The sequence below is a fragment of the Rhinoderma darwinii genome, chromosome 3 (genome assembly GCF_050947455.1).
Source record: "Rhinoderma darwinii isolate aRhiDar2 chromosome 3, aRhiDar2.hap1, whole genome shotgun sequence".
NCBI classification, from domain to species: domain Eukaryota; kingdom Metazoa; phylum Chordata; class Amphibia; order Anura; family Rhinodermatidae; genus Rhinoderma; species Rhinoderma darwinii.
The window spans coordinates 97107954-97180042 of record NC_134689.1 but is presented as its reverse complement, the minus strand read 5'-3'; positions in this window follow the sequence as shown (position 1 = coordinate 97180042).

Genomic DNA, 72089 nt, shown 5'->3' with positions numbered 1-72089 from the left:
CCCTACTGTAGATAGTGCCCCACATATAGCCCCCCTTGTAGATTGTGCCCCACATGTAGCCCCCCTGTAGCTAGTGCCCCACATGTATTCCCCCATAGATAGTGCTCCACATATAGCGCCCACATATAGCCCCCTAGTAGATAGTGCCCCACATATGTGCTGATTAACAGGGTGCCTTGCCCTGTCATTCAACTATGCAAGCGGCGTGATGATGCTATTCAAAGTCTTGAATTGAGCTTCAGTCTTCATACAGTATATCCCTAAGTCTAAAGGGGGTTTTACACTGAGCGATTATCATTCACATAACGCTCGTTGCCGATAATCGCTCTGTGTAAACAGGGCAGCGATCAGCAGATGAACGAGCAAAAGTTCGATCATCTGCTAATCATATTGTTTTAAAAAAGTACAAATATTATTGTTGTCAGCAGCACATCTTACTGTGTAAACAGGGAGACGTGCTGCCAACATGATAATAATGTATGGGGACGAGCGCTCATCCCCATCCATAGTTCCGTGTGACAGGAGCAAACGAGCGCCGATCAACGATGTCTCGTTGATTGGCGCTCGCTACACTGGCCAATTATTGACCGATGTAACAGGACCTTAAGTATAAGGCCTCATGCAAACGACCGTAGCCATGTGCACGGCCGTGATTTTCGGGTCGGCCGGCAGCGGAGTGACACCCGCGGGCCGCCTGCAAATCGCGCGCCATGCACGTGGCCGCGTCCATTATTTCCTATGAGCCTGGACCGCAGAACGCGAGCGTATTAAGACATATCCGTTCTTTCTGCGGTCCAGGCCCCTGGGCCATGCACGTACCGTGAAAACCACAGTCGTGTGCATGGGCCCATAGGAATGAATGGGGCCGCAATTCTCCCATGGATTTTCGGGGGAATTGCGGCCGCAAAAGCACGTTCATGTGCATGGGGCCTTTTGTCTAGGACTTGCACCCAACTTGGAGTAAAAAGCTTTTATTTACATTAAGGCAGCTTAAGCCACATTCCACTTTATTTTTGGTCATTAGCTGTTAGGATGTATGCATATGTTATCACTGGCCAGAAATTGCTAATTGGATAATGTATGATCTTATCAGTTGCTTTTCATAACAATTATATTAAGGAACATAGGTACCACACACCATACATACCACACGCCACACATACACACACCACACACCCTACATAATACATTTCATTCTGTAAGCTGGTATATCCTGTTTAGGATTTTTTACTAGCAAAAGATGATGGGGCACATTTATCAGTACAATTACAACTTTTGTGACTTTTTCCAAGACTTTAGGTGGCTATACACATTAAATAGCTGTCGGCCAACAGTTATATTTCCCAGCTCCCCCAAAATTATGCATGCTCAACCTAGCATACATATTAATGTCAATCGGGAGAGGGGGTTATAAGCCACTGTGATACACATCTTAAGGCCCTATTACACAAGCCAATGATCGGGCAAACGAGGGCTAACAAAACGCTCATTCTCGATCATTGCCCTGTGTAAACAGGACAACGATCAGCTGATCAACGAGCAAACACTCGTTCATCAGCCTGAACGTATTGTTTCTGTAGCCTAAAATATTATTGTTGTTATTATTATATTGTTGTTATTATTATATTATTGTTATTGGCAGCACATCTCCCTGTGTAAACAGTGAAATGTGCTGCCGACATGATAGCAGTGTATGGGGATGAGTGATTGTAGTAACAAACTCGTTGATCGGCACTTGAGGAAGATTTTCCTACTGCAAAAAACTCTGTGTGAACCCAGCCTAAAACTTAAAAAGAATCGATATTATATTATGGCCAGCTCACCTATAGAACAATGCAATGCAAGAAGTCAGTTGGACTTCATACCCAGAGAGAGTAACAATAACAATAACAGTAACAATAACAATATTTCAGTGTCTTTATCTTCCTGTCATATGTTGTAGTCTTGCCATTTTCTGCCTTAGACCTCATGCACACGACCGTAGCCATGTGCAGGGCCGTGATTTCCGGGTCGGCTGGCCACGGAGTGACAGACGGGAGCCGTACGCAAATTGCGGGCTGTGCACATGGCCGAGGCCATTTTCAATGAGCCCGGACCACAGAACACGGGGGCCATGCACGGACCATGAAAACCACGGTCGTGTGCATGGCCCCATAGGAATGAATGGGGCCGCAATTCTCCCGTGGATTTTCGGGGGAATTGCGGCCGCAAAAGCACATTCATGTGCATGGGGCCTTAGTTTATATGTAGTGTTGTGCAATACTCAAAGAGGTACAGTATGCTTTCCTACTCCCTTCTATGCTCATCTAGTCTCTTCTGCAAATATCATTGTAGCTCTGGAATGCCTCATGGGGCCTCCAATGTGAAGGTATTATTACCCTTCCCAGAATGTTTCACTTTAAGGAAGAAGGCACAGGCCTTAAAAGCAGTGGCGTAACTATAGGGGTTGCAGAGGTCGCAATTGTGACCGGGCCCGAAACCAGGGGGCCCACGTCCCCCAGCACCACATCAATGAAAATTTACCATAGTGACTGGGGCCTATGTAATAAACTACATGGGCCCCTGTTACTATAGTAACTGACAGTACTTACCCTTCTCGTTCCGGAGTGCAGAGGAGGTCCTGATGTCACAGTGCTGTGCGCAGCGCATGACGTCACGACGCTATGTGCTGCGCACAACATCCCGACCCTGGATGGAGTCAGGACCTCCGTTTAATACCACTGTCTGCTGGAGCTGATAGATCGGGGTCAGACTTCCCGGACCCCCGCCAATCAGCTGTTTTGAAGGGGGTGCAGCGCTCGTACGAGCGCTACTTCCCCTTCATTCCAGTCACTTTCTCACACTGTGAATCGCCGACATTAACGTGTCAGCGATTCACAGTGTGAGCAAGTAAGGGAAGTGAAGGGGAAGCAGCACTCATACGAGCGCTGCATCCCCTTCAAAACAGCTGCTTGGCGGGGGTCCCGGGAGTCGGACCCCGAACCATTAGCTTTTGATAGACTATCCTGAGGATAGGCAAACAATGTTTAGAGACTGGACAATCCCTTTGAGGAGGGTTGTACAGTCCCTAAATACTGTATAAGATTACTGTCTGCTGGACCCTGTATCTATAAGCCTACCTTGTGGTAGGCTTAGATACAGGGTCCAACAAACAGTATCACACATGCACATGGGCCCTGTATCTAAGCCTACCATGTGTGTTTGGGCCTGTTCACATCAGCGTTGCCCTTCCGTTGAGGGGTTCCATCGGAGGTTTCCGTCAGGTAACCCCTCAATGGAAAGGCAAACGGAAACCTCAGCACCCGTTTCCCTCACCTTTGATCTCAATGGTGACGGAAACTTTGCTAATGGTTTCTGTTTGTCACCGCTGTGAACGTGTTCTGTTGTTTTAATAGAATCAATAGCGCAGTCGACTGCTCTGTTGATTCCGTCAAAACAACAGAACCCTGTCACAACGGTGACAAACGGAAACCGATAGCAACGTTTACGTCACCATTGAGATCAATGGTGAAGGAAACGGAAGCTGAGGTTTCAGTTTCTTTTAATAGGCAAATCCTTTTAAGATGCAAAGGTAGATCTCTCAAACGTGCTCTAACATCAGGCAATATGATCAAGACACCTCTTGGTCCTTTGTAGGACACAGGCTTGCCAGATGATGGAGGAAACCCTGGTAGCTGTTATCTCTGGGGTATCATCCATGATGTCAAAAAGGAGTTCCCTTCTATGTTTAATAAAATAGTGCAGATCAGAAGTTTCTCTGATCTCCACCGTTAGGATAAACTCTAGCACATACCAGAACCACACTATAAACCATGCATTATTTGGCATGATTTTGCCATGACTGTTTTTTTTTTCTTCAGTTTCCTTAGTTAGATTGGAAAAAACGGTCGGCTTTTATCCAGAAACATTGCCACTCTTGTTCATGGTTTGTGTCAGGTATTGCAGCTAAATCCCATTCAAGTGTATAAATGTAATGTGTGAAATTTGCATTCACATCTGGACCAAAATGTGCTGCAAAGTTTTTCCCATAGCATGTGAACAGCAGGAAATCAACACGTTGCACTGATAACAAAATACAACCTACCACTATGTCAATAATGAAATACAATGGCATGGAAACCTCAATCATGATTAAAAAAAAATATAAAAACAGACTAGATCCAGTTTGGCAAGGTAGTTGCACAACATTGTCTATTATTACCATAAATATTTAACCAGCACACAGAAAATATAATGAGAAAAACACGACTAGATGTAGATGATGCAGGATTCAACACAGATAATCAAGGCTGGGTTCACATCAGCGTTGGTTTCCGTTGAAGGGTTCCGTCTGACATTTCCGTCAGAGGTACCCCTCAACGTAAAGGCAAACGGAAACCATAGGTTTGCATTAGGGTATGTTCACACAGGCTATTTTCAGCCGTTTTTTGGGCCATAAATGTCCCGAAAAATGGCTGAAAAATCGGAAGCAGAACGCCTACAAACATCTGCCATTGATTTCAATGGGAAATATGGTGTTCTGTTCCGACGGGGCATTTTTTTACACCTAATTTTTTTAAAAACTGCACACAAAAAGATGCCCTGTAAAAATAAGTGCATGTCACCTCTTGAGCCGTTTTTGTAGCCGTTTTTCATTGACTAGAGAAAAACAGCTCCAAAAACGGCCGTAAAAAACCGCGAGTTGCTAACAAAAACGCCTAAAAACCACGAGCTGTTTTCCCTTGAAAACAGCTCAATATTTTCAGATGTTTTTTAGTAAGTGTGTGAACATACCCTTACCATTGATTTCAATGGTAATTCTTCCATTCCATTGCTTAAGGTTTCCGTTTGTCACCGTTGTGTAAGGTTTCCATTTGTTTTGACGGAATCAATAGCGCAGTCGAACCCTTTCACAACAGTGACAAACAGACACCATCAACAAAGTATCTGTCACCATTGAGATCAATGTTGATGCAAACGGAATCTGTGGTTTCCATTTGACTTTGTTCAGGGGTTCCCCCGACGGAAAGCTCCGACGGAACCACTTAACGGAAACACAACACTGAAGTAAACAGGCCCTAAAATAAAGATCCTCACGATAACACCACAAAGCTTTTTGTCTTCTTTGCTCATTTATTAACAACAAAGTATCCCACAATCAAAGAATAGGGCCTTATGCACCCAGCTAAGCCTGTATGGAGGTACACAGTCCCTGCTGCTTCTCACTATAAAGTCATAGACCTATTTACGGCATTATATTACAGAGATGTAAGAATATCCCCATAATACGGCATTTGATGGAACATCGCCCAATCTTTTTTTCTCTTGGATTCATATGTGCAACCTGTGCAGTTGCATATAGGCTCAGTAGAAAAGGGGCCCAAAGCTACCTTAAAAAAATCTTCCTACTGCCTATTAGGTTGTATGTAAGGGACTGAGCTAATGAATTACATTGTTCTCAATTACTGGTGGATTTGTTGGAGAGACATAGATAAAGAGCTATTGGAGAAAAAGAGTCCATATACTGTGCTTTCATGGGGTCCCCTGCTGTCTGTGTGCGCCACTGATCCGGATAATGCAGACGTAATACAGATGCTAAAATGGGCATATTATATGGCCGTCTAAAAGCGGCCATAGGCTGGCATTTGAAGGCCATAAAATGGGGGCATTCTCCTAATGCCCATATTGCGGCAGAAAAGCCCGGACTCCCTATAGTCCTATTGAGCTACACTTGAATTATCATAGGGTTCCGAGTTGATCTATGTTTTTGATCAGTAGAACCACTGGGTGGCTGGGTCTTGTGGATGTAATATGAGTGTTAAAATTTGGCTGTATTACGCCTGTCTGTCTCCGGCCTTATTTCTCTCCATGTTTTTATTGTGGAAGTGACTATCTTGTAAAGTACCTACAGTTAAATATCCCTTAAACTCATTTCCAATGTTAAAGTAAAACTGCCTTTCAGTCTTCACTGTATGTAGCAATAGCAGGAGAGCGATTGGAAACTGTAGTTGTAAGGAGCACACTCATCCTATGACTTTTTTTTTATAAAGGACACATATGGCATATGAACCTATTACATTCCTGTTGTAACTGAAACCTCTTATACCTGGATTTAATTTCCCAAGGGCAGGACTGTCTCCCCCAGGATCAGTCACATGAAAGCCAGCTTCATAGAGAAGAAGCAGCACCTGTGCACTACACAACTAGAACTACATGGTTATCTAACATTATATTTCTGAAAATTCATCACCGGAATCATGAGCAGAGGTGGAAGGTCCTCAATTTGGTCAGCAGAACTGCATGGGTCACTATCACTTAAAAGAGAAGTAGAGCGCAACACAAAGGCTGCACATCATGGTAGGTAAACACATTGGGGAGTGTGACAGCTATACACTGGAGGATTGTCATTGTCACTCAAGTTTCTTTTATACTTTGTCTCAAAATTTAATTTTTCTGTATGTAATTTGTGTAGATATGTTCTTCTACACCTGGAAAATAGGCTTTCTCGGCATAACATATGCTTCCTGACGTTTGATATGTTCTTAAAAATTAATGAAGTGTTCTTTGTTTGCCTGACTTTGATGATCAGTGTTAAAAATACATAGACATATACAACTACAGGATTAATAAGGAGTTCTATGGTTTACCAATTAGTTTTCATTATACTGAACTATAAGAGGGAGATTTATTAATGTATTTACGCCACGCTTTAAGGGGGTTGTGTCACCACAAACATCCTGTGGATATGCCATAAATGTCTGATAGATGCAGGTCCCACCTCTGGGAGCTGCACCTATCTCCCGAACTGGTGTCCCCTGACCCCCGTTGTCAGGGCCACCACTAGAAATTTCTTGGCCCCATACAGCCAAGATGTCTGCCTCCCCCTCCATTACTAGGGGTGGGCAACAGAAAGTGTGGCATTCACATTTGTACGTTATACGCATTAACTGACTTTGGTTCTGATGTCCATTACAGTGAACGAAACCATGGAGTAGGCAGTGACCGGTTAATGCCCTGGATTTTGATCTATTTATCCAAGTCGTATCCCACTGTATGGAATACAGTGGGATACGTCGCCCAGGGAATGGCCCAGGGGAAACTCCTGAAGTCACTATCCATAAATGGCAGTGACATCTGGAGCTTTCCCAGGGCTGGAGACTTCTACTAGCGCTCTGCCCAGGGACTATGGCACTGTTCCTGATGTCCATATACGTAAAGTGACGTCAGAAGCTTTGCAAAGCCTGAGTCCACGACCGGAGCGGCAATGCTCTGGCCAGGGATTCCGGCCCTGGAGAATCCCCTGACGTCACTTTACATATATGGACAGTGATGTCAGGAGCTTTCCCAGGGACAAAGTCCACGAGTAGAGCACTTGTGATGCTCTGTCTGGGGACTCCAGCATTGGGAAGATCCTGACATCACTGTCCATATAGTAATGTCAGGAGCGGTATACGGTTTTTTGTGGAATCCCTCAGGATGGAATAGCAAAGTCTACTACACTATTCCATCCTTCAAAAAAAGGTATACTGACGTGTACCAGCCAGACGTAGGCTAAAAGGACATAATGGAGACCTATGAATTATCATTTACATTGTTTATAGTGTATGTTAGGAGATTTCCTGATGTACACGATAAACTTAAGGCAACAACACGATGTGAAGGGAGCCTTAACCCCCTTAATGACCAGCCTATTTTAGGCCTTAATGGCCAAGCTATTTTTCACGTTTTTCCATCGTCGCATTCAAAGAGCTATAACTTTTTTATTTTTGTGTTGACATAGCTGTATAAGGTCATGTTTTTTCCGGGACAAGTTGTATTTTTAACAGCACCATTGTGGGGTACATAGAATTTATTGATTAACTTTCATTAAAAAAATTGGGGGGGGGGGGGGAAATAGAGATAAAATAGCAATTTCGCCACACTTTTTTTGCGTCCTAAATTTACGCAGTTTACCGTGTGGTTTTACTACTTTTACACAGTAAAAACCCTTTTTTTTTTAATTATTTGTTTTTGTGTCTCCATATTTGAAGAGCCATAACTTTTTTATTTTTCCGCCGATGCAGTTGTATGAGGGCTTTCTTTGCGGGACAACTTGTAGTTTTTTTTATACCATTTTGGAGTAGATGCGACCTTTTTTTAACTTTTATCACTATTTTAAGGGCGGGTTCACACATAGCGGAATTTCACTTAAATTCCGCTGCGGACACTCCGCAGCGTTAATCCGCAGCGGAGCCGTTTCTCCATTGACTTTCACTTTAATTTAGCAGTGTTCGTTTACACGATGCGTACAATTCCGCTGCGGAGCATAGGCTGCGGAGCGGAATTTGGTGTCCGCAGCATGCTCTGTCTGTTGCGGAGCAGTGGCGGACTGGTTGCGGACTCATGGCGGAATTTCTCCATTGACTTCAATGGAGAGTCAAAATTCCGCAATGAAGTCCGCAGATCTTATGTGTGCTGCGGAGCGTATTGTTTTTACTACCATGACATTTCTTCATTCTGGCTGGACCTATGTATTTCTAGGTCTACAGCCAGACTGAGGAAGTCAATGGGGCTCCCGTAATGACGGGAGCGTTGCTAGGAGACGTCTGTAAATAGTCACTGTCCAGGGTGCTGAAAGAGTTACGCGATCGGCAGTAACTGTTTCTGCACCCGGGACAGTGACTACCGATCTCAATATACATGTATCTGTAAAAAAACATATAAGTTCATACTTACCGAGAACTCCCTGCGTCTGTCTACAGTCCGGCCTCCCAGGATGACGTTTCAGTGTAAGTGACGGCTGCAGCCAATCACAGGCCAAGCACAGGCTGCAGCGGTCACATGGACTGGAGCGTCATCCAGGGAGGTCGGGCCGGATGCCGAAAGAGGGACGCGTCACCAAGACAACGGGCGGTAAGTATGAATTTCTTTGACTTTCACTAGGGAAAGTGCTGTCCCTTCTCTCTATCCTGCACTGAATAGGGAGAAGAGAAGCACTTTTCCTGCAGTCCGCAGCGGCCAGTCCGCATCAATTTTCTGCACATTTTGTGCAGATCCGCTGCAGAATCTGCAACGCAGATTCTGTGCGGCATTGATGCGGACAGTTGCGGAGGAATTCCGCCATGTGTGGTCATGCCCTTAGGCAGGATTCACAGAAAAAAGCAATTTTTGCATTGTTTTTTAATTACCGTATTTTTCGGACTATAAGACACACCTGACCATAAGACGCACTCAGGTGACTATATTAGAAATACATACATATAAAAATACACTCCAAAAACATATATATGCATAATGGATAAAGGTCACAAAAAACATATATAAACAAACAAAAAAACAAAACAAAAAATATATATACATCATACATGCCTAAAGAAAAGAAACAGGATATAAATAGGCTGTGACTGTGAATGAGCCGTGACAGATAATATAATATAAGTGAAATATATACACCAAGAAATATAATACATTATATATAAATATAATAAATTCGAAAATTTGTGTATAGCACAATTATGTGCAAATAAAAAATGAAAGTGAAATAATGTGTAGTGAGACACTGAGACAATAAAAAACAAAAAATAAAGATTAATATTTTTAAAAGACAATATTCAAACAAATAAAAGTATATAAAAATAGCCTGAAAGTGTTGAAACCCCCACATGTGAAAATACCAGAAAGGCATAATCAATACAATAAATATAAACAGTAAATACAAAAAATAATAATAAAAATAATAATGAAATAATATATGAACGAAAAAATAATAAAAAAATATATAATAAAAATAAATAAAAAAATAAAAATAAAAAATATATACATATTTAATAATATAATAGAAACACATATATATACAAAAGATGTCTAAACATTACAAAATATCTCTATCTCATTACATGCATAACCGAACCTACATAACGAAAATCCACTCAAAATAATTTTCAAGGTAGATTCAACGATCGTCCCAATTCATGGTGGATAGTATTGACGTTAGCCATATGTGTTCAGAAAATCTCAAAATCGCAGGGGTATATTTATTAGAACTGAAAACATATGAAAACACATAAATTAGAAATAAATCCACAGAAGGAAATCAGCAGAAAAAAACTCCCATCTATACAAAAAAAAACCCACAAAGAATATAAAAATTTGCGCAAGTTGTAATTGTTAAAGAAAAGGCTTGAAGCTTGTGGCCTCGTTGAGGTGCAGCAGATCGTGCCAGACATGGCGAGCGACAGTAGGTGCAGCAGGCTGCGCCAGACGTGGCTGGCGGCAGTAGGTGCAGCAGGACACGACTTCAACACTAGACAGGCTCAGGAACAACGTACGGGATACAGGATACAGGTAGCAGGGCATGGGAACACTGGGAACAGGATGACACTGAGGGATCATTTGCAAAGACTAACATAGGAATTACTAACAACGCTCAGGCAGGCAGTGAAGGGGCAGGGTCACTTAAATAATCCAGAGTGATTGGGGCTAATTTAAAATATAATTCATGTGCGTGCGCTGGCCCTTTAAGGCCAGGCACTAGCGCGCACGCACCCTACGGGACAGTGCCGAGCGGAGCGGAAGTGAGTGCTGGAGTCTCCTAGGAAGGAGATGAAGGCCAGCACTCCCAGATCCATTGCTGCGGCTGCCTCCGATGAGTCGTCGGATCTAGAAAGAAATTCAAAATGTCATCGAGATAAACCACAACACAGACATAGAGGAGATCTCAGAATATATCGTTGATGAATTCCCGGAAGACCGCGGGAGCATTACATAGACCGAAGGGCATCACCAGGTATTCGTAGTGCCCGTCTCGGGTGTTGAATACAGTCTTCCACTCATCACCTTGACGGATTCGGATCAAATTGTAATACAAGTCTAGTTTAGAAAAAAACCCTGGCTCCTTGTATACGGTCAAACAGTTTGGCTATTAGTGGCAATGGGTATTTGTTCTTGACCGTGATTTGGTTGAGACCACGGTAGTCAATGCAGGGTCGAAGAGATCCGTCTTTCTTTTTAACGAAGGTTAACCCGGCCCCGGCCGGATGGGAAGACTTTCGTATGAAACCCCTCTCCAGATTCTCATTGATTTAGGCCGACATGGATAGGGTCTCTGGCAAGGAGAGAGGATATTCCCGTCCACGGGGAAGAGAAGCATTTTGGAACCAGTTCAATCGGAGAGTCATAAGACCGGTGTGGAGGAAGCATCTCAGTCTGCTTTATGCTAAAGATGTCTGCAAATCGAGCAAAATTAGCAGGCAATCCCGCTGATGACTGAGGCAGAGAAGGCTGGATGGGATGGATCTGTAACAGGCAGCGGTGGGAGCATTTGGGGCCCCATTGGAGAACCTCTCCGGTACTACAATCCAGGACAGGAGCATGCAGCCGGAGCCAAGGCAGGCCAGTAGAACCGGATTAATGGCTTTAGCAAAGACTAGGAAGGTAATCAGTTCAGTTTTAAAGGTGTAAAGGATCTGCCAGACACAGCTTCTGTGTCGACGCCCGTGGTTAATCAGTCTGCATCTGCTCCTAGGTCTGATCGATCTGCTACCACTCAGGCTGGTAGGCTGAGGAGTGGGAGAACCTATCACAGCCTGGCCAGACGGTTCTAGCTCCCGCCCTCGTTCTATGTATACCTTAATTTGCTTCTTGTCTTTGCCTGTGATTTTCTCTTGCTTCCTGGCTCTGCTGTTCCAGCTATTACTATTGACCTCAGCTTCATTTTAACCCTGGCTTTACTGACTACGCTCCTGCTCTGCGTTTGGTACTTCGTACACTCCTGGTTTGACTCGGCTCGTTGCCTACTCTTGTTGCTCACGGTGTTGCCGTGGGCAACTGCCCCTTTTCCCTTAGCTTCTGTGTTCCCTTGTCTGTTTGTCTGTCGGGCACATATTGAGCGTAGGGACCGTCGCCCAGTTGTACGCTGTCGCCTAGGACGGGTCATGCAAGTAGGCAGGTACTGAGTGGCGGGTAGATTAGGGCTCACCTGTCTGTCTCCCTACCCTGTCATTACAGAAGGACTCCAACTTGGAGCCTCAGTGGCTTGGTTTCAGACACGATTGGATTGGGCAGAGGAAGACCATTCACCAAGGCAACACCCAAAGACGTCTCCAGAGTAACGGTGGGCAACTGGAGATGATCCACTAGGTCTTGCGGATCCTGAGTCCAGATAGGCAGAAACCCGGTGCGTCTTCCTGCCGGAAACTATGGTCACAGGAATGGTCAGTTTAGAAGAGAATTTTCTATTTAGTGCCGTTCCACCTAGGGTTGTCTCTCCAACCAATCCTAGGCACTGGGGTTTCTTTGGGTTCGGGGGACACAAACGCACAACATGGCCTCCGAGGCCGCAGTACAAAGTCCTGAAGTGCGTCTGCGTTGTTTCTCTTGGGTAGACCATTTGGCCTTGTCCACCTGCATAGGCTCGTCTGGTGGGACGACTGAATAGGACAGTAGAGATTTCTGGAAAGTAGAAGTTAGCCTAGGAAATCCTCTCTCCTGGTGAACCTCTTGGGAACGCTCCCGGAACCTCATGTCAACCCAGGTGGCTAGTAGAATGAGATCATCCAGGGTAGGTGGTAGATTGCAAGCGGCAAGCTCGTCCTTAGTCCCTGCCAGAATGTAGCCACCAAGGCCTGATTGTTCCAGGTTAGTTCTGCAGCCAGGTTATGGAACTGAATGGCATACTCACCCATGGACATGTCTCACTGGTCATCAGGGATGCAGCAGCAGAAGAAACTCTCTCAGGTTCCTCAAATATAGAACAGAAATCCGTAAAAAATACTGCAAGTCACGAGTCTCTGGTCCCTGATGCTCCCAAAGGGGATTCGCCCAGGGCTTTGCCAGTAAGAAGAGAGATTATGAAGGCGATCCTTGCGTCATCAGAGGGGAAGGTCGTTGCATGTAGTCTGAAGTGGATCTGGCACTGATTCAGAAATCCCCTGCAGAACCTTGTGTCTCCATCATAGCAAGGAGGTAGCGGCAGGGAGCGTCGGGAGTCGGCAGGTACTGACAGGAAGTGTAGGCGGAGGAACAACAGGAATAGGTGCGGTGATGACTGTGGCTTGTGCTTCCAACCAATGTACAATGACGTTCACCCCCAGGAGGAGTTGGTCTTGTCGTGACTGAAGGTCTTGCATGTCTGCCTGCATGGCTTGTGTCGTCATCAAGGTCTTGAGTTGACCAGCGGGGTCCATGGAATGAAGCGTACTGTCACGATCTGTGGGTATGTGGACCCACTAGGTGGCACCGCCACAGTGGGGAGGCAGCTGGCTAAACAACGGAGCACCCAATCAATACAAAGTCCAGCAAAAGGGTACCTGAATAGTCCAGACAGTGGCAGAGGCTTTTGCACGGATGGGGCAGGATGTGGCAGGTTGCGCCAGACGTGGCAGAAGACAGCAGGTGCAGCAGGTCACGCCAGATGTGGCGGACAACAGTAGGTGTGGCAGGTTGCGCCAGATGTGGCGGGCAGCAGTAGGGGCAGCATGACATGACTCCAACACTAGACAGGCTCAGGAACAACGCATGGCACGGGATACAGGATACAGGTAGCAGGACACGGGAACACTAGGAACAGGATAACACTGTGGGACCATTTGCAAAGACTAACTTGGGAATTACTAGCAATGCTCAGGCAGGGAGTGAAGGGGCAGGGCCCTTTAAATAGTCCAGAGTGATTGGGGCTAATTTAAAATATAATTCATTTCTGCACACAAGCCCTTCCGCTACACAGGAGGTTTCTGTCCTTCCTGAGCTTGCCTTGGGACACCTGTGATACGCTTTGACAGGCATATGAAACGCCAATCTTAGTATATTACCCCCTTAAATTATTCAGAAACAAGGAGTCTATTATAAGGTAAACTTGGAGGATGGAAGACAAGTCAATGTTACACTGGGGACCCTTGATAATGATAGAATGGTTTTCTTTACCATGCTGAACAAGAGATTCATCACAAGACAAGGAAAATGGTTGTTTATTAGTTATGTGTAAAAAAAATAAACATCTGCTAAACAAGCCACATAATAAAGATACTTTATAATCACACATTACTCTAAATACTATTGAAATTGTGGCAATAATAAATGACAGACTGCTTTCTATGTGATATTAAGCATGGCACTGTTTACTAGGACTACACCTTTAAGTTAAGAGCCCCCAGCTCAACATTTTGTTGTTTGGGTACCCAAAAAAGGGGTTGTCTACAAATATAATTGTACCTATAGGTAGCAGATGTGAAATCTCCAAGGTTACGTCTAATATCTATAAATATTACAGTTAGAGGTGAGTCATCCTTTATTTCCTAGTTGTTGCTAATGAAAACTGATCACATCAGAACATTTAATTTAGTCATGAAAATGTGAGCCTGGCTGTTTTAATGGGCCATGGCTAAGCTTGCAACCTTTTCATTAGCATGAACTCCAACACAAAACAAACCGACAGGCAAATTAATGTAATATAAAATAGTATAAATCCTTATTATGGATCAAAAATGTAATAAAATAAAACATGAGGGAAAATGACAAGCCGATGATAAATAAAAATCTCTCCAGGAAAGTACAAAAGTCTGCCTACATACATATAAACATGAAACAGTCACTTGAAGTGCTAGTGCCAATCTGTGAAAAGCTAGCAGCCCTCAAATACATAGTGCAATGAGGGGCAAATTAGCACACAAAAAAGGCACATAAAGAAAGGAGGAAAGAGTACAGACCAAAGGAAGAAATCTTGATCCCCAACACGTGTTTCGCCACCTGCTTCATCCGGGGTCTCAACCATAAAGGCTAATGGGTAGGAAAATTACAATGGTCTGGCCAATGAGAATAGATGAAGCACATATGTACCAAATAAGTAATAAATGAACAAGGTAGAAGGGCCTACACACCTGTGCACAGCATCCAAGTTAAGGTAAAGTGGAAAATCCAGTGGAAGTGATGTACGTAATGCAGGGGTGAGTGCAGCATCTAGAACAGGAAAGGGATTGCAGCTACCTCCAAAAACATGGCACCGTCCATGCAGGAGCATGGGTGGCTGTCAGAATTGGAGTGTGACGTCACATCACATGCACCCACTTACTGTGATGCATAAAGGGAGGAAATCTCCAAAAATATGGCAGCGCCATATTGTGTACACAAACAGGATGTGGGCGTGGCATGTTGATCATGTGATACGTACGTCTATAGCAAGAAATGGAGGACTCAAAGGGGGAGTGAAACCCATCAAAAACTTGGCGGCTCCCTAAATAGTGACAAAAACCGGGTAGATAAACCATGGATGCTTAGAAAAACTGTGATACGGAATGAAAGTATATAGTATAACCCTTACATTTAGGCATTTTTAAGTGATTTACAAGCACTGTGTTCAGCCTCACCTATTGGGACTTCACACTCCTTTCCCTACTGACTCGCCTCCCTCCCCCTTTGTGCCCTCCCTATCATGTTGGACCTGTGCGGATCGCATGATCAACATGCCACGCCCATGTTCAGCCTGTGTACACTAAGCGGCGCTGATAAGATAAATCCATGGATCAACAACATATCTTACAAATCCACCAGATAACTTGTAATATTACATCTTTTCCAAAAGACATTCTGGCCCTTTTTACTTCATTTAATGAATCAACCAATCATCAGAACATACTGTGGCAGAGTTGTCTCTTCCTTTTTACAGTTAGTATAATGATACTTTCTTTCCTCTTCCCTCATTCTCTTAATTTCTTTGGTTGCACACCCCTGAACCCACTACAGTGTAAGGCCCCATGCACAAGACCGTGCAGTATTTACGGTCAGTAAATACCGCACGGACAGGCCGTAGCGTGTCACCCGCATTTGCGGACCGTGCTCACAGTAATAAGAAAAACTTATTTAGAACCAAGAAGCCAAAAAGCCACAACAGTAATGAAAAAATAAAAATTTTTATTAGGACATACAACACAAAAATTGCAAATATTAAAATTCAAGGAGATCTAAAAGAACAATGTGGGATATAACGCCAATAAATATAGGGTGTCCTACAATAAATGTATTCCATAGCACAGTTGTACATGACAAATGACCATAAATATGTCAAGAAAGTCTCAATAATGGATAGAGCATATATAAACAGTCTATCAATATTACAACAAATGTATTTAAACACAGGCACATTTGGTACATCATATCAATAGGTATTTAGGAGTGCCCAGGGTCAGAGAGTTGCAAACCCTGTGTTGCCAAGATAGAGGTAAATGCAAGAAAAACCGTCAAAGTCAAGTTCAACAGGCCAGAAGTAAAAAATGTGATAGATGTTCAGAATATATGTAGGTCCAAAAGGATCTACTGGAGATGCAACTGGCTTGTATAGCAGGCTTACCCATAGAAGTAAGTGTGTGTGATCCCACACTGCGGCCCAAAGTAATAGCGCCACAGGCCGTAGCGTGTCACCCGCATTTGCGGACCGTGCTCACAGTAATAAGTATAGGAGCATGGTCCGTAAATGCAAAAATTAGGACGTTCTATTTTTTGCGGCTCATTTCTACAAAACTAACATACAATTCAAACACGAAGAGTGAGGACCCTGCTCGCAATAGCTTACAATCTATGAGTAAATAAGGGAAACACAAAATGTACAAAGTGCTTGTTAAGTACAATGGTCCAGCCATCTTTTATACCCATGGGGTAGTAACATAAAGCTGCATGAGCCGCTCACCAGCCGGTATCTGTGTGCACTGGCGTAGCTATAGGGGTCGCAGCGGTTGCAATTGCGACCGGGCCCCGAAGCCAGGGGGCCCCACAGCCCCCCACACCACATCAATAAAAAGTTACTATAGTAACTCGGGCCGCGGGCCCCTGTTACTATAGTAACAGACTGTACTTACCTTCCTGGCTCCGGATCGCAGCGGAGGTCCTGACGTCAAGCGCTGTGCGCAGCGCATGACGTCACAGCGCTATGCTCCGCGCACAGCATTGAGACGACAGAACTACCGCCGCGGCTGAAGAGGAAGGTAAGATTAGCCCTGACTGGCGGGGTCCGACTCCCGGGACCCACCAATCAGTTGTTTTGAAGGGGCCGCAGCATACGAGAGCTGCCACCCCTTCATTCCGGTCACTTCATTCCGGTCACACTTTGAATCGGTGTCGGCGATTCACAGTGTGAGCGAGTAGTGAAATGAAGAGGAAGAAGCTGTCGTACGAGTGCTGCGGCTCCTTCAAAACAGCTGATTTGCGGGTCCCGGGAGACACATCAGCTATTGATGGCCTATCCTGTGGATAGGCCATCAATGTTTAGGGACTGGACAACCCCTAAGCCTACGATGTAGCAGGCTTAGGGGGCCCATGAGACAGGATCACAGATTGTGTGATCCTGTCTGCTAAGCCCTGTATCTAAACCAATCACATGGTAGGCTTAGATACATGGCCCATGTGTGATCCTGTCTGATGGGCCCTGTATCTAAGCCAATCACATGGTAGGCTTAGATACATGGCCCATGCGTGATCCTGTCTGATGGGCCCTGTATATAAGCCTACCACACTGTAGGTTTAGATACAGGGTCCAGCAGACAGTAATCTTATACTGTATAAGATTACTGTCTGCTGGACCCTGTATCTAAGCCTACGTTGTGGTAGGCTTAGATACAGGGTCCCACAGACAGTATCAAACATGGGCCATGTATCTAAGCCTAACACATGTGTTACTAATCTTTTTTTGTGTGTTTTCTTACAGGTTCGGTCGTTGGACTATGTCGGATTCCAGGACTACTTCGATGACGGCTTTTTTTTATTATCAATAAAATGGTTAATGAGGGTTGTGTGTTTTTTTTTTATTTCAATAAAATATTTTTTCTATGTCTTTGTTTTTTTTTTACTATATTAGTACCGCCTTAGTAATGGCCACCGGCTGATTGACAGCATCCATAGCTAAGGCGGGGCTTAGTGTTAGCTGGTGCAGAGGCTAACACTAACCCCCTTTATTACCCCGGTACCCACCGCCACCAGTGGTGCTGGGAAGAGCCGGGTACGATCCAGTACCTGACCATCTGTAGTAATGGTCGGCCACTGGGGCGGCCGCAGGCTGGTAGTATCAGGAGGGGAAAGGACAGATACAGTGGCCCTTCCCACCTTGGTAATGCTAGGCTGTTACTGCTTTATTGTATCTGTCTGGTTATGAAATATGGGGGGGACCCCACGTCATTTTAAAAAAAAAATAAAAAAAAAAATAATTGGAAAGAACGATGTGGGGTCTTCCCCCCAATTTTCATAACCAGCCAGATACAACACAGCAGCAGGCAGCATTACCAGGGTGGTAGGTGCCACTGTTTTTGGCCTTCCCCAGCCTAATACTACCAGCCTGCGGCCGCCATGGTGTCTGACCGTCACTACAGATGGTCGGGTACTGGTTCGTACCCGGCTCTTCCCAGCAACCCTGGTGGCGGTGGGTACCGGGGTAATAATGGGGGTTAGTGTTGGCCTCTGCACCGGCTAACATTAAGCCCCGCCTTAGTAATGGAGGTTGTCAATCAGCCAGCGGCCATTACTAAGGTGGTGATAATAAAGTTTAAAAAGATACAAGCACATAGAAAAAATATTTTATTGAAATAAAAAAACACAACCCACATTAACCATTTTATTGAGAATTAAAAAAACGCCGTCATTGAAGTCCTCGAATCCGAAGTCCAACAACCGAACCTGTAAAAAAAACACAAACACACAAAAATAATCAGTAACACATAAAGAAGCAAAATTATTATTCTTACCTTTCCTGGGTACAGCGCTGGAGCCGCAATGTCAGCGAGCTGTGTATCTAATCCTATCATGTGTGAGGGTATGTGCACACACACTAATTATGTCCGTAATTGACGGACGTATTTCGGCCGCAAGTACCGGACCGAACACAGTGCAGGGAGCCGGGCTCTTAGCATCATACTTATGTACGATGCGAGGAGTCCCTGCCTCGCTGCAGGACAACTGTCCCGTACTGAAAACATGATTACATCAAAGCAGAGAAGAATATGAAGAGAGCAATTTGTATGTTATTTAATTTAAAAAAGAACAAAATAACTAAATACATTCTCGTTCGATCCTATTTTGTCTCATATTGTAGTTAATACTAAAAATATATAAAGGAGATCTCGCATTTGGGAATATGATCACTCTTGTATTTGTAGTACATGCTGAATATCTTCCTAGCGGTATCTTGGATCACTCTCCCCTACTGGTCACTTTGGGATTTCCTGAAGTGGCCAAACGGAAAATTTAGAGACTAAGTCCTTTATGGCTCTCCTGTAAAGAGGTTCTGACCTCCCTAGAAACAGAATTACCAAGCTTTTGGGATAGCAATACTGACACGGCAGAGTGCGGTTTAGTATCGGATGCTTTTACAGCATATACAAGAGGAGTGGTTATACAAGCTGTCTCCTCTCATAATATGGGTGTAGCAGCTCAGCGAGTTGACCTTGAGATTGGTCTGACGAGGGCAGAAGAAGCTTATCTCAGATCCAGGAGCACCTCAGACTTCCTTGCATTCTCCGCCAAACAAGGGTGCCCTTTGTTACCTTCTCTATTTGGATTAGCGATTGAACCCCTTGCTCTGGCCATAAGAAACTCCCCTGATACAGCCGGATATGCTTTAGGGGCAAGGGAGGAAAGGGTTTCATTGTACAGTGATGTTACTCTTGTTTTCCTTAATGACCCGGGTCCATCACTGCAAGTCTTGCTAACATTATTTGACAAAATTACATTATTTTCTGGTATGCAGGTTAATTGGTCCAAGTCATTGATAATGGTGGTGGATGTGTCGAACCAGGGGGGGGCCACTCTTCCTTCCCCCCTACAATGAGCAGATAAAATCACATACCTTGGTATAGCAATTAGTCCTAACACATGCACTTTTATACCCAATAACATATCTCCACTATTGCAACAACTTAAAGAGGCTCTGTCACCAGATTTTGCAACCCCTATCTGCTATTGCAGCAGATAGGCGCTGCAATGTAGATTACAGTAACGTTTTTATTTTTAAAAAACGAGCATTTTTGGCCAAGTTATGACCATTTTCGTATTTATGCAAATGAGGCTTGCAAAAGTACAACTGGGCGTGTTGAAAAGTAAAAGTACAACTGGGCGTGTATTATGTGTGTACATCGGGGCGTGTTTACTACTTTTACTAGCTGGGCTTTCTGATGAGAAGTATCATCCACTTCTCTTCAGAACGCCCAGCTTCTGGCAGTGCAGCTCTGTGACGTCACTCACAGGTCCTGCATCGTGTCGGCACCAGAGGCTACAGTTGATTCTGCAGCAGCATCAGCATTTGCAGGTAAGTAGCTACATCGACTTAGCTGCAAACGCCGATGCTGCTGCAGAATCATCTGTAGCCTCTGGTGTCGATGTGTCCTCGCTCGTCTGACACGATGCAGGACCTGTGAGTGACGACACAGCGTGATCTCTGGAGAACACGGCTGTGTCTGCACTGCCAGAAGCTGGGCGTTGTGAAGAGAAGTGGATGATACTTCTCATCAGAACGCCCAGCTAGTAAAAGTAGTAAACACGCCCCGATGTACGCACATAATACACGCCCAGTTGTACTTTTACTTTTCAACACGCCCAGTTGTACTTTTGCAAGCCTCATTTGCATAAATACGAAAATGGTCATAACTTGGCCAAAAATGCTCGTTTTTTTAAAATAAAAACGTTACTGTAATCTACATTGCAGCGCCGATCTGCTGCAATAGCAGATAGGGGTTGCAAAATCTGGTGACAGAGCCTCTTTAAAGAGACTCTGTCGCTAGTTTAGTAATGCACTATCTTCTAGCTAATCTAGTAGGCGCTGTCACACTGATAATGCTAGTTAAAATTGTGTCCCATAAAGTTTATTATTTTAACATTTATGAGCTTTTTTCTAAATATGCAAATAAGACTTTGTTAGACAACTGGGAGGTAACAGCAGTAATTGTCATGAAGTGGAGCTACCTCACAGCCTCTGACACTGTCCTATTAGCATGAAGCTGCTTCACACAGTGTGAGAGACTGAGGCTGGATGGAAGGGGAATAACTTCAAACAGCCATATCTCAGGCTGTGGACACCTAGAACAGCGGTGTTATATGAAAGAGGAGATTCTAATCTTTCATATGACACCAGGATAACTGTTCTAGCTGTGAAACAACCGGAGATATCGCCATTTGAATACACAGTCAGGAATGGAAGCTGTATACTATATGATCACGCTGTGTTGCTCGCGAGGAAAGGGGGAGAAGCTGTATGCTGATTGGACAGCGTCATACATTAAAGGAACAGTATTATATAAACAGAAAAGCTCCTACAGCAATGAAAAAAGAAGGGGCTAGCTGCTATGCGGTAAAGCATGCTGCCCAGGTAACAATAAAGGCACTCCTATATAGACATTTATGCACAGAAGAAAGAGAAGGAGAATACGAGCCTATATATTAAAATATAACTTTATTGACATAAACATATAATATATTAAAAAAAGATACACACAAAGGACTAAAGGACACTGTTGCAATTACAGTAGAAAAAGACACATATGTTCAGACTGTGTAATAATCATGCCAACGAGCAAGAGAAATGAGTACTGAGGTTGTGCTATATAGCTCTAAATACAGCCATATGTTAACATGCATAGTACCAGTAAATCAACCTAACAGTAAAGGGTCAAAGGCAAAACAGTGTGCAAGGATGGACTTCAGCATCCCAGAAGATACCCTTCTGGTTCCCTGTTATTTGTATGTCATGCATTGTATGTGTTTTACATGTCTTTATTATTTTTCACACAGTGTGCTGTTCACCAGCTGAAGAGAAGGATGAAGGTATCAGTGGGGAGCCACTAGAGGGTGCATTGTACATCTAGCATTGTTTGAAAAGGGGGTGGAGCCTGGCTACAGCCCTAGAGCCTCACTCTGACTCTGTCTCACAGTCTACACAGAGGAGTCGGGTCGTGTCTGTGAGGAGACAGACATGTCTGCTAGCTGCTCTGACACAGCAGATTAATACAATCCTTTCAACTGGCAACAGGTCTCAGCACCTGCAGCCCAATGCAAGAGGAGGAACAGTAAGGAGATTGTAACCAGCATATCATCTCTATCATCACCACAGCAAGTATTATTTAGCTGAAAAGCTGTCTGTCTGTTTCTGAGGAGAAGTCTATATAATATTGGGCCTCAGAACTCCTGCTGGCGCTGTTACCGGTTCTGCCGCACGCCACAATTAATATAAGAAGTGTCTATCAAGTCACTCAACTACAACCCTCATCACTGAGAAAAGTGAGTTCATTTATTACACACGCTGCTGGAAAAGTGAATGATTTCTAGATATAGCTGGACAATTGAAACCCTCATTGGTCACCCACTGGTCCCTTCTTCCCCTCAACTGCTGAAGTGGACAGAAGATAACGTGCCTCCATTTTGGAAGACTGTATAAAGTTCTTCAGTAAACGTGAGTTATTCAAATCCCCTGTGTCGTCTGGTCCCTGCACTGCATAACATCAAGGGCACCCCACATACGACCTTGCCAGGCGCACACATACTACTACCACCATCACGGGAGTTGCTACGGGGGAAAAGACTATCACCACCATCATCCATAGTGCAGCCCCCCTGTCACTGTGCCAGCCCGAGAAGGAGCGAGGGAGGAGAGGTAGAGATTCCTACAGATACCTCAGGCCATACACCGTGCACTTCACTACTGCTCCCATCCTCCTGGGAAGCTCTTCCTCGTGGTTGCTGCATGGACTAGTATACTATGCAGTGACTCACAAAACAGAGCTTAACGAACAACCCAAAAGAGGTTTATAGGAGGTTCAATGATGGAAACAAATCTCTTACCCATAAACGGCTATTAATGCAGTCTGACAGCGTGCACTGGACCCCAACGCGCATTTCGCACTTTGCTTCCTCAAGGGGTTTAAAGTGTCTGATAAACTGCTGTCTTAAATACACTTGGCAGCAGCTGATGTAGGTGTTTGTTAAATGCCGAACGTGCATTGGCGCGCATCCTCCGTCGACACGGAAGTGCGGCAGGCCCCACTTCCAGCCCCCAGCGCCGTAGCGCACACCCGGGATCCCCGACGCGTACAGGGATCCCGGGCATGCGCAGTGCGCAAAGGGGGCGCGGACCGGGCCAGACACAGATCGGTGACGCACAGAGGAGGCGCGCACCTCATTGGACATGGAACAAACGAGATCAATGAGGTAAGTATTTGAACATATGCTTACAGAATAATCGACAGATAACACTAATATGCACAATATGTCCATGTATTAAAAACAGACGGTGACAGAGATATTATGATATAAAAAAATTTTTTTTTTTAAATAAATAAATAAAAATAATAATAATAATGCAGATTAATGACATCATCTAAGCAAGAGTGTACGTGACAATAGGAATACATGTAGTTAAAAACGAATATGGAAATATATGATAATCGCCGAAAAAAATATATATATATCTGTGTATATAAATATATAAAACGGTGAATATAAAATTAGTGAAAAAAGTGAAAACATATGAGTATAAGCTGATGCGACAAAACAACATAAAATATGTCTAATGTAGCAGTGTTCAAACGCAAGATTAGATAAGGGGAGAAAAATAAGCTCCCAATTATAAACAAAGTGTATAAAAGAATAATTATTAAATTACAAGCGGGATAACCATTAAAAGTATCCCACAGGGTGATACAGTATATTCCTATGTGATCATAAATTGATCATACATATAATCATAAAACATAGATTATGTAAAGAATATACACAACCAAAGAAGATAGTAAAAACATAATTGATAAAAAGGACAATTAGAGCACAAAAAGTACATATATATAGATATCATATATATCCATCTGAGCATACATCTTCTTTCAATTTTCCAAGGCTATTCCATTTAAACTTTCCATACGTTTGTTCCAATAGAGGGTATAAATGATGAATCAAACACCTATGTACTGTAAACAAAAGACACAACGTTAAAAGAAAGATAAAAACATGTGAAGGTAGGGGAGGTAGGGAATACATATTGAGGACTTTAGAGGAAAGGGGCAAAGTTTAATTGCTCATTAATGCCATTGGTAGTCATGGATCCCAATTTAACTATCCACATACACTCCCTCTGGGCCAGGATCTTCTTCAAATCGCCCCCTCTGATGCCACAATGGATGCGCTCTATTCCACGAATTTTCAAGGAATTTGGATTGCATCCATGATACTGTTTAAAATGTCTTGGCAACGTTTTAAGTAATGTGGGGTCGCTTATTAAGTTAGCTCTAGTGATGTCACGAACATGCTCTCTAGTGTGTATCCTCAATTGCCTAGAGGTCAACCCTACATAAACTTTGGGACAGCCACAGAGTGCATAGTATACTACATGCGTAGTGCTACAGGAGATATAATCTCTGATCTTAAAGGTCCGTATTCCATCAACTGTTGAAAAATCACTTGCTCTGCTGATATTAGAGCAGGCACTGCAATCACCGCATGGGTAACATCCCACTCTAGGCTCTCTTGTGCTAAAGGGATTGACATTTTTAGGTACGTAGTGGCTTTTGGTAAGTATATCTTTCAGATTCTTGCTCCTTTTCGCTGTCATCAAAGGTCTCATAGGTAAACACTGTGCTAACGATGGTTCGGATCGTAGAATAGACCAATGTGATCCAAGAATCTGTCTCATTTTGTCCCACTGGTTATTATAGGTTGTAATAAAGCGAATATTATTATCAACCGTTGAATGGGTTTTGGTCCGTAGGAGGTCGCCACGTGGGGTTCTTCTGGCCCTATTGTATCCTGACTTAATCAGACGTGCGCTGTACCCCCTATCAGAAAATCTGGATTTAAGTTGGTCGGACTGCCTTTCAAACAACCTATCAGTGGAACAGATCCGCTTCATTCGTAGGAACTGTCCAACCGGGATGGCTTTGACGGTAGGACGAGTGTGGAAGGACTAGAAGCCTTATCCCCAGAGGATTGAGGATCCAAGTGTTCCCATCCTTTGAGATTGAAAATGAGGATTTTAAACAGAAATGGGAGAGTCTGGCTGATACATGCTCTAAAGGTTTTATGGATCTCCTGGTCCAATCCAATGCCAACACTCTGATAGAGCTAGATAAGGAGATAGATGATATTCAGGGCACCCTGAAGAAGGATTACTCTAACGAGAACCTTACCCTGATACAAGAAGAGGTAGATAAAGAATATTCCAAGTGGGAGAAGAGTATCTGCACCACTAAGTCTAGCAAGTTTCAGAGGGACCTATCTGATTATCAGTCAAATCAAGTCTATAAGTGGCGTATGAGGCGTGGTCGTTCGAGGTCCATATCCGTCTCCCACTCTAGATCCTCGTCACTGTCTTCCCGTATGTCCGGTGAGGATAGCAATAGAATGAGAGATACACCAACCAACGGTGCTAGTGGGAATTACCAGGGACCCTCGAACCCCAGACGATATTACGACAGATATGCAAAACATAAGAATCGGCGCAACTACCCACAGGACAAGAAATCAACTGATACATTGGAGGTAATCAATCTATCTTCTCACGTCCTCTCTGATGCCCAATGTGAGGTTCTTGGCAGAGGTTTGACCTTTTCACCCACAAATTCTTTTGATTTCTTTACAGCGCTAAAGGACCTGCATTTATTTTCGCGTAAATTGGTTTTAAAAAAACTCCACAATAGGAGCTCTGACAATCTTGTGATTACCAGTGAGATGGAGAGACAGGCGCTGCAGTCTCTCGAGGATCTCTTACGTGAACAGACAGCAGAGGTAATGGGCGCGTTCCCAACATCTGTGCTATCCAGGTCTGCGAGGTTCCCCCCTTTGTCTCTGTGTCCACAGGTGGAAATCTTCACTAGATTGGTCATGGATGAATTCAAGAAACTATCCACTTTGAAGAGAGCTGACAATCTGACCTTCATACAGAGGAAAGTTTTAAGTGAATTACAACTATTAGATGATATTGTGATTAAGCCAGCAGACAAAGGGGGGAACATCGTGATCTGGCCTACCTCTAAATATGAAAAGGAGGCCTTGAAACAGTTGCGTGATAAATTGACATATGCGAAATTAACATATAGCCCGCTATTAACTTTCTCTACAGAATTAGTTAAAATTCTTGATAAGGCTTTGGACAAAGGACTGATCCCAAAAAAAGTGTACGAAGGACTCTTGACTGTCGAACCTAAGATCCCTACGTTCTATTTGTTGCCTAAGGTGCACAAGTGTCTAGCGGACCCCCCAGGACGTCCTATCGTGTCAGGTATGGGTGGTTTGTGTGACCCGATTTGCAAATTTGTAGATTATTACCTTAAACCATTGGTTACTGTATTGCCCTCCCATGTCAGGGACACGACGGAAGTCCTGGGGCGGCTGGATGGAATACAACTTGAACCTGATATGTTCTTGGTTACGGCAGACGTTGAGTCGCTGTATACGTGTATACGGCACTGTGATGGTCTGGAGGCGGTCCGCTTCTTCCTGGGGACTGGCAACCTGGATGGTGAAATGTGTGACTTTATCCTGGAACTGTTACAATACATCTTAACACATAATTTTTTCGTGTTTAAGGACCATTTTTATTTACAGACCAGGGGCACTGCCATGGGCGCGGAATCCGCGCCATCCTATGCAAACCTGTTTCTCGGATTATGGGAGAGGCAGGTTTTCCTTGGGGATGGCGCTCGGGCCGCTGAACATGTGCAGTGCTGGCTTCGTTATATCGACGATATTTTGTTTATTTGGCAGGGGACCGAGTGTGAGTTGGAGGTATTCATGCGGCAGTTGAATTCTAACCCTTTCAATATCAAACTGACTCATAAGGTACATAAATCCTCAATAGAGTTTTTGGATATATTAATTTCTGCTGACCAAGATGGATTTCTTCAGACTGATCTTTTTCGTAAATCCACGTCAGTTAATTCACTGCTGCATGCCGAGTCCTTCCACACTCGTCCTACCATCAAAGCCATCCCGGTTGGACAGTTCCTACGAATGAAGCGGATCTGTTCCACTGATAGGTTGTTTGAAAGGCAGTCCGACCAACTTAAATCCAGATTTTCTGATAGGGGGTACAGCGCACGTCTGATTAAGTCGGGATACAATAGGGCCAGAAGAACCCCACGTGGCGACCTCCTACGGACCAAAACCCATTCAACGGTTGATAATAATATTCGCTTTATTACAACCTATAATAACCAGTGGGACAAAATGAGACAGATTCTTGGATCACATTGGTCTATTCTACGATCCGAACCATCGTTAGCACAGTGTTTACCTATGAGACCTTTGATGACAGCGAAAAGGAGCAAGAATCTGAAAGATATACTTACCAAAAGCCACTACGTACCTAAAAATGTCAATCCCTTTAGCACAAGAGAGCCTAGAGTGGGATGTTACCCATGCGGTGACTGCAGTGCCTGCTCTAATATCAGCAGAGCAAGTGATTTTTCAACAGTTGATGGAATACGGACCTTTAAGATCAGAGATTATATCTCCTGTAGCACTACGCATGTAGTATACTATGCACTCTGTGGCTGTCCCAAAGTTTATGTAGGGTTGACCTCTAGGCAATTAAGGATACGCACTAGAGAGCATGTTCGTGACATCACTAGAGCTAACTTAATAAGCGACCCCACATTACTTAAAACTTTGCCAAGACATTTTAAACAGTATCATGGATGCAATCCAAATTCCTTGAAAATTCGTGGAATAGAGCGCATCCATTGTGGCATCAGAGGGGGCGATTTGAAGAAGATCCTGGCCCAGAGGGAGTGTATGTGGATAGTTAAATTGGGATCCATGACTCCCAATGGCCTTAATGAGCAATTAAACTTTGCCCCTTTCCTCTAAAGTCCTCAATATGTATTCCCTACCTCCCCTACCTTCACATGTTTTTATCTTTCTATTAACGTTGTGTCTTTTGTTTACAGTACATAGGTGTTTGATTCATAATTTATACCCTCTATTGGAACAAACGTATGGAAAGCTTAAATGGAATAGCCTTGGAAAATTGAAAGAAGATGTATGCTCAGATGGATATATATGATATCTATATATATGTACTTTTTGTGCTCTAATTGTCCTTTTTATCAATTATGTTTTTACTATCTTCTTTGGTTGTGTATATTCTTTACATAATCTATGTTTTATGATTATATGTATGATCAATTTATGATCACATAGGAATATACTGTATCACCCTGTGGGATACTTTTAATGGTAACCCCGCTTGTAATTTAATAATTATTCTTTTATACACTTTGTTTATAATTGGGAGCTTATTTTTCTCCCCTCATCTAATCTTGCGTTTGAACACTGCTACATTAGACATATTTTATGTTGTTTTGTCGCATCAGCTTATACTCATATGTTTTCACTTTTTCCACTAATTTTATATTCACCGTTTTATATATTTATATACACAGATATATATATATTTTTTTCGGCGATTATCATATATTTCCATATTAGTTTTTAACTACATGTATTCCTATTGTCACGTACACTCTTGCTTAGATTATGTCATTAATCTGCATTATTATTATTATTTTTTATTTTATTTATTTATTTTTATTTTTTATATCATAATATCTCTTTCACCGTCTGTTTTTAATACATGGACATATTGTGCATATTAGTGTTATCTGTCGATTATTCTGTAAGCATATGTTCAAATACTTACCTCATTGATCTCGTTTGTTCCATGTCCAATGAGGTGCGCGCCTCCTCTGTGCGTCACCGATCTGTGTCTGGCCCGGTCCGCGCCCCCTTTGCGCACTGCGCATGCCCGGGATCCCTGTACGAGTCGGGGATCCCGGGTGTGCGCTACGGCGCTGGGGGCTGGAAGTGGGGCCTGCCGCACTTCCGGTGTCGACGGAGGATGCGCGCCAATGCACATTCGGCATTTAACAAACACCTACATCAGCTGCTGCCAAGTGTATTTAAGACAGCAGTTTATCAGACACTTTAAACCCCTTGAGGAAGCAAAGTGCGAAACGCGAGTTGGGGTCCAGTGCACGCTGTCAGACTGCATTAATAGCCGTTTATGGGTAAGAGATTTGTTTCCATCATTGAACCTCCTATAAACCTCTTTTGGGTTGTTCGTTAAGCTCTGTTTTGTGAGTCACTGCATAGTATACTAGTCCATCCTTGCACACTGTTTTGCGTTTGACCCTTTACTGTTAGGTTGATTTACTGGTACTATGCATGTTAACATATGGCTGTATTTAGAGCTATATAGCACAACCTCAGTACTCATTTCTCTTGCTCGTTGGCATGATTATTACACAGTCTGAACATATGTGTCTTTTTCTACTGTAATTGCAACAGTGTCCTTTAGTCCTTTGTGTGTATCTTTTTTTAATATATTATATGTTTATGTCAATAAAGTTATATTTTAATATATAGGCTCGTATTCTCCTTCTCTTTCTTCTGTGCATTAAAGGAACAGTGTCACCCAAAAAATTTTTTTTATATCAGTTTGATGTTAGTGTTTTATTAAAACTTTTATATTTATTTGTGTGTTACTTTTTTTTATTTTTTTACTTTTTCTTCCCTATGGGGGCTGCCATTTTTTTTTACAGTGAAAAGAGTCACCTCCCATTTGGCTATTAGAGCCACATTAGAATATTTAGAAAAATGCTCATAACTTTGCAAATAATAAACGTTTTTTAAAACAAATCACACTGTAGTTATCAGCAGCAAAGCGCCTATTAGTTTAGTTAAGAACAGTGTTCCCTATAAGGTGCACCTTCCACAGTCCGCCTGCTCACTAAAGTTTAAAGCCCACGGGCGGCGGGCGGATGCAGTGGCGTCGCTAGCACCGGAGGGGGCTCCGGTGCTAGCGACAGCCACATTCACTTGTATGTGTGTCCCCAGGACGCAGATACAAATGAATACTATAGGCTACAGGCCACGATAGGCCTGCAGCCTATAAGACACTTGGAAGACTCTGGGAAGAATTTCAAGTGAGGTGAGACCTGATGCTTAGTCCTGAGTTGTGTAAAAGTGACAATCTTATTCTCTATCACCACATCCTCCAAAGTCAGTGTGCCCAGTTCCGCCTATGTATTAGGATTGGAGAGCCTCTGTATGTGTGGCAGAAGTGGATTATACCGAAGAGACATCCTGGGTGACTAGGATAACTCATCGGAACAAAAAAAAGAGGAGGGACCTTTGCCATACCCTCAAGGTTGTTTGAATCGGTATTGTGGGCAGGTGACCCGGTGGGGGTGCCTGTCGAGAAAAATAATTGACTAGGGCCTTATATGATCCCAGCAGGGTTGCCTCAAGATCTTTAGATGAGTTTAGATGTCTACGAGTAAACCACCACCGGACATATACCAGTTGACTAGCCAAATAGTATAAGTTTGTTGAAGCCAGACATCACTGCTCTGTAGGCAGTTGGAGTGGACCAAGGGTAATTTGAGGGATTCCGCCTGGCCAAATAAAGGATCTGAGATCCTTGTCTACTTTCGAGTAGAATGTGGGAGGCAATCAAACAGGAGAGTTGTGAAAGAGGTATAGGAATCTAGGGAGAGATTTAATTTTAAACAGATTAATACGACCTGTTACCGAGAGGGGCAGGTGTCTCCATTTGTCAAAATCCACCTTAAAGGACCAGTGTCACGAAACAATTTTTTTTTTTACATAAATTTGACTTTAGTGTGTTATTAAACATTTTTTTATTTATTTGAGTGTTTGTGTTTTACTTTTTTTTATTTTTTCACTTTTTCTTCCCTATGGGGGCTGCCATTTTTTTTTCCATTTCTGTATGTGTCGATTAACGACACATACAGACATGGTATACGGCAGCTACAGTCCCATAGTGAATGTGAACGGGGCCCGTTCCATCCACTATGCTGTACGCCGTCTGTGTGGGAACGGAGCATGCGCCGCTCCCACACAGTCCAAGTTGAACTGTGCGACGTCCGGCGCCATTTTCCTGTGGACCGGAAGTCGCGGCCGGACAGTAAGATTACTACTTCCGGTCGCGGCTTCCGGACTTTTGCACTTGGAGCGGCGGTAGCAGACAGAGCGGACGGACCGGAGGGAGCGGCGGCGGCAGGAGCAGGTAAGTTATTTCTATGTATGTTCGTGTTTTAGTGTGTGTTTACTAGTGTATGTTAACCTACTACACTGTGTGTTAGCTCAAAAAATGGCGACACACAGTGTAGGAGGTTTGACCGTTCAATCCCCTCATTTCTCCCGGCACTAGCCAGGATAAAGGAGGGGGGGTTCTGAGAGCTCACTAGAGCGAGTGAGTTTTCTCAAATTTTGCAGCATAAAGCAATGTGGTTGCTTTACCACATGCAATGCTGCAATTTTGGGAATTGCTCCATCTAGTGACCAGCGCTGGGAAATATTATAAATTAGAATCTAATTTATAATATTTCCTGACTCGTGAAAAAAATAAAAAAATTAGAACAATGTCTAATCACCTATACACTAACTGTTTAACTAAAAAAAAAAAAAAATGTTTTTCTAGCGACACATTACCTTTAAAGAGTCTCTGTCACCAGTTTATCAATTCTCTATTTCCTAACCAATGTTCTCTCTAAGTCTTGGCAGCTCCTGATTGGAGCAGTTAGGGAGCAGGGCAAGTCTCCATCAATGATGGGCGATCTGATGACCAAAAGTAATACCCCCAGTAAACTCTAATATAGCATACTATATACAGCCCCCTAATATAGCATACTATATACTAGATGCAGCCCCCTATAAATAGCGCCACACAGCCCCCTGTAGATAGCGCCATACAGCCCCCTTGTATATACTGCCACAAAGCAATCCCCCCTCCCCTTGTATATACTGCCACACAGAAATCCCCCCTCCCTTTGTATATACTATCACACAGCAATCCCCCTTCCCCTTGTATATACTGTCACACAGCAATCCCCCACCACTTTGTATATACTGCTAAACAGCAATCCCCCTCCCCTTGTATATACTACCACACAGCAATCCCCCCTCCCCTTGTACATACTGTCACACAGCAATCCCCTCCCCTTGACATTTCCATTACCAAATAGCACTAACCCTTTTCTAAACCAGTAATCCGCTATCATTCGATCCCCTCTTAACAAAACTATTTACCAGAGTTTTGGATCGTAAATTTGGATATGTTCATTTTTTTTTTTTTTTTTTAATATTTCCCTATTGTACTTCCTCTCTCCTTGCTGTTCGCAAGAATGTATTTTATGTATTTTACGTGCTGTGCTCGTTCAGCGTGTTCCGTGGCTCCGATCCCCTTTGGTTGCCTTGACAACAGATTAGCGTCCTAGCACCCTTCAGTGTTACTTAGTAACACAAGTGCTCGCCCAGTGCTTCCAAGTTCGTGCTAAAACCATGATTTCCATCACCAACCAGCACTAACCCCCCCTTTAAACCATTAATCCCTTAGCATTCGATCCCCCCTTAACAAAATTATATACCAGAGCTTTGGATCGTAAATTTGGATATCTTTATTTTAATTTTAATATTTCCGTATTGTACTTCCTTTCTCTCTGCTGTCCGCAAGAATGTATTTTATGTATTTTATTAACAAAGGAATGTATGTATCTTTGTAATACTGCAATTATGTTTCTATTACCACGCGCGAGGAGTGAAAGAAGAAAAGCTGGGTGTGACGTCACGATCGCACCTTGACCCCGTCAGATTTGGCGTTTTTTTTCACTCAAGCCAATTTGAACCCACATGTTATATAAATGCTGTTAACATAGTATGCACATGGCCTGAGGAAGACGCTTGTTCGGCGTAGAAACGCGTAGCCACTCATTGAAATAAAACTTCTCGTATATTATACCCTGGACTTTGTTCTTATCAATTCCACCACGCAGCAGCGCCCTCAGAAAGATCCAAATTTTCTCCTCCTTTTCCCTTCAACAAAGCGGTCCCCTCGGGATACCGACTCGGATCTGGCAGCAGCACTGTGGTTTTACATGCCTTTTAACATCCTACCTAGGTGAGCATGATACATGCCCTCTCGTCTCATCCTTTACCCACTGATTTGCACAAGGTGGCGCCGTGTGTTTTTTCTCTCTCCTCCCCTTGTATACACTGCCACGCAGCCCCCCTCCCCTTGTATATACTGCCATACAGCAATCCCCCCTCCACTTGTATATGGTGCTACACAGCAATCCCCCCTGTATATAGTGCTACATAGCCCCCTCTACCCTTGTATATACTGCCACACAGCCCCCTCCCCTTTTATATACTTTCACACAGCAATATCCCCCCTCCCCTTGTATATACTATCACACAACAATCCCCCCTCTGCTTCTATATACTGTCACACAGCAATCCCCCTCCCCTTGTATATACTGTCACACAGCAATCCCCCCACCCCTTGTATATACTATCACACAGCAATCCCCCCTCCCCTTGTATATACTGCCACACAGCAACCCCCCTCCCCTTGTGTATACTGCCACACAGCAATCCCCCCTCCCCTTGTATATACTGCCACACAGCAATCCCCCCTCCCCTTGTATATACTGTCACACAGCAATCCCCCCTCCCCTTGTATATACTGCCACAAGTGGGTGTTGTAAAGAAGTGTATGAGGCTGACCAATCAGTGACCAATCAGTGTCATACACTTCTCATTGTACCAGCCCAGCATGATCCACAGCACAGTGTGATTGTGCAGTGAAAGAAGCTGGGCTAGAACAATGGGAAGTGTAGGACACTGATTAGTTACTGATTGGTCAGCCTCATACACTTCTTTACAACACCCACTTGGTCAAAAGTAAAAACATGCCCAGTTCGGTTTTTAAGAAACTAATTAGCATAAATCTAAAATTGCTCATAACCTGCTCAAAAATTATCGTTTTTCAAAATAAAAACCACTGCTGTTATCTACATTACAGCGCCGATCACGTTATGTAGGAGATAGGGCATTTATAATCTGGTGACAGAGCCTCTTTAAAGCACTGTGTCTCCTTAAAGAGGCTCTGTCACCACATTATAAGTGCCCTATCTCCTACATAAGGAGATGGGCGCTGTAATGTAGGTGACAGTAACTTTTTTTTTTTTTTTTTTAAACGAGCATTTTTGGCCAAGCTATGACCATTTTTATATTTATGCAAATGAGGCTTTTTAAAGTACAACTGGGCGTGTTTAAAATTAAAGTACAAGTGGGCGTGTATTGTGTGTAACATCTGGGCGTTTTTACTTGTTTTACTAGCTGGGCGTTGTGAATAGAAGAGTATGATGCTGACGAATCAGCATCATCCACTTCTCTTCGTTACCACCCAGCTTCTGGCAGTGCACAGACACACAGCGTGTTCTCGAGAGATCACGCTGTGACGTCACTTCCTGCCCCAGGTCCTGCATCGTGTCGGACGAGCGAGGACACATCGGCACCAGAGGCTACAGTTGATTCTGCAGCAGCATCAGCGTTTGCAGGTAAGTAGCTACATCGACTTACCTGCAAACGCCGATGCTGCTGCAGAATCAAATGTAGCCTCTGGTGCCGATGTGTCCTCGCTCGTCCGACACGATGCAGGACCTGGGGCATAAAGTGACGTCACAGCGTGATCTCTCGAGAACACGCTGTGTGTCTGTGCACTGCCAGAAGCTGGGTGGTAACGAAGAGAAGTGGATGATGCTGATTCGTCAGCATCATACACTTCTATTCACAAAGCCCAGCTAGTAAAAGAAGTAAAAACGCCCAGATGTACATACACAATACACGCCCAGTTGTACTTTAACTTTAAACACGCCCAGTTGTACTTTAGAAAGCCTCATTTGCATAAATATAAAAATGGTCATAAGTTGGCCAAAAATGCTCGTTTTTAAAAAAAACAAAACGTTACTCTTATCTACATTGCAGCGCCGATCTGCTGCAATAGGAGATAGGGGTTGCAAAATCTGGTGACAGAGCCTCTTTAAGAAAGCTCATTAGAATAAACCAAAATCGCTCCTAACGTTGTGAAAAAAGATCGTTTTTTTTACTAAAAAGCATTACTTTCATCTACATTACAGCGCCCATCTCCTTATGTAGGAGATAGGGCACTTATAATGTGGTGACAGAGCCTCTTTAAAGCACCCACTGCCCAACTGATTTGAGCCATAACTAAATATTTTGCCTCTCATGCTGAGAGGTCTGAAGTATTTGTGTTTGCCGTGTGCACCATCAGCGCTGGTTGAAATCAAGTTTGCTGCAAAAACTCCCTTTTTAATTTCTTATTGGCTGCGACACCCCTGTAAGGGCTGTACACCATCTAGATCCCCAACCTAACAAATTAATGTATCTTATCAGATTAATTAGAGATAGAGGGAAAATAGAGATAGATTGAGATATTTACACTTTTTCACTTTTATACTGTTTTTTGCAAAGAAACTTTTGATCAAATAATGCAAAGGGTAATAATACAAAGGGTAAAAATATAGTCTGTGTCTTCGAAGATAAGGCTTGCTAAAAATACATGGCCTTTTACTGTAGAATTAACTGCCACTTTCTTTACACAATACTTCCATTTATTCATGTCTAGACTCCATTGAATGATAAGTGTTCAGGAACTGGCCAGTTGCCACCATTGTCCCCTTTTATTGTGACCATCATAACAGCATTTAGGGGCTTAACTAAAGAATTTATTTTTATCATAAAAAAAAACGCCCCCCTTTTGATAAACATCTCACCATTAAAATCTACATAAAACATTAAGTAACTTTCCTTTTACATGATTTTTTTCATCATTCACACCTAAAGGGAAAGTAAAAATGCTGCTGGTTCTGCAGACATTTATGTGACCAAACAGTTTACTGTCATCTGTGTTCCCATAATGCACTGCTCTCTGTTTACTGGAATCCAGTAAATGTTTTAATTTTGCTTTCTGTCATGCATTATGTTATATAGACTTAAACTGATGAATTTTGTACAAATGGAGTAAAGCCACTTATAAAACCACACCTTATAGAATATCGATTATTGACAAACATGTTTCAAAAATAGTTACAATTGTTTTTAATCTTGGTTTGCTCTTTATTGCTGCGTTCTAATTTCGTGGTCACTTCAAAAATTCTTGTTGCACAGTACCTTGTAAGGGTATGTGCACACGACCTCTTTACAGACTTAATGGAGGCGTTTTACGCCTCGAATTACGCCTGAAAAAACGCCCCTAATACGCCTACAAACATTTGCCCATTGCTTTCAATGGGAATTACGATGTTCTGTTCCCACGAGCCTTTATTTTACACTTCGCTGTCAAAAAATGAAGCGTAAAAAGATGCTCCGTAAAAAGAAGTAGCATGTCACTTCTTGAGGTGTTTTTTGGAGCTGATTTTCCATTGAACACTATGAAAAACGCCTCAAAAAACTTCTGAAAAGAAGCCTCCAATGAAGCTCCAAATTTCATTCTCAGCTTCAAAAACGCCTGAAAATCAGAGGCTGTTTTCTCTGGTCAGCTCCGTATTTTTTTCAGACGTTTTTTGTTAAGCGTGTGAACATACCCTTACATTAATCATGTTAACCTGGGTTCACACTGTGAATTTTTGTTGCGTTTTTAGCATGTTTTTTTTTCTCAACGGGAGTTCATCAACCAAAGCAAAAAAAACACATGCTAAAAGCGCAACAAACATGCACAGTGTGAACTGAGCCTTATAGTGGGTGGGTCCAGACTACACAGCTAGACTTCTGTTAAAGGAGGAGGTCCAGACTACTCAACCAGACTGCTGTTATAGGAAACTGTCCAGACTGCTGAAACTGACTATATTTAAAAAAAAATTCTCTGATCAGGAAAAGACACTGCAAGAGACCAACTAGGCTAAAAAAAAAAAAAAGCTTATACAATAAAGTATAATACAAATGTGTTTTTTTTTTTGGATTTATTATGTATTTATAACATTTTTGTATCAATCTTACATTATAAAATAAGTTTAAATGCACTTATATAAATGTCATTTGACACTCTTTATCTGGATGCATGGAGCACTTCGGGGGAATTTCGGTTCCCTATTCTCCTTATCGCTCGAGGTCCCAGCGGTCGGGCCTCTAGCGATCACATATGTATCTCCTATCCTGTGTATAGGGGATACATGTGGTTTGTGGGACAACCCTTTTAACTTTTCTACGCCAGTTTTCATTAATGGCGTAGATTTCACTTTTCAAATTTATTAAGAGGCGTGCACCTCTTAATAAATTAGGCAAACTTGACTCCAATTTTCTTTATATTAAGACTGACGTATGAAATTCCAATCTTAATAATTTAATTATACGCTATTTATCTGAATGCAGTATAGCACTTTATCTGGACGTTGTATACAGTATTTATCTTGACACTATATAAAACTGTTTATTTGGGCAAAATATCTCAACATATACAGTATAGTACTTACATTTATATAACATCATATAGTTGTGAAATTTGGAAGAGTGGCCTATTTATTGGAGCATGTGGCTCTACCTGCTGTTCTTGTTCTGGCTAATAAGGAAAGAAAGATGAAACACAGCCTTATGGATTAATTTATGGCTAGTACTGTGGGGGGCATCTTTGGTTGGCACTCTTGAATGCCTTATGTGCCTGGTATCCTGGGGTTGGATGTAAGTATCTATATTTAATTTTATAATGTTGGAGGGTATGCATATACACACACACAATATATGATGGACAAATCAGGGTTGGTGGATGCCAGGAGAACATTACCTGCTTGCCTGCATTGTGAATACTGTAAAGTTTGGTGGAGAAGGGAAAATGCTATGGGGTTGTTTTTGAAGGTTTGGGCTAGGCCCCTTACAGTTAGTGAAGGCCCTTTTTTGTTTCAGCATGACTGTGCGCCAGTATATGCGCCAGTATATAAAGCATGGGCAATAAAGATATGGTTTGCAATCTAGTGTGGAGGAACTTCCACAGAGCCCTGATATCAACCCCATCCAACACCTTTGAGATTAAATGGAACACTGATTGTGAGTCAGACCTTCTCTTCCAACATCAGTGTCTCACCTCACAAATGCTCTTTTGGCTAAATGGGCATAAATTCCAACAGACACATTTCAAAATCTTGTGGGAAAACCTTTCCAGAAGAGTGAGACCGTTGTAGCTAACAAAGGAAGCCAAACTCAATATTTAAAGCCCATGGTTTTGACAAGGGCGTAGCTACGGGGGCAGACAGGACATGTGTCCCGGGCACAGGGAAGGTGGGGGGGCTGACACTCTGGGGGTGATTGTGGCAATATCTACAGGGGGGATGTTTGGCACTATCTACAAGTGGGGCTGCCTGGCACTAACTACAAGGCTGAGGGCTGTGTGGCAGTATCTACAAGGGGGGGGGGGGGTGTATGGCACTATCTACAAGAGGGGGGCTGTGTGCCAATATCTACAGGGGACTGTGTGGTACTATCTACAAGGGTGCTGTGTGGCAGTATTCTACAAGGGGGGACTGTGTGGCACTGTCTACAAGGGGGTGGTACTATTTACAAGGGTGGGGGTGGCACTATCTACAGCGGGCTGTGTGACACCATCTACGAGGGGGGAGTGTGGCAGTATCTACAAGGGGGTGTGGCACTATCTCGTGGGAGTGAGTGTGGCAATATCTGCAGGGGGACGTGTGGGTTTATCTACAAGGGGGTGTGTGTGGCACTATCTACAAGGGGGTGTGGCACTATCTACTAGCGGGGGGAGTGTGGCACTATCTACAGGGGGGTGTCTGGCACTATCTACTAGGGGGAGTATGGCAGTATGTACAACTGGGTATGGCACTGTCTACAAGGGGGTGTGTTGCAGTATCTACTGGGGGTGAGTGTGGAAATATCTACAGGGGGCTGTGTGGCACTATCTACAAGGGAGAGCTGTGTGGCAGTATCTATAAGAGGGTCTATGACATTGTCTACAAGAGCGGGGCTGTGTGGAAATATCTACAGGGGGCTGTTTGGTACTATCTACAAGGGGGCTATGTGGCAGTATCTACAAGGGGAATGTGGCACTACCAACAAGGGGGTTGTGTTGCACTATCTACAGGGGGGACTGTATGGCATTATATACAAGGGGGGTATTTGGTACTATCTACAAGGGGCTGTGTGGCAGTATCTACAAGGGGGCTGTGTGGCACTATCCACAAGGGGGCTGTGTGGCAGTATCTACAAGGGGCTTTGTGGCAGTATCTACAAGAGGAGGCTGTTCATTATGTCACCAAATAGTCTCACTAGCCTCATTTATACAATCTATTTTAGTCAGGCACTTATATCTTTAATTTATTTTCTTTTAATGAATTGTTATGTTAACTACTTTAAATAACTATATTGTTTGTAATATGTACAAATGGTTTTATGCTCGATTTACATTAAAAAAAATTGAAAAAAAAATTACACTTCGTTGATTGGTAGAGAAAGCAAACATGGTGAGGGGGAAGAGAAGATGTCAGGAAAGAGGTTGGGGGCGGGGGGGCAAACTGAATCTTTGCCCCGTGTGCAGGAGAACCTAGCTACGTCTCTGGAATGGGATGTCCCTCAAGATTATATAGGTTTAATAGTCAGGTGCACTGGCGTAGCTATAGGGGTCACAGCGGTCGCAATTCCGACCGGGCCCTGAAGCCAGGGGGGCCCACATCAATAAAAAGTTACTATAGTAACTCGGGCCGCGGGCCCCTGTTACTATAGTAACAGACTGTACTTACCTTCCTGGTTCCGGATCGCAGCGGAGGTCCTGACGTCAAGCGCTGTGCGCAGCGCATGACGTCACAGCGCTATGCGCCGCGCACAACATCGAGAGGACAGAACTTCCGCCGCGGCCGAAGAGGAAGGTAAGATTAGTTGCCCTGACTGGCGGGGTCCGACTCCCGGGACCCGCCAATCAGCTGTTTTGAAGGGGCCGCAGCACTCGTACGAGAGCTGCTTGCCCTTCATTCCGGTCACACTGTGAATCGGTGTCGGCGATTCACAGTGTGAGCGAGTAGTGAAATGAAGGGGAAGCAGCTCTCGTACGAGTGCTGCGGCCCCTTCAAAACAGCTGATTGGCGGGTCCCGGGAGACGGACCCCGACACATCAGCTATTGATGGCCTATCCTGAGGATAGGCCATCAATGTTTAGGGACTGCACAACCCCTTTAAGCCTACGATGTAGCAGACTTAAAGGGCCCATTAGACAGGATCACAGATTGTGTGATGCTGTCTGCTGGGCCCTGTATCTAAGCCATTCACACAGTAATCTTATACTGTATAACATTACTGTCTGCTTGACCCTGTATCTAAGCCTAGGCTTAGATACAGGGTCCCACAGACAGTATCACACATGGGCCATGTATCTAAGCCTAACACATGTGTTACTAATCTTTTTTTGTGTGTTTTCTTACAGGTTTCGTTGTTGGACTACGTCAGATTCCAGGACTACTTAGATGACGGCTTTTTTATTATTATCAATAAAATGGTTAATGAGGGTCGTGTGTTTTTTTTTAATTTCAATAAAATATTTTTTCTATGTCTTTGTGTTTTTTTTAAAACTATATTACTACCGCCTTAGTAATGGCCGCCGGCTGATTGACAGCATCCATTGCTAAGGCGGGGCTTAGTGTTAGCCGGTGCAGAGGCGAACACTAACCCCCTTTATTACCCCGGTACCCACCGCCACCAGGGGTGCTGGGAAGAGCCGGGTACGATTCAGTACCTGACCATCTGCAGTGATGGTCGGCCACTGGGGCGGCCGCAGGCTGGTATTATCAGGAGGGGAAAGGCCAAAAACAGTGGCCCTTCCCACCCTGGTAATGCTAGGCTGCTGCTGCTTTATTGTATCTGGCTGGTTATGAAAAATGGGGGGGACCCCACGTCATTTAAAAAAAATTAAATAAAAAATAATTGGAAAGAACAATGTGGGGTCCCCCCCCCCAATTTTCATAACCAGCCAGATACAACACAGCAGCAGCAGGCAGCATTACCAGGGTGGTAGGTGCCACTGTTTTTGGCCTTCCCCAGCCTAATACTACCAGCCTGCGGCCGCCCCGGTGCCTGACCGTCACTACAGATGGTCGGGTACTGGTTCATACACGTCTCTTCCCAGGACCCCTGGTGGCGATGGGTACCGGGGTAATAATGGGGGTTAATTTTGGCCTTTGCCCCGGCTAACATTAAGCCCCGCCTTAGTAATGGGGGTTGTCAATCAGCCAGTGGCCATTACTAAGGCGGTGATAATAAAGTTTAAAAAGATACAAGCACATAGAAAAAATATTTTATTGAAATAAAAAAACACAACCCCCATTAACCATTTTATTGAGAATAAAAAAACGCCGTCATTGAAGTCCTCGTATCCGAAGTCCAACAACCGAACCTGTAAAAAAACACAAACACACAAAAATAATCAGTAACACATAAAGAAGCAAAATTATTATTCTTACCTTTCCTGGGTCCAGCGCTGGAGCCGCAGAGTCCTGTATCTAATCCGACCATGTGTGATATTGTCTGCTGGAACACATTATCTAATCCTATCATGTGTGATACTGTCTGCTGAGCTGTGTATCTAATCCTATCATGTGTGATACTGTCTGCTGAGCTGTGTATCTAATCCTATCATGTGTGATACTGTTTGCTGAGCCACTGTATCTAATCCTATCATGTGTGGTAGTCTGCTGAGCCACTGTATCTAATCCTATCATGTGTGATACGGTCTGCTGAGCCCCTGTATCTAATCCTATCATGTGTGATACTGTCTGCTGAGCTGTGTATCTAATCCTATCATGTGTGATACTGTCTGCTGGGCCCTATCTCTAATCCCATCATGTGTGATACTGTCTGCTGAGTCATTGTATCTAATACTATCATGTGTGATACTGTCTGCTCAGCCACTGTATCTAATCCTATCATGTGTGATACTGTCTGCTGAGTCATTGTATCTAATCCGATCATGTGTGATACTGCCTTCTGAGCCATTGTATCTAATCCTATCATGTGTGATACTGTCTGCTGAGCCACTGTATCTAATCCTATCATGTGTGATACTGTCTGCTGAGCTGTGTATCTAATCCTATCATGTGTGATACTGTCTGCTGAGCCGCTGTATCTAATCCTATCATGTGTGGTAGTCTGCTGAGCCACTGTATCTAATCCTATCATGTGTGATACTGTCTACTGAGCCCCCGTATCTAATCCTATCATGTGTGATACTGTCTGCTGAGCTGTGTATCTAATCCTATGATGTGTGATACTGCCTGCTGGGCCCTATCTCTAATCCTATCCTGGGTCCAGCGCTGGAGCCGCAGAGTCCTGTATCTAATCCGATCATGTGTGATACTGTCTGCTGGAACACATTATCTAATCCTATCATGTGTGATACTGTCTACTGAGCCCCCGTATCTAATCCTATCATGTGTGATACTGTCTGCTGAGCTGTGTATCTAATCCTATGATGTGTGATACTGTCTGCTGGGCCCTATCTCTAATCCCATCATGTGTGATACTGTCTGCTGAGTCATTGTATCTAATCCTATCATGTGTGATACTGTCTGCTCAGCCACTGTATCTAATCCTATCATGTGTGATACTGTCTGCTGAGTCATTGTATCTAATCCTATCATGTGTGATGCTGTCTGCTCAGCCACTGTATCTAATCCTATCATGTGTCATACTGTCATCTCAGCCATTGTATCTAATCCTATCATGTGTGATACTGTCTGCTGAGCCACTGTATCTAATCCTATCCATAGTTGATAGGGTCGTAGTGCTATAGATTTGCTGTCTCCTATACACACATTTTTTTGGGGCGGACACATATGTATTGGGGCTATTTCCCCTGACATTTTAAGTCCTTAGTGACGCCCCGGCTGCTAGTGCTGCATTGTTGGGTCATTTAGGATACCCAGCGATGCAACTGAAAGCTGCGGACTGTCCGCCATGAGAAGTTTGCGGGGGGGGGGGGGCCCAATAAGAACTTTTGCATCGCGGCCCATGAGCCTTTAGCTACGCCCCTGGTCAGGTGTTCACATACTTTGCCAATATAGTGTATATATATATATATATATATATATATATATATATATATATAGTCCAAAGGTAGATGAACACAGCACTCCAATACTTCCAAAATCAGGCCATGTGCTCGTCACCAGGGGATGAATCAATTCCCCAATTCAAAATAGAGAAAGACAGAGAACACGGTACCCAGCACCCCTGGTGGCGATGGGTACCGGGGTAATAATCTGGGTTAATTTTGGCCTTTGCACCGGCTAACATTAAGCCCCGCCTTAGTAATGGGGGTTGTCAATCAGCCAACGGCCATTACTAAGGCGGTGATAATAAAGTTTAAAAAGATACAAGCACACAGAAAAAATATTTTATTGAAATAAAAAAACACAACCCCCATTAACCATTTTATTGAGAATAAAAAAACGCCGTCATTGAAGTCCTCGTATCCGAAGTCCAACAACCGAACCTGTAAAAAAACACAAACACACAAAAATAATCAGTAACACATAAAGAAGCAAAATTATTATTCTTACCTTTCCTGGGTCCAGCGCTGGAGCCGCAGAGTCCTGTATCTAATCCGATCATGTGTGATACTGTCTGCTGGAACACATTATCTAATCCTATCATGTGTGATACTGTCTGCTGAGCTGTGTATCTAATCCTATCATGTGTGATACTGTCTGCTGAGCTGTGTATCTAATCCTATCATGTGTGATACTGTCTGCTGAGCCGCTGTATCTAATCCTATCATGTGTGGTAGTCTGCTGAGCCACTGTATCTAATCCTATCATGTGTGATACTGTCTGCTGAGCCCCTGTATCTAATCCTATCATGTGTGATACTGTCTGTTGAGCTGTGTATCTAATCCTATCATGTGTGATACTGCCTGCTGGGCCCTATCTCTAATCCCATCATGTGTGATACTGTCTGCTGAGTCATTGTATCTAATCCTATCATGTGTGATACTGTCTGCTCAGCCACTGTATCTAATCCTATCATGTGTGATACTGTCTGCTGAGTCATTGTATCTAATCCTATCATGTGTGATGCTGTCTGCTCAGCCACTGTATCTAATCCTATCATGTGTCATACTGTCATCTCAGCCATTGTATCTAATCCTATCATGTGTGATACTGTCTGCTGAGCCACTGTATCTAATCCTATCCATAGTTGATAGGGTCGTAGTGCTATAGATTTGCTGTCTCCTATACACACATTTTTTTTGGGGCGGACACATATGTATTGGGGCTATTTCCCCTGACATTTTAAGTCCTTAGTGACGCCCCGGCTGCTAGTGCTGCATTGTTGGGTCATTTAGGATACCCAGCGTCAGGTGTTCACATACTTTGCCAATATAGTGTATATATATATATATATATATATATATATATATATATATATATATATATAGTCCAAAGGTAGATGAACACAGCACTCCAATACTTCCAAAATCAGGCCATGTGCTCGTCACCAGGGGATGAATCAATTCCCCAATTCAAAATAGAGAAAGACAGAGAACACAGTAACGGCACCAGGACTTCAAGGTAGATGAAAAGCAGGGTGGCTTGAGAAAGGTTTTTGTTGAACCGAAACGTTGCTGTGTTGAGGTGAATAAATCCACCCTGCTTTCCATCTACCTTGAAGTCCTGGTGCCGTTACTGTGTTCTCTGTCTTTCTCTCTCTCTCTCTCTCTCTCTCTCTCTCTCTCTCTCTCTCTATATATATATATATATATATATATATATATATATATACATATATATATATATATGTATATATATATACATATATATATATATACATATATATATATATATATATATATATATATATATTGCACCCTAGGGTGATTTTCATTTTAATGCTGGTTTCTACCATCCCCAATTGTACTCTGCAGGCTTAGTCGCAGGTCTGGGTGTATGAGCAGCATAGTGACCCACCTTATAAGTGAGGTTGCCGTGTCGTGGCAGGTGGGCTCACACAATTTGATAAAAAAGCTTACATTAATTAACATATACATCAAGCTAATATTATCCCATAGTGTACAGCAGTGAAATTAGCCAAAATGTGCTCACATATTACGTGTGCGTAGCTTACAATTACAAAGCAAGATGTGTCATGCATGTTTTAAACATTTGTTCTAAATTAACTCAATGAGTACTTCATTATATTATGCACAAAAGTAATTAATTCCCTATGTGTGGATCAGCATGAACCGTTTGTTTTCTGTGATTTACTGGTTACAATCTACTTCATAAGTAGTACTGCATGTATCAGGACATGCTTTTTAGACTGAAGTACTGTATATTTACTTGGATGGGATGTAAATATTTCTTTGTGAGTGATTTCTGACCATTTTGTGTTTATGGATAAAAGTTTTAGTGTGGCTAAAGGCCTTTTTACACTTGCGATAAGCGGCCGGTGCAGCGAATGCCGATCAACGAGACATCATTGATCGGCGCTCATTTGCTCCTGTCACACAGAGCTATGGATGGGGACGAGCGGTCCTTACTCCGATCGCTCATCCCCATCCATTATTATCATGTCGGCATCGCGTCTCCGTTTACACAGGGAGATATGCTGCCGACAACAATAATCTTTTACTTTTTTAAAATGATACGGCCAGTAGATAATCGAGCGTTTGCTCATTCAACTACTGATCGTTCCCCTGTTTACACTAGGCAATTGGGTTGGGAGGCCGCTTTAACCCCTTAGCGCACCAGGACGCACCGGTACGTCCTGCATTGAAGTGCTTTAAGGCAAAGGGACGTACCGGCGCGTCCTGGCTAATTTCTGTCACCCTGTCAAAGGACAAGGTGACAGAACTGTGCCGTCAACTGTTTATGACAGGTGACTGGCACAGTAAGACGGCAGGGGACCATTCACAGTGGTCTCCTGCCGGCGATCGCTGTGATTGGTCAGTCAAAGCAGACTGACCAATCACAGCTCCATGACGTGTGTATGTGATGGCGCTGGCTCAGAAGCTGAGCCAGCGCTATCAGCGCTGGGAATCAGCTGTCCGACGCCCCTCTGCAACGGCCAGGACCGGAGCTAGGCTCCGATCCGGCCGATTAACCCCTTCGATGCATCGATTAACGTGATCGATGCATCGAAGTGTCTTGTAGCCTGTCGGCAACCACGATGGTTGCCACGGGCGCGGGTGTCAGCTGCTTGTCACAGCTGACATCGTGCCCTAACGGCCAGGACCGGAGCAAGGCTCCGATCCGGCCGATTAACCTCTTAGATGCAGCTATCGCTGCATCTAAGTGATTAGATCGTACCCTATGGTTGCTAATGACAACCATCGGTGTTCCGATGGTTGCTATGGCAACCATAGCCTAACAATCGCTTCCTAGTACGGAAGCCTATTAGGCCCCGCCAGGAGGAGAAGCCTAATAGGCTTGCTGTCAGTGAATAGCTGACAGCTCTAATACACTGTACTATGTAGGTAGTGCAGTGTATTAGAATAGCGATCAGGGCTTCATGCCTTCAAGTTCCCTAGTGGGACAAAAATAAAGAGTTAAAACAAGTTAATAAAAATGTTGTAAAAAAGTAAAAAAAAATAAGTTTCATGTTAAAAAACACTATAACAGCCTTTTTTCCTATAATAAGTCTTTTATTATAGGAAAAAACAAAAAAGTACACATATGTGGCATCCCCGCGTCCGTAATGACCCCAACTATAAAAATATCATGCTATTTTACCCGTACGGTGAACACCGTAAAAAAAAAAAAAAAAAAACTCGCTACCGCTCGCAAAACAGAATAAAAAAAGGGATCTAAAAGTTGCATGTACCCCAAAATTATACCATTAAAAAGCGCAGCCCGTCCCGCAAAAAACAAGCTCTCCAACCGCTTTTTTGACGGAAAAATAAAAAAGTTATGGCTCTCAGAATATGGTGACACCAAAAATAAATTATTTGAAACAAAAGTGATTTTATCGTGCAGACGCTTCAAAGCATAAGAAAAACTATATACATCTGGTATCACCGTAATCGTACCGACCCGCAGAATAACGTAAAATTGTCATTCATAGCGCATGGCGAACGCCGAAAAAAAAGAAATAATAAAAAACATCAGAATTGCAGGTTTTTGGTCACCTTGCTTGCCAAAAAAATGAAATACAAAGTGATCAAAAAATCGCATGTACCCCAAAATGGTACCAATGAAATCTACAGATTGTCCCGCAACAAATAAGCCCTCACACGGCTCCGGTGGAGAAAAAATAAAGACGTTTTGGCTCTCAGAATATGGCGATGCAAAATGTGCAAAGTGTCCAAAAGCGGATAAGATCGGGCGCCATTTATCAGTGCAACACCGGCCACATATCTGTGGATAATTATTTATTTACCCCATTATTATACTCTCTTATTATACCACTGATGTTCTCCGCACAGCTTACATATGCCCCCACATCATAACTGAAATACCAGCAAAACCCCAAACAAAACAACTAGCGAGCAAAATCCACGCTCCAAAAGCCAAATGGCGCGTCCTGCAGCGTGCCCAAGCAGCAGTGTACGTCCACATATATGGCATCGCCATACCCGGGAGAACCCGCTTAACAGTTTGAGGTATTTGTCTTCAGTGGCACGAACTGGGCACAAAATATTGTGCACTAAAATGGCACATACCTGTGGAAATTTTCACTTTGCACCATCCACTGAGCATTCATTTCTAATAGAAAAAAAAAAAAACCTGTGTGGTCAAAATGCCTTGAGGGGTTCAGTTTCCAAAATGGGGGTCACTACTTGGGGGTTGTTTTACTATTTGACCTCAGAGCCCTGCCGTTGTGGGCTAATGCTGCGAAAATCACCAAAATAGGTCTCACATGCGCCTTTCACGCCTAAGCCCTGTCATATGTCCAGGCAAATGATAAATGCCTTGAGGGGTGTAGTTTACAAAATGGGGTCACTTCTCAGGGTTTTACACTCTACTCTGGTACCTAAGAATGCTCTGCAAATGCGACATGGCGCCCGTACACCAGTCCAGCAAAATCTGTGCTCTAAAAGCCACATGGCACTCCACATGGCACTCTGCCATGTGCCCAAACAGCAGTTTAGGGCCACACATGGGGTATTGCCGTACTCGGGAGAAATTGGGTAACAAATTATGTGTTGTTTTTTCTCCTATTACCCCTTGTGGGAAAAAAAATTGGGTGCAAAACTACATATTTTTGGGAAAAAAAATAATTTTTCATTTTCACTGCCTCATTCTAAAACAATCTATGAAACACCTGTGGGATCAAAATGCTGAGTACACCCCTAGATGATTACACTGATTGGTAAAGTTTCCAAAATGGAGTCACTTCTCAGGGGTTTCTACTGTACGGGTTCTTCAGGGGCTCTGCAAATGCGACATGGCGCCCAAAAAACAATCAACCAAAATCTACATGCCAAGTAGCACTCCTGCCATTCTGAGCCCTGCGGTGTATCCAAGCAGCAGTTTATAACCACATATGGGGTATTGCCGTACTCGGGAGAAATTGCTTTACAATTGTTGGGGCGCTTTTTCTCCTTTATTCCTTGTGAAAATGAAAACAATTCAACATTTTAGTGGAAAGAATGTAGGTTTTCATTTTCACTGCATAATCCCAATAATTCAGCAAAAAAACTGTGGGGTCAAAATGCTCACTATACCACTAGATAAATTCCACGAGGGGTATAGTTTCCCAAATGGGGTCACTTTTGCCGGGTTTGCACTATTTTGGCCCCTCAGTGGCTTTGCAAATGTGACATGGGGCCGCAAACCATTCCAGCAAAACTTGAGCTCCAAAAGTCAAATGGTGCTCCATCCTTTCTAACTTCCACCATGTGTCCAAACAGCAGTTTATTACCATATATGGGGTATTGCTGTGCTCAGAAGAGTTTGCTTTACAAATATTGGGGTGTTTTTTCTCCTTTATCTGTTGTAAAAATGAAAAAATCTGAGCTAAAACTACATTTTATTCGAAAAAAAATTTGATTTTCAATTTCACGGCATAATTCAATAAATTCAGCAAAAACCGTGTAGGGTCAAAATGCACACTACACCCCTAGAAAAATTCCTTGAGGGGTGTAGTTTGCAAAATGGGGTCACTTTTGGGGAGTTTCCACTGTTATGGTCCCTCCAGTGCTTTGCAAACACGACATGGCACCGAAAACCATTCCAGCAAAATCTGCGCTCCAAAATCCAAATGGCCCTCGTTCCCTTCTGAGCCCTGCCGTGGGTCCAAACAGCAGTTTATTACCACATATGGGGTATTGCCGTAATCGGGAGACATTGCTTTACAAATGTTGGGGTGCTTTTTCTCCTTTATTACTTGTAAAAACTAAAACATCGTATGTTTTTTCAGAAAAAAAGTAGATTTTCATTTTCACAGACCAGTTCCAATAAATTTAGCAAAAAACCTGTGGGCTAAAAATGCTAACTATACCTCTTGAAAAATTCCTTGAGGGGTGTAGTTTCCAAAATGGGGTCACTTTTGGGGGGTTTCCACTGTTTTGGCACCACAAGACCTCTTCAAACCTGACATGGTGCCTAAAATATATTCTAATAAAATAGAGGCCCCAAAATCCACCAGGTGCTCCTTTGCTTCTGAGGCCGGTATTTCAGTCCATTACCACACTAGGGCCACATGTGGGATATTTCTAACAATTGCAGAATCTGGGCAATAAATATTGAGTTGCATTTCTTGGGTACAACCTTCTGTGGTACAGAAAAAACTGTATTACAAATGAATTTAGTAAAAAAAAAAATTACATTTGTAAATTTCACCTCTACTTTGCTTTATTTCCTGTGAAATGCCTAAAGGGTTAAAAAAAATTCTGAATGTGGTTTTGAATACTTTGAGGGGTGCAGTTTTTAAAATGGGGTGTTTTATAGGGGGTTTCTAATATATAAGGCCCTCAAAGCCACTTCAGAACTGAACTGGTCCCTGAAAAAATAGCCTTTTGAAATTTTCTTGAAAATGCGAGAAATTGCTGCTAAAGTTCTAAGCCTTGTGAGGTCATAGAAAAATAAAAGCACGTTCAAAAAATGATGCAAACATAAAGTAGACATATGGGAAATGTTAACTAGTAAATATTTTGTGTGGTATTACGATCTGTTTTACAAGCAGATACATTACGATTTAGAAAATTGCAGATTTTTGCAAATTTTCTCAAAATTTTGGTGTTTTTTACAAATAAATATTGAATTTAACGACAAAATTTTTTCAGTATCATAAAGTACAACATGTCACGAGAAAACAATCTCAGAATCGCTTGGATAGGCAAAAGCATTCCGGAGTTATTACCACATAAAGTGACACATGTCAGATTTGCAAAAATCGGCTGTGCCACAAGGCCAAAATAGGCTGTGTCCTTAAGGGGTTAAACAAAAACACAGTGAGTGATTATACAAATATCTTAAAGTGTGTAAGCAGTAAGTTGAGGATTCATTCCATGTAACAAGAATTTTTCACAAAGGCCATATATCCATGGCTAGCGATGCACCATCTATAATGCAGGTCAAGAACTTCCCCTCAGGTGGCAACATGTATTCATTGCAGGGGACTAGGGAGGCAGCATTTTGGCACATCTATGATATCTACTTTTGCTATCTATTTTATTTTATTTTTTACCCTTGCAAATAACATTATTGAAAAATATAAATTAGCTGGAATCTTGCAGGGGATGTTTAGGTAAGGGAAACCAAAAAATGAAAAAATTGCAGCAGATAGACATTCAAGTTCTATATATTTGGACTTAAAGGAACAGTGTCATCACAAATTATTTTTTTATATGTTAAAGATGTTAGTGCTTTATTAAAAACGTTTATATTCATTTGTGTGTTTGTGTTTTACTTTTTCTTATTTTTACACTTTTTCTTCCCTATGGGGGCTGCCATTTTTTGTTCCATTTCTGTGTGTGTCGATTAACGACACATACAGATATGGAATACGGCAGCCACAGTCCCATAGGGACTGCGAACGGCTCCCGTCCCATTGACTGCAGTGTACGGCGTCTGTGTGGGAACTGCGCATGCGCCGCTCCCACACAGTCCTATTCGAAATTGGCGCCGTCCGGCGCCATTTTCCTGTGGACCGGAAGTCGCGGCCGGACAGTAATATTACTACTTCCGGTCGCGGCTTCCGGATTTGTTCACTTGCACCAGCGGCAGCAAACGGAGCGGACGGGCCGGAGGGAGCCGCGGCGGCAGGAGCAGGTAAGAGATTTCAATGTATGTTCGTGTTTGTGTGTGTTTACTACTGTATGTAAACCTACTACACTGTGGGTTAGCTAAAAAAATGGCGACACACAGTGTAGGAGGTTACATCGTTCAAACCCCTCGTTTATCCCGGCACTAGCCAGGATAAAGGAGGGGGGGATGCTGAGAGCTCACTAGAGCGAGGGCTTTTATCCCAATGTTGCAATGCTGCAATTTTGGGAACAGCTCCATCTAGTGACCAAAAATGGGTAGTATTATAAATTAGAAATAATTTATAATATTACCTGGACTCGTGCAAAAAAATAAAAAAAATTTGAACAGTGTTTAATCACCCACACACTAAATGTTTAATTTTTAAAAAAAAAACATGTTTTTCTGGCAACACATTCCCTTTAAAGAAGCAGGGGAGGGAGTGGCAGCTCATGAATATGCCGGACTCCTTCGTCCCAGCATTCGCATTGCGCTACAACATTCAAAATGTAATTTATCCTAAATCACTATACTATCAGACATGAGTGACAGACCACTGAAATCAGCATGTCTGTCATTACTTGATACTGCCCTCATAGAAGGAAGAATAAAGTCAGTGACAAGGTCCATTTAAAGGGAATGTGTTGCCAGAAAAACATGTTTTTTTTTTTTTAAATTAAACATTTAGTGTGTGGGTGATTAAACATTGTTCAAATTTTTTTTATTTTTTTCACGAGTCAGGAAATATTATAAATTAATTCTAATTTATAATACTACCCATTTTTGGTCACTAGATGGAGCTATTCCCAAAATTGCAGCATTGCAACATTGGGTTAAAAGCCCTCGCTCTAGTGAGCTCTCAGCATCCCCCCCTCCTTTATCCTGGCTAGTGCCGGGATAAACGAGGGGTTTGAACGGTGTAACCTCCTACACTGTGTGTCGCCATTTTTTGAGCTAACACACAGTGTAGTAGGTTTACATACAGTAGTAAACACACACAAACACGAACATACATTGAAATCTCTTACCTGCTCCTGCCGCCGCGGCTCCCTCCGGCCCGTCCGCTCCGTTTGCTGCCGCTGGTCCAAGTGCACAAATCCGGAAGCCGCGACCGGAAGTAGTAATATTACTGTCCGGCCGCGACTTCCGGTCCACAGGAAAATGGCGCCGGACGGCGCCAATTTCGAATTGGACTGTGTGGGAGCGGCGCATGCGCAGTTCCCACACAGACGCCGTACACTGAAGTCAATGGGACGGGAGCCGTTCGCAGTCCCTATGGGACTGTGGCTGCCGTATTCCATGTCTGTATGTGTCGTTAATCGACACAGACAGAAATGGAACAAAAAATGGCAGCCCCCATAGGGAAGAAAAAGTGTAAAAATAAGAAAAAGTAAAACACAAACACACAAATGAATATAAACGTTTTTAATAAAGCACTAACATCTTTAACATATAAAAAAATAATTTGTGATGACACTGTTCCTTTAAGGCTCAAAAAAGGCCAGTCCTTAAAGGGGTTTTCTGACTAAAAAAAATCATATGTTTTTTAATTATCCCTTAGAGCTCTTTATGTAATGAAAATGTTCCAAAATACCTCTTGCATTGTTTTGCTGCGTAGTTTCGGTTCTGTGTCCACGCTCCTGTTTGTTTACATCCTCATCTTCCGGTCAATGTCTGTCTTCCGTGGTCCTCTCCAACTACAAATCCCATGGTCCCTTGTACTGGCTAGCATCTCAGCCAGAAGAAAAAGAAACTCCCACTAGACCTCCCTCCCCTCCCACTAGCCTTTTTTAGCCCATCCACTCCACCTCCCATCGTTATATTTGCACCTCCAGTTTGGACAGAGTAAATCAGAAGCTTTCCAGTGCAACTATCCAATACCATTGGGGTCTACAGTGAAAGCATAAAAATATTCTAGTATTGCACAAAACACCCTCCTTCTGGCCACACACAATGGTAATATACATATTTTTTCCACTTTCTTGCTGAATTATCGAACACCCAAACTATTTATTCCCAAGTCCATCTATTTCTCCTAATCTCTGTCTCAATACCTCTATCTATCTTTCACTTTATTTTAATAATATTATAATATATACAGTACTGTGCAAAAGTTTTAGGCAGTTGTGGATTAATGCTGAAAATTAAGAATAGAAATGATAATATTTTTTTTTATCAATTAACAAAATGCAAAGTGAATGAACAGAAGACAAATCTAAATCAAATCTATATTTGTTGTGACCACCCTTTGCCTTCAAAACAGCATCAATTCTTTTAGGTACACTTGCATACAGATTTTGAAGGAACTCTGCAGGGAGGTTCTTCCAAACATCTTATAGAACTAACCACAGATCTTCTATGGATGTAGGCTTCCTCAAATTTTTCTGTCTCTTCATGTAATCCAAGACAGACTCAATGATGTTGAGATCAGGGCTCTTTAGGGGCCATATAATCACTTCCAGGGCTCCTTGTTCTCCTTTACGCTAAAGATAGTTCTTAACATGGACTGTATGTTTGTTGTCGTTGCCCTGCTGCAAAATAAATAAGGAGCAAATCAGACGCCTCCCTGATGGCATTGCATGATGGATAAGTATCTGCCTGTATATCTCAGCATTGAGGACACCATTAATCCTGACCAAATCCTCAACTCCATTGGTTTAAATACAGCCCCAAACTTGCAAGGAACCTCCAACATGCTTCACTGTTGCCTGCAGACACTCATTATTGTACCACTCTCCAGCCCTTTGGCAAACAAACTGCTTTTTCTTACAGCCAAAAATTTGAAATTTTGACTCATCAGTCCAGAACACCTGCTGCCATTTTGAAGGGAAATAAGCATGATGTGTCTTTTATCTGCAGCAGTAAGTTTCCTTGGCGAACCACTGTGTATACGGTCCACAACGTTGCCCGCTTCTTTGTGCTTCTTCAAAAGAGCTTGAACAGCACATCTTTAAACCTCAGGCCACTTTGAAATCTTTGCCTGGGAGAGACCTTGCTGATGCGGTATGTAACGTCCATGGCCGAGGACTGTCGAGATTACTCACGCCCCAGCAGCAGCAGCCATGGATCTCCCCAGGAGACGCCAGCGCTCACTTCCGCTCCGGTCCGCTGTATCCCGCGCACATGGGTATTATCATTAATTAGCCCATGATCACCCTGGACTATAGGAAGGGCCCTGCCTCTTTGCTCATTGGCTGAGCATTGTTGTGTTTTCCTATGTTAGTCTTGCAAATGGTCCCTTAGTGTTCTCCTGTTCCTGTTGTTCATGTGCCCTGCTACCTTTATCCCGTATCCAATGCTATTTGTTCCTGTGCCTTATACCTATTGGAGACGTGTTGTGCCACCGGTTGCTGTCAAGGTCCCATCTGTGCCTAGACGTTGCTACTGTCTCAACCACTAAAGGTACCCTTGTGCTTGCACTATTTATACATTGGCTTGGTACTCTGTTGGACAACTGCTATTCCGCTGCGGCGGTACAGCCCAGTGGGTCCACATACCCACAGATCGTGACAGTACGCTCATGCCATGAACCACACTGGTCAACCCAAGACCATGACGACGTCACAAGCCATGCAGGCAGACCTGCGAGACCTTAGGTCAAGACAAGACCAACTTCTCCTGGCAGTGAACGCCATTACACAGCAACTGGATGCGCAAGCTGCAGTCATCAAGGCACCTGTTCCTGTTCATCCGGCTGTTCCTCCTATTACACCTCCTGGCACCTCTCGCTGCCACTACCTTCTCGCTTCAACGGAGACGCGAGTACCTGCGGGGATTTTCGGAACCAGTGCAAGATCCACTTCAGCCTACATGCCAAAGCATTTACATCTGATGGCGCAAGGATTGCTTTCATCATCTCGCTCCTTACTGGCAAGGTCCTAGCATGGGTGAATCCTATCTGGGAACGTCAGTGACCAGAGACATGTGGCTTCCAGTGTTTCCTACGGACTTTCCGCTCGGTATTTGAGAAACCTGGGCAAGTCTCATCTGCTGCTGCATCTCTGCTGACCCTTCGCCAGGGAGACACTACCGTGGGCAAGATCGCCATTCAGTTTCGCAGCCTGGAGGCAGAGCTGTCCTGGAACAACGAGGCCTTAGTGGCTACATTCTGGCAGGGACTGTCTTCCAAGATTAAAGATGAGCTTGCCGCTCGTGATCTGCCACCGACCCAGGATGACCTCATTCTTCTCGCCACCCAGTTTGACATGAGGATCCAGGAGCAATCTCAAGAAGTTTGTCGAGAGAGAAGACTTCCCAGGCTGGCTCCTACTTTCCAACAATCCCTGTTGCCCTCATCAGTTGTTCCACCAGAAAGCCTATAAAGATGGACCGGCTCAAATTGTCCGTCAAGGAGAAACAATGCAGACGCACTTCGAGACTTTGTCTGTATTACGGCCTCGGAGGCCATGTTGTGCGTTTGTGCCCCCAGAAGCCAAAAAACTTCAAATGCCTAGGATTGGTTGGAGAGACAACCCTAGGCAATATAGCGCTGAATAAAAAACTCTCTTCAAAACTATACATCCCCGTGACCATAGTGTCCGGCGAAAAGATGCACTAGGTCTCTGGACTCTGGATCTGCAGCTAACTTCATCCAAAATGACCTAGTGGATCTTCTCCAGTTACCCACAGTCCCTCTGGAGACGGCTTTGGGTGTTGCCTCAGTGAATGGACTGCATCTACCTGATCTAATTGTATCTGAGACTAAACCGCTGAAGCTCCAAGTTGGAGCCCTTCATTCGGAGCTAATTTAATTTCTTGTCCTGCCCAAAGCCATCAACCCTGTGCTGCTGGGCCTCCCTTGGCTTCGACTACATGCCCCAGTCCTGGACTGGAATTACCAGAGAGGTTCTCCAATGGGACTCCAAGTGTCTCAATCTCTGTCTGTTGCAGATCCATCCGGCCCAGCCTTCTCTGCCTCAGTCGTTGGCAGGATTACCTCCTCATTACTCTCAGTTTGCGCATGTCTTCAGCAAGAAGAAGGCTGAGATGCTGCCCCCACACTGGGTATATGACTGCCCTATTGAACTGGTTCCTAATGCGTCCCCTCCTCGTGGAGGGGTATACCCTCTCTCTATGCCAGAGACTCAGTCTATATCGGCCTATATCAACGAGAATCTGGAGAGGGGTTTCATACAAAAATCTTCCTCCCTGACCCGGGCCGGGTTCTTCTTTGTCAAGAAGAAACACGGATCTCTTCGGCCTTGCATCGACTACCGGCGGCTCAATCAAATTACGGTCAAGATCAAATATCCGTTGCCACTAATTTCTGAACTATTTGCCCGCATACGAGGAGCCAAGATTTTCTCTAAACTAGACCTGCGTGGGGCATACCACTTGATCCGGATCTGCCGGGGTGATGAATGGAAGACAGCATTCAACACCCGAGATGGGCACTATGAATACCTGGTAATGCCCTTTGGTCTGTGTAACGCTTCCGTGGTCTTCCAAGAGTTCGTCAATGACATCTTCCGAGATCTCCTCTATGTCTGTGTTGTGGTCTATCTCGGTGAAATTTAGATTTTTTTTTCTCCAGGTTCGACTCATCGGAGTCATGTCCGTCAAAGTTCTGCTGCGATTAACGGAGAATTGCTTGTATGCAAAGCTGGAGAAGTGCAGGTTTGAGAATAATTCTCTACCCTTCCTGGGCTACATTATCTCGGATCAAGGCCTCAAGATGGATCCTGAGAAGGTAAGGACCGTCCTGGAATGGCCACGTCCTCAAGGCTTGAGCTCCATACAGTGTTTTTTGGGATTCGCCAACTTCTACCAGCGGTTTATCCCAAACTTCCTGTTACTGACAGCTCCCATCTCTACCCTCACCAAAAAAGGCATGAACGCCAAGGTGTGGATTTGAGAGGCAGAATCTGCTTTAAATAGCCTTAAGTGTGCCTTCACGTCAGCCTCAACCCTCCATCATCCTGATGTATCTCAATAGTTTGCTTTGGAGGTGGACTTCTGTTCCAAAGAGGTTCCAAAGTGAAGGCAGTGGTATGTGGCTATTATTCTAGACTATTTTTCTCCTGCAGAGCGCAATTACTCTATTGGGGATCGGTAGTTACTGGCCATCAAATTGGCTCCTGGAGGAATGGAGACATCTACTAGAGGGCGCAGCTCACCACATCCTGATATATACCGACCACAGGAACCTCACCTATCTCCAGTCGGGCCAACTGCTGAACCCCCGTCAAGCCAGGTCATCGCTGTTCTTCGCCCGGTTCCAGTTTGTGCTCCACTACCATCCTGCTGACAAAAATGTGAGGGCCGATGCCTTGTCCAGTTCGTTCGAAACAGAGGACACCGTGGAGCATCCACAAAGTATCATTGATCCGTCCTGTATTATTTCTGTTAATCCTCTGCAAGTTAGAAAAATCCCTCCGGGGAAGACTTTTGTGCGCCTGGCAGACAGGAGGAGAATCCTTCGCAGGGGGCACAGCTCCAAACTCACTGGGCACCCTGGTGCTTGTAAAACCCGAGATCTAATTGCCCGTCATTTCTGGTGTCCCACGCTGCAAGATATTGTGGACTTTGTCTCGTCCTGCACTGTGTGCGTGGCCAACAAGGTTGCTCACTCCAAGCCTGCTGGTCTGCTCCAACCTCTGTCTGTGCCCAATGCTCCCTGGCAACATACAGTAATGGACTTTGTCACAGACCTTCCTTCCTCTGCCAGATGCAATATGGTCTGGGTGGTGGTGGACCGATTCTCGAAAATGACCCTTTTGGTTCCGCTGACCGGCCTACCTTCTCCTTCTTGACTGGCTAACCTCGTCATCCAACACATCTTCCGCTTGCATGGCTTGCCTCTTCATATCGTGTCTGATCGGGGGGTTCAGTTTACCTGGAAATTCTGGAGAGCCCTCTATAAACGCCTAGATGTCAAGTTGGACTTTTCCTCAGCCTACCATCCCCAGTCCACTGGTCAAGTCGAGAGGATTAACCAAATCATAGAAAATTATCTACAACACTTTATCTCCATGTAGCATGATGATTGGGTACAGATTCTTCTTTGGGCCGAGTTCTCATACAATAACCACTTCTTCTACACCGTTCTTCATTGTTTACAGCCAACATCCATGAAATCCTCTTCCTGTTTCAGCTACGTCACAGGTGCCCGCAGCTGACTCTGCATTCATGGACTTTCTACAGATCTGGCAGCAAACCCGGTCCTCTATTCTGCTGGCGGTCGACCGCATGAAGCGAAAGGCGGATACTAGAAGAAGAGAGCCGCCTCAGTATCTTCCAGCTACCAAAGACTGACTGTTCTCAAGAAATATCCGTCTAAAGGTACCTTCGTACAAGTTTGCTCCCAGGTTCATCGGACCCTTTGAGATCCTACAGCAAATCTACCCTGTCTCCTACAAGCTTCGGCTGCCTCCCACCCTCAGGTTCCACAACTCCTTTCATGTGTCCCTCCTGAAGCCTGTGGTCCTAAAGCGCTACACAAAAATGCCTAGCTCTGCATTTGCTCCCATCTGCTCTTTTGATGTATTTGAGGTTAAGGAGAACGTGGACTTAAAAAAGGAGGAAGAACTTTTTATTTGGTGGATTGGAAGGGGTTTGGTCCAGAGGAGAGGTCCTGGGAGCCAGAAGAGAACCTCAATGACCCTGCTCTCATTAAGAAGTTCCTCTCTCAGTCTGGCCCCAAGAAGAGAGGGCGTAAGAGGGGGTACACTGTAGCGTCCATGGCAGCGGACCGTCGGGATTACTCACCCCCCGACGGCCGCAGCCATGGATCTGTGAGCGCTGGCCCGCATCTCCTCCCCAGGAGATGCCAGTACTCACTTCTGCTCCGGTCCACTGTGTACCGTAGGGTTTGCGCACACGCTCATGCCCAGCCTTAAAGGGCCAGCGCACGCACATGGAAATTATCATTAATTAGCCCATGATCACCCTGGACTATAAGAAGGGCCCTGCCCCCTTTGCTCATTGCCTGAGCATTGTTGTGTTTTCCTATGTTAATCTTGCAAATGGTCCCTTAGTGTTATCCTGTTCCCGTTGTTCCCGTACCTGCTTCCTGTATCCTGTATCCCGTGCTATCTGTTCCTGTTCCTTATACCTGCTGGAGTCATGTTGTGCCACTGGTTCCGACTGCTGTGTTACACGACGTCTGGTGTCTGCTGTCAAGGTCCCATCTGTGCCTAGCCATTGCTACAGTCTAAACCACTACAGGTACCCTTGTGCTTGGACTATTTGTATATTGACTTGGTACTCTATTAGCCAGTTGCTATCCCGCTGCGGCGGTACGGCCCAGTGGGTCCACATACCCAAAGATCATGACACGGTATAACTACCTTGTGTCTTGTTGCTGTACTCAGTCTTGCCATGGTGAACCTGTGACATGACACTGTCTTCCACAACTTTACCTTTGTAACAGTTTGACTGGTCCTCACCCAGTTTTAAGCCTCCTACACAGCTGTTTCTGTTACAGTTAATGACTGTGTTTCAACCTACATTTGTTATAATTGGTTAATCATACACCTGACTATAATCCTACAAAATCCTTGACTTTGTGTAAGTGTACCTAGAAGAATTGATGCTGTTTTGAAGGCAAGAGAGTGATCACACCAAATATTGATTTGATTTAGATTTATCTTCTGTTCCTTCCCTCTGCATTTTATTAATTGATTAAAAAAAAAACTATAAACACTTCTATTTTTGAAAGCATTTTTCCACAACTGCCTAAAACGTTTGAACAGTACTGAATATATTATAACATGATTAAAATAAATAGAAAAAAAAGAAAGCAGCACAGCTTCAGTAGTGGGTGCAATTACTCCAAGGCTGAGGCTCGGAGCCTTTAAAGAGGCTCTGTCACCAGATTATTAAATCCCTATCTCCTATTGAATGTGATGGGCGCTGCAATGTAGATAACAGTAAAAAAATTAATAAATTTTAAAACGATCATTTTTGCCCAAGTTATGAGCACTTTTATATTTATGCAAATGAGCTTTTCAATGGACAACTGGGCGTGTTTTCTCTTGTTTCCAACTGGGCGTGTATTGTGTTTTTACCAACTGGGCGTGTTTACTTGTTTTACCAACTGGGCGTTGTGAAAAGAAGTGTATGACGTTGACGAATCAGCATCATACACTTCTCATCGTTCCCACCCAGCTTCTTTCACAGCAGACACAGGGTGACGTCACCCACAGGTCCTTCGACCTTGTCGTCGGACAAAGAAGATACATCGGCTCCAGGCGTCCAAAAGGTTAATATGCTCGTCTCTAGGGAGTTTGCTATGCTTACCTGCACATACCCTGCACTGTACTCTCTGACGCCTGGTGCTGATGTGTCTTCCGACGCCAAGGTTGAAGGACCTGTGGGTGACGTCATCATTCCCAGCCAGCTTCTTTCACTGCAGACACAGCGTGACATCACCCACAGGTCCTTCAACCTGAAGAAAGAAGACACATCCGCTCCAGGTGTCAGAGTACAGTTGAATTTGCAGCAGCATCACCATGTGCAATTATATATATATAACAGAGACACTTCAGAATAAACTGTCATGTGTACATGAGGAATAACACTATTTCTGGCCCTTATATGACTTGCATTTTGCAATATTTAGCACTTTTGCCCTCTGCAGGCTCTATCTCAGTTGTCTCTGAGCTAGTGGGTGGAGCCTAATGACCATCATGTCTGCCATACGCAGCACACATAGAATATCCTTCTCTCCTATCTCCATTACATATATAGAAACTGCAGCAACATGGAGGGGAATATACAGCAGTACAGCTCCCTCCTCCTGCTCCCCCTCCCCTCTCCATAGACTTGTATAGTAGGCAGTAAAGAGACACCCCCCCCCCCCACCTTCTGCAGCCCGCCAATGCTGCTCTGTAACTAGGGATGGAATTTGCTGGACAACAGGGAATGAACAGCATTTTACAGGAAGGGAGATACCTAGTGGCAGCAACTTCACACATAATTTGCATAAATAAAACAACTAAATTTCAACAGTACGTAAATTACAAAGTTGATCTATATCAGGTATACTATTAGATCAGCATAAGTTGTTTGGAAAGTTAGTGCTTATTTAAAAAACAGAGTGCCTTTATTTCCTAATACACACTGTGTTTATATTGATTTGGGAGACTACAGCTTACATATAAATTGTAAATCTGCTTTATGTGCAGGATATGTACATAGATTTATATTGATGCATCTCAGTCTGGAGCAACCTGTATGGCAGTGTTTTTTAACTAGTGTTCCGTGGACTCTACTGACTTTCAGGGAACCCTTATAAACAGCAAGAACTGTCACTTTTACAGTAGAAAGTTTGGGAATTACTGTTGTATGATCTAGCATATGCATATAATGACCAGCCCCAAGATGGAAGTAGGATTTTTATACTTTGATAAGTCAGAGCATATATAGATATATTACCTTATTTACAAACACCTATGGAGAAAACTCCTGCATATACAGTGTACTACAAAAATCAAACAAGACCACTATGTAAGCTGTCATTGAACCATCAGTGTGAGATATATATATATATATATATATATATATACATATGTGCAAACTAGAAGAATAAACAGTTGTGTATAAACTCTTCTGGTTTGAGATACTGATATTAATATGCATTGAATGAATGCAAGTGGTTGACTGTTGGTTTTGCAATAATATTTCTGTTTCAAGCACTACTTCATAAAGCAGTAGTAGTACTTCCACAGTTTATAGTTATATAAAGCAGGAAGAGGTTAACCAAAATGCCTGGATAGAATAGCCTTGTAGGTATACTTGTCACAAATTTTGCTCTTCCCAAATATTTATGATCCTTGCAGTGAAATATGTGTTCCTTGGAGTAAAGGAGAAATAATTCTAAGTATCTGAGAGGAAAAGTAGAAAAAAATAACTACGGTATTTGCTAATATTTGGATTCCCTACGCCAAGAAACTGACACTATCCAGATGAAAACGTCTATTTCCTGGCTGTAAAGTTAGCCCATTAAAGGAAATCTTCTCTTTGACAGCACAAAGCAAAATTTACACTAAGTCCTTGTGCACAAGTTTTTTGGCCGACTGTAGTTCTTCATTCCTTACTTGGGAAAATAAATAACGTCTTCGGATGTACTTATACACTGTATATACGTAGGTAACCTTCAGAATGTCGTCTCTTATATTCTATTTCTTCTACGCCTCCTGTATTCTTAGGAGGTACCTCCACCTATACAGAAAACTTTAGAGAACTGCATAAACCACAATTTCCTAAAATATTGGTTCTATCTATCTATCTATCTATCTATCTATCTATCTATCTATCTATCTATCTATCTATCTATCTATCTATCTATCTATCTATCTATCTATCTATCTATCTATCTATCATCAGTGGTGAGACGAAACAATTAAAAAAAAAAACTCAACTCTTACGTTTTGGTACATTTTCTCCCAAGATAAACTACTTTAACCATATTTTGTTAAACGAGGGCATGCTCTATTTACCTAGTAATGCTATTCTTTCCATATTAAATTTCTCGCTCATCTCATGAAACCAATTTCTTGATTCAAAAGGAGATGTCAAAGACCAATTTTTAATAATCATAGCAATACATAGAGATCCCTGCAACTCCTCCACATTACCTAAGTTAATGGGTCTTAATTTTTTTTTCTCATTTCGTTAATGATGCTTTGTTTATATAGATGTAGTTCAGGACACCTCCAAAGAATGTGTACAAAGTTTCCCGCCTTTCTGCATCTCTAAAAGATTTTGTTTTTCATGAACCAATACAATATTGGTGTATGGTGGTATGTTCTAAGTAGTATAAAAAATTGGTTCAGACTCTAGGTCTTGCAGATTATTTATGGCCTTTAGTGTTCCAACCATATTGGGAATAGCCATGTTGAACAGTTGTGAAGGACATACAATATTTGCAGGAACTGAACTATATTTGCCAGATTTACCTTTCCTACATATTTGACCATACTGTACATATTTTGACCAAACCTGAAAGTTACTACAGGTAATGGAAAGTCATGATGAATTTGGGAAGACAAAGTCAAGTTTAATAGTAAAATAGTGATTTTTCAGCCTACACTATCTTCTGAAGTCTATAAGCGTTGCCATAGCTGTTTTTAGGGAGAGATCTGCGTCTATTAAAAATACGATCATTATTAATTTTTCCTTCAACCTCCCCATCTAAAGCCTTATATTGCAGTCAAATTTCAAGTAGCTGTAGGCAAAGTATACATTTCTGTATTGAAAATCTGGGTGACAGAAGATACTTCTGTCGGGTGACTCTTTTTTATTTAAAGGGGTTTTCCCAACAGGGACATTTATGACATATCCACAGGATATGCCATATTTGTCAGATACATGCATGTCCCACCTCTTGTACCCGCACCTATCTCTAGAACGGGGCCCCTTAAGCCCCGTTATAGCTTTCTGAGTTCCCGTTGACGCTTGTGATTTCCAACCATATAAGAAGAAAATAGTTTAGATCGCTAAGCTACGCTGTTTCCGTAAGTCCCATAGAAGGGAACGGCAGTTACGGAAACAGCGTAGCTCAGCCAGCTACACTGTTTTCTTCTTATATGGTTGGAAATCACAAGCGTCAGCGGAAAACGAGAAAGGTAGAACAGAGTTTAACAGAGTTTAAGAGGCCCTGTTCTAGAGATAGGTGCGGGTCCCAGAGTTGGGAGAGGGTTTAGGATGGTTACTGTCCCGCAGATGAAATTGCACAGCAAGAACTTCAGACGACACAGGTAGAAGATGCTGAACAGAATTTTACACCAACAGAGGCACAATCTTCACGGTTACAATATTTGGTACATAAGCTTGACAGTTTCACTAATAAATAGGCTCTATACTTGGCAGTTTCTGATTTAACTGGTGAGAACAGGACATTGTGTTGGCTAATGGTTCAGTCTCAAGTTAAACTTGTGGTGTAGGGGATCTTTGTGCTCATATGAAGTGCTGAGCTAGTGATACGCCATTGAGCCTTGCAATACAAAGTCTTTTTGGTGTATCAGTCACTTGGTAGCTTGCACCCTACCTGGCAAACTCAAGTGGCAGCTCTTACCCTGCCCTGCTCTCCAATCTGGCAGCTCACGCCCTGCCCAGCTATCCAATCTGGCAGCTCTCGCCCTGCCCGGCTATACAATCTGGCAGCTCTCGCCCTGCCCGGCTATACAATCTGGCAGCTCTCGCCCTGCTCGGCTTTACAACAGTGACTTACGCCCCGCTCTGCAAATCCACCCATTCTGTACTGACTTCTTTCTCCCTCTCCTGCTTATCCCACACGCATCACTTTTTCTGTCTATCTCCTCCATCTCTCACCAATTGTCACTATGTGAAAAACGTTATTATTTTTTCATAGACTAGGCTCCTCCCATTTTTTTAAAGGGGCCGCACGCCACAACTGACCACTGACGCTAATGTGCCTTCACAGAGTCCCGCCTGTACAAAATTTATAGCGCTCTATGGAAAAGAACCTTTTGTCCTAATGCAAATACAGTTGCATTACATAACATAACATTAGGTGCTTAACATATATACATAAGTTGGTTCGGGGCACACCCTACACGCATCTATCTGACATTTATGGCATATCCTGTGGATATGTCATAAATGTCCCTGATGGGAAAACTGAGAAAAAGAAACGCCCCTAATTTAGACAGTTTTTTTTGTGAAACATTCACGTCCAATTAACATATTTTTCCCCAAAGCCAAAAGTACATACTGTCTCCCAGATATCCACATATTTAATACTATGGAATGCTATTTTATTGTCCACAGACACAATGGGGGAGATTTATTACCACTGTCCTAAGTACAGACAGTCTAAAACTAGACTAGACGGACAAACTGCTCCAAATTTATCACAATGACAAAAACTGTATGATAAATTTGTTGCAACTCACTAGACATGGTAGACTAGCTTCACATCACATTTTTGCCATAAAGATGAGACATGTTTTTTACTGCACACAGGCTCCAACTGTATAGTATCCAACTGGATACTGTTGCATCCTACTGTTGTAGCAGTATATGTTTTCTTCAAATAAGGAACAAAAAAGTATAACTTAGTTGCATGGCAAAAATGCGGTGAAAACCTTGCCTTGGACACTTACTCTTACTCCACCTCTTGGCTTGCATACTTTACACCAATATTTTGCACGAAAAAAAGGGTGCACGCCGTTAATAAATCTGGCACATTTTAGGACTCCTCTTAGCCAGCATCTATTTTCTAGACAATTTTCAAAACTGTAAATGAAGGTCATGAAGAGTCTAAGATACATAACAAGTATGTCACACACCATGTATGCCACTTTTTTGGCCATTTGTGTCAGAATTCTGTTCATTTTGCTTATGAAATCCTTCAATCATTTTATAACCTTGATTTTCATTGGTAGTTTTTAAAATAGTTTTCTAATATACATGCTTAATTGACTTGCTGGAAATAAAAACATTTTGATCTGGAGGAATTATATTGATGATAACAGCTTTCAGTCTATTTGATAAATCTTTGTCACAATTTTGAAGCCAGAAATAATGGACAGTACGCTTTTTGGGACAATAAATCTTTAGTTGCTTTAGGGATAATGTTTTTCTATCATGTTCATTATACCCCATTCAGCCATAACATTAAAACCACTGACAGGTGAAGTGAATAACATTGACTATTTTGTTACTCCTGTATAGAGGTGGGATTTATTAGGAAGTAAGTGAACAGTTAATCCTTAAAGTTAATGTGTTGGAAGCAGGAAAAATGGTCAAGTGTAAGGATCTGAGCGACTTTGACAAGGACCAAATTGTGATGGCTAGACGACTGGGTCAGAGCATCTCCAAAACGGCAGGTATTTTGGGTTGTTCCCCCGTATGCAGTCAGGGCCACCATCAGGGCAGTATAGATGGTACTCCCGTCAGGGGCCCGGGCTATACAGGGCCCCTCCTGACTGCTGGACACTATCTACATATGCTTATTGAAGCCCATGCATTTTCACTTAGGTAAATGAACAGGCTCAATAAATTGGCAATTTGTGAACATGTGGCCCGCTCATTTCGCATTTGAATGGGCCCCAGTTCAGTGCTGTTTGCCCTGGCCCCACCCTGGCTCCAGCCGCTGCCTCCATCCCCATGGTGACCTAGCAATGTAATGTGATGCCGACATTGTGTCACTACAAAATACAAGTTTATTCAAAAGCTAGGTGGGAGTCTTCAGGGCTCGCCACACTTTTAAAACATGTAAGAAGAGAAAGTCGGCAAGGGGATCCAATTCATTCTGCTCTCAATAGCAAGATATTGTGGAGTAGTCGAGTGGTAAGTGATAACCAGCACTAATATACGTATGTATGTCAGGGCAACATAAAGTTTTGACAAACAACCTGATTTCAGGGGTCTGTCACTTGTCAATATGGTGTCGTTTTCATAAAATTACTGAGCGCAGCGGGCTCCCCCTGCTGATGATTGACAGTTTTCTAACAATTACTGTACATAGAAAAGAAAGCTGTCAATCGGCGGCAGTGGGTGGGCTTATGCACATATAATGAATATGGAGGATTCCAGAATTAGCGCGTACACATCATTGAGATGAGTTCTGACTCGGCTCGTGCTGAATCTGATAAACTGTGATTTTATGACAGCGACACCATATTGACAAGTGACACATCAATTAAATCAGGGTTTCCGGCACTACTTTATGCTGCCCATAGAGAGCGCAGCATAAACCCGGTGACAGATTCCATTTAAATAGGTTTAATAGGGCTAGATCTTTAAAAATAAACGTAATTGTATTTGTGTTTACTGTCAGTACTGTGCCATTCCCACACCCCCATTACCCTTACTTAGTATGCCAGAGACTGGCTGCCACAATCACGTGACATGAACACATCGCATCATTGTGTAAGCAAGGTAAACAGAGATGACTGGGGACAGGCGCGTACCTGCGATGCGGGAATGGCACAGAATGACTAAGTTAAGTACATTACAATTTGATCTATTTTCAACCTAAAGCCCTATTAAACTAATTTTGATATCTTAGAAAACCACTTTGACAACTTTCCCCAGTGGTCGCTGCTTACTATGCGTCCTGCTGACCATTCTGTTCACTCCCCCCCCCCCTCTAAAGACTCAAACGGTAAAACCCCAGGGGCCCTGACCAATCTCACTGTATGGGGCCCCAAAATTTCTGATGGCAGCACTGTATACAGTGGTTAGTACCTATCAAGCGTGGTACAATTGCGGAAAACCAGTGAACTGCTAACAATGCTCATTGATGCATGTGGGGAGCAAATACTAGCCCGTCTGGTCTAATCCCACAGAAGAGCTACTATAGCACAAGCTGAAAAAGTTAATGCTGGCTATGATAGAAAGGGGTCAGAATACGCAAGGCTTGATGTGTTTGGAGCTGTGCAGCTGCAGACCAGTCAGAGTGCCCATGCTAACCCCAGTCCAAGGCTAAAGGTGCCTACAATTGGTACTTGAACAATAAAATTGGACCAAGGAGAAATGGAATAAGGTGGCCTGATCTGATGAATCACGTTTACTTTTACATCATGTGATTGGCCGGGTGTGTGTCCGTCGCTTACCTGGGGAAGAGATGGCACCAGGATGCAATATGGCAAGACAGCGGAGACGGTGTGATGCTTTGGGCAATGTTCTGCTGGGAAACCTTGGGTCCTGGCATTCGTGTGGGTGTTACTTTGACACCTAGCACCTACGTAAACATTGGTGCAAACCAAGTACACCCCTTCATGGTAACGTTATTCCCTAATAGCAGTGGCCTCTTTCAGCAGGATTATACGTACTGCCACACTGCAAAAATTGTTCAGGAATTGTTTGACAAAAATGAAGAAGAGCTTAAGGTGTTGAGCATTATATTTATTTTCTTCAAGTTCAAGGAGTTAACTTGGCCTCCAAATTCCCCAGACCTCAATCCACTCAAGCTTCTGTGGGATGTAGTGATGTGGTGGGCAAACAAGTCCAAACCATGGAGGCCCCACACCCACAGGACTTGAAGGATCTGCTGCTAACGTCTTGGTGCCAGATACCATAGGACACCTACAGAGGTCTTGCAAAGTCCTAGCCTGGATGGATAAGAACTGTTTTGGAGACACAGGAAAAACCGACAACATATTGGGCACATGTTTTTGTTTTTTTAATCAAGTAACAAAAAATGTTAATAAAAACTTAACAGCAGTTGACAATTTATCCCCCACCCTTCTCTTCCCCTATGGCATGTGGTTTTAATGTTAAGGCTGAACGATGTAGATGTTAGTCACTTTCCTAAACTATATGCCAGATTAAAACATTCATTTATTCTGAACTCAAACCTCCGACTTCAAATTCAAAATTCTATGCTACCCTCATACATAATGCAAGTTTACTCTCTGGAGACCATGACAGAATTTTTATGACACACTTCTCCTTGTTCACAAGTAGGTATCCAAAGGAAATTTGTACTTTAAAATTAAACTATAGACTTACTGTGCTCACACCTTTTAATATATTCTAGTAAGATCGGCTACAGATCGGTTATAGCAGCATATTCCTTGTACACGTGTGTATATCACATGCTTTTTTTGTTCTATTTTCAGACAAAAAATTTACTTGAGGAAGGGATTTTGTATGTATGTATGTATGTATGTATGTATGTATGTATGTATGTATGTATGAAGGCCCTACTGACCTTTAAATATCCTAACTCTTGTTTTAGCATTTAGCAAAAAAAAATCTATAAATGTCTGCCATGGTAAAGTACTATATCATGTGTATATGGGGTTGCTACAATCTAATATGTGTCTTGCCATCTGTTCCGTGGGTGAGGTGAAAGTTGCCAGTGATATATTACTGAAATCTGCTCCCACATACGCTCCTTCTTCTTTCTCCACAGAATCCTATATTCTATTTTCTAGATCACTGTTACAATACATTTTTACAGTATAAGAAAGATATATTTTAGTACAGACATAAACATACATGTTTTCCAGATGCCATTACATGTGGTACACATGATATACAGAACACATAACACATTGCTCATCTTCTGCATTTGTGGGTAGTTGAAACAGATTTACTTCTAAAAAGACATTGATCAAGTTTCAAATTTCTATGTGTTCATCCAGCAATATTATTATCTTTTTCATCCCCTTTTTTTCTTTATAACTAGTAAGGTAGCACTTGATTTTGCAAATATCATAGGTTAGATACTAAAATAGGAGGACGTTATAGATTGTAATGTGAGGGACCACAAAAATTGAAGAATTTCAAGAGTTAAAGGATACATACACATTTATAATAGAAGACAATAAACAGCACTTAGCTTCTTTTGGAGGGGGGTCTCATCACACACAAACAGCAGTAGAACACTGGGTTGGAATCGTCAACTACAACTTTGGTCAAGAGTCTGCATACCTCAAGTGGCAACCTCCCACACTAAGGCCCTGTTCACATGGGTTTTTTTTGCAGGCAGAAAGTTCTGCCTGTAAAAATGAGCTCCGGTTTTATTGAAGTGGTTTTGCACCACAGGCGTTTTCTGATGCGTTTTTTTAAGCAAATTTTGGCGCGTATTTTTTACATAAAACACGTAAAAAAAATGCTGGGCCGTTCGCTGCGTTTTTTTCGTCTCCCATTGAGGAGACGGAAAAAAAACGTCTCAAGATAGGGCATGTCGCTTCTTCACCTCCCATTGAAATCAATGGGAGGCAATTTCGGAAGTTTTTTGCCATGGTTTACGTGGCAAAAACCATGTAAAAAAAGCTCTGTGTGAACAGGGCCTAAGTCCGCTGATTGTGCTCTATCAGATATGGCTTAGAGCACAATATTTATACATGTATGTTGGTATAACAATGGTATAGAGGTACATGAACCAAACAACACTAATATATATATATTTATGAAAAATCTATATACTAGACAGTATCAGGAGCCATTTTCCAGATAAATTTATGACCAATATTATGCTGCGTCTACAGGAAACATTGTTAACTACGATAAGTTGGTGGTTAAGTTATGCTACTGATTCAGGTCCGGATGCAGTGCAGATTCCTGACACCTTTCAGCATCACAACGATATGTTCACCACGCACAACGTCCTGATGCTGAATGGTGTCAGGACCCGCACTGTGCCTGGAGAAGAGGACCCGATTCTAGTGTGAGTAGGGTAAGTATAAGAATACTGTCTTCTGGGCCCTTTATCTAATCCTGTCATGTGCGATACTGTCTGCTGGGGCCCTGTATCTAATCCTATCATGTGTGATACTGTCTGCTGGGCCCCTATATCTAATCCTATCATGTGTAATACTGACTGCTATGGCTCTGTATCTAAGCGTATCATGTGTAATACTGTCTGCTGGGCCCTGTATCTAAGCCTATAAGCCTATCATGTGGGATACTGACTGCTGGGGCCCTTTATCTAAGCCTGTTACGTGTGATACTGTCCGTTGGGCCCTGTATCTAAACCTATTATGTGGGTACTGTGTGCTGGGCCCTGTATCTTATCCTATCATGTGTTATACTGTCTGCGGAGCCGATGTATCTAATCATTTGTGTGATACTGTCTGCTGGGCCCTGTATCTAAGCCTATCATGTGTGATACTGTCTGCTGGGCCCTGTATTTAAGCCTATCATGTATGCTACTGTCTGCTGGGCCCTGGGAGGTACCAATTCAATGCACCTGGGCTGTAGGAACTGTTGAAAACACGGCGGTCTACAGCCCATGTGCATTGAATTGGCACCTCCCTCCTATGCTTTAAGGGGCCAAGTTATTGGTGCCTCACCCTATCTACCTGCTATTGGTTTAGGAGGTTAACCTAGCCTCACTACTCTTTACGGGCCGATTTTTTTGCTGTTTCCCTTGTCCAAAATGGCGCCTGCTCATCTACTTCCTTACTTCTTGGACATGCACAGTTTAACGCTTAGAATACCAGATTAATGGCGATATTTTTTCCAATACCTTAGGCCTCATGCACAAGGCAGTGCCCGTAATCACGGCCCGCATACTCAGTGCCTGCAGTCTGCATTTTCGGGGCTGTTCTCCCATAAAATACAAAAAGTAGGACATGCCCCATAATTCACGGCACAGTTCTACAGTACAAAAAAGCCGAACAGAAACTAAGCGGCTGAGCACTCACACGAGCACTTCTGCAGCTTAGTTTTAGTGATTGGTGGGGGTCTCAGTACTCGGACCCCCACCAATGAAAATTCTGACCAGCAAAACTCTTCAAAGAAGCAAGGTAGCAATGTAAGTCTACTGTCGCACACTGGCACTGATTGGCACATGCATCACAGTACAATGACTTATATAGCAGGGTTACATGAATGAAACATTCCTGACTGGATATTTAATTTTGCCTCAGGAGAATCAGGAAATATTATACAACCCAATTTGGCCACAAATCAAGCAAAATTTTTCACTCTATACATTGCACGTTAGTCAGTGGTTAGCACTGTTGCCTTGCAGCACTGGAGCCCTGACTTAACATACGACCAAGGACAGACAACATCTGTATGGAGTTTGAATGGTCTCCCCGTGTTTGCGTGGGTTTCCTCCGGGGAACTTTGGTTTCCTTCCACACTCCAAAAATATATAGATAGGGTATTTACATTGTAAGGTCCCCTAAGGACAGCAGTGGAGGACAACTTCTGTATGACACTAAGGAATATATTGGCGCTATATAAGTAACATAAATCAATAAATAATTTCATTTTGGCTATGAGCGGTATGTTCTAACAATTTATTGTCCCTCATTTCATAGTTAGTAATATATTTGTCATGTTGATGTACAAAAGAAGCTCTGGGGAAGAGAACATTCCCAACTTTTTAATGTCCGTTCACAGCAATAATAAAGGTTATAATTTGTTAGTGCAGAATAAGCCAAGCAACACAATTACTATATGTTGTATATTTGTATATATTTGTATTTTTTGTTATATGAGTATGATACTGTTCAATATTTAGTGGAGTATTAAATACACCAGTTATTTTAAGAATGAGGGGGTTAAAAGGACGATACAGTCAATCAACAAGAGGATTATTGTTTCTCTAAAATAGCTCTAGGGTGGGAAAAAGCTCTCATGTACAAGGTCAGGAATTAGCATGTGGTTTATCTTGTGTGTCTGAGTAGGAGACAGTATCCTTGTTCTGAGTGGCATCTTGATGGGATGAGCTTATACCATAGG